This window comes from Aphelocoma coerulescens, chromosome 26 (genome assembly GCF_041296385.1).
Source record: "Aphelocoma coerulescens isolate FSJ_1873_10779 chromosome 26, UR_Acoe_1.0, whole genome shotgun sequence".
Lineage (NCBI taxonomy): Eukaryota > Metazoa > Chordata > Aves > Passeriformes > Corvidae > Aphelocoma > Aphelocoma coerulescens.
In genome coordinates, this window is record NC_091039.1 from 3,592,428 (window position 1) to 3,662,247 (window position 69,820).

The 69,820-nt window shown below is 51.1% G+C and overlaps 2 protein-coding genes across 6 annotated transcripts; both read left to right on the forward strand.

The window, feature by feature from the left end:
* Nucleotides 1–1,249: 1,249 nt before the first annotated feature.
* Nucleotides 1,250–26,516, forward strand: C26H6orf89 (chromosome 26 C6orf89 homolog). 5 transcript variants are annotated; one of them, XM_068995715.1, is made up of 8 exons: nucleotides 1,250–1,325; nucleotides 4,716–4,923; nucleotides 6,290–6,455; nucleotides 19,142–19,296; nucleotides 19,615–19,736; nucleotides 20,803–20,929; nucleotides 21,641–21,764; nucleotides 22,146–26,516. In XM_068995715.1, exons 2-8 carry the CDS (start codon nucleotides 4,735–4,737, stop codon nucleotides 22,229–22,231), a joined length of 969 nt encoding a protein of 322 aa, XP_068851816.1. In that variant the 5' UTR covers nucleotides 1,250–1,325; nucleotides 4,716–4,734; the 3' UTR covers nucleotides 22,232–26,516. The 5 variants fall into 5 exon arrangements, with proteins under 5 accessions (XP_068851816.1, XP_068851819.1, XP_068851817.1 ...); XM_068995718.1 differs by lacking the exon at nucleotides 1,250–1,325 and adding an exon at nucleotides 1,469–1,540; XM_068995716.1 differs by lacking the exon at nucleotides 1,250–1,325 and adding an exon at nucleotides 1,516–1,597.
* Nucleotides 26,517–26,810: 294 nt separating this feature from the next.
* PI16 (peptidase inhibitor 16) lies at nucleotides 26,811–44,822 on the forward strand (the record flags this gene model as incomplete). The annotated part of the gene is made up of 11 exons (XM_068995575.1): nucleotides 26,811–26,960; nucleotides 27,604–30,528; nucleotides 31,781–31,993; nucleotides 32,576–32,685; nucleotides 32,960–33,048; nucleotides 34,009–34,121; nucleotides 38,057–39,530; nucleotides 41,994–42,212; nucleotides 42,475–42,584; nucleotides 43,372–43,460; nucleotides 43,855–44,822. Coding segments are annotated over exons 7-11 (1,542 nt in total), but the record flags the coding sequence as incomplete, so codon positions are not given.
* Between the last annotated feature and the right edge of the window lie 24,998 nt (nucleotides 44,823–69,820).

Below are 69,820 nucleotides of genomic sequence, written 5' to 3' on the forward strand. Positions count from 1 at the left end.
GCTGGTCTGGGGGTTCAGGTGGGTGCTGGGGGGAGGTTGACGATAATCATGGACTGAGATGGGTGCTGGAAAAGGTGGTCTCCATATTCTGGGCTGAAACGTGCAGGGAGTCTCAGTGGGATACTGGAGGTGCCAGTGGGGAGGGATGCGGGCGTTGGGAGTCTGTTGGGAGGTACTGGGGTGGTTGGGAGTCCTGAGGGATGTTTGGGGCACCGGGAGGCCCTTGGGCTGGCCTGGGTGTTGGGGGGGGGGGGGGTGTTGGGGGACCCAGGGGTTGTTGGGGGTCCCAGGGGTTGTTGGGGGTCCCAGGACAGTGTTGGGGGTCCCAGGGCAGTGTTGGGGTGTCCTGAGGGGTGTTTGGGGCAGCAGAGGGGTGAGTGTTGATAGGGTCCCGGGGGGCGTTGAGGCCTTGGGCCAAGCAGGATGTTGGGGGTCCCAGGCAGGGCCAGGCCGGGTGTCGAGTGCTCCAGGCAGTGTTGGGTTCCCCAGGCGGTGTTGGGGGTCCCAGAGCAGTGCTGGGTTCCCCAGGCGGTGTTGGGGGTCCCAGAGCAGTGCTGGGTTCCCCAGACAGTGCTGGGGGTCCCAGAGCAGTGTTGGGTTCCCCGGGCGGTGTTGGGGGGTCCGGAGCAGTGCTGGGTTCCCCGGGCGGTGTTGGGGGTCCCAGAGCAGTGTTGGGTTCCCCGGGCGGTGTTGGGGGGTCCCGGAGCAGTGCTGGGTTCCCCGGGCGGTGTTGGGGGTCCCGGAGCAGTGCTGGGTTCCCCAGGCAGTGTTGGGGGTCCCAGAGCAGTGCTGGGTTCCCCAGGCGGTGTTGGGGGTCCCGGAGCAGTGCTGGGTTCCCCAGGCAGTGTTGGGGGTCCCGGAGCAGTGCTGGGTTCCCCGGGCGGTGTTGGGGGTCCCGGAGCAGTGCTGGGTTCCCGAGGCAGTGTTGGGGGTCCCGGAGCAGTGCTGGGTTCCCCGGGCGGTGTTGGGGGTCCCGGGCGGTCCTGTGGGTCGCGGGCGTGTTGTGGGTCCTGGACAGTGTTCCCGGGGCGGTGTTTGGGGTCCCCGGGCAGTGTTCCCCGGGCGGTGTTGGAGGTCTCGGGCGGTGTTAGGGCTCCCCGGGCGGTGTTAGGGCTCCTCGGGAGGTGCTCCCGGGCGATGGGACGGTCCCAGTTCGGGCCGGGCCGTTGCGGAAGCCGGAAGCGGGGCCGGGCCCGCCCCGCCGCGGGAGGAGCCGCAGCCGGAGCGGGAGGAGCCGGAGCCGGAGCGGGGCGGGCGGGGCCGCAGCCGGAGCGGGAGGAGCCGCAGCCGGAGCGGGAGGAGCCGCCGGGCGGGACGCGAGCGGGGTGAGGCCGCGGGCGGGGGTCGCGGGGGGGGCCCGGAGCGCGGCCGCTCGCCGCGGGCTCGGCCTGGGGGGGCTCCCCGGCTTATGGAGGCCGGGGCCGGGGTGGGGGCTGGGGGTGTCCTGCTGCAGTTTATTGATTTATTTTTAAGAATAACCCCCTGGCTGGGGCTCCTCTGCCTCAGGGGAGCACGGGCGAGGCCGTGGGGCTGTGGCCGGGTGAGGGTCCCTCCGGAGGGATTTCAGCGCAAGGCTGGGACCTGACCCCCGGGCAGGGTGAGGGAGGCGGCATTAAGGGTGTTAAAGCAGATGGGAATGTATTTTTATATCTATGCACATCATTATACGTTCACCAGAAAGGCGAAAGCTTTCCCTTTTAAAGACTCCTCCAGCAGCGTTTCAGTCTAAATATTTACCTTCTGAAGCCTTGGACTAACCACCCTGGGGTCTGTGGGCAGAACTGGGCACTTGGGTGCAAACCCTGCAGGCCAAGTGCCATCACTGTTTGTGGAGAGAGCTGCTGATTCCTCACAGTGTGGTGGAGTTCATTAAAAAACCAGAATAACAGATGGGTTCCTCGTTTAAAGGCCTTTCTGTAAGGGGTTTGCAAGGGATGAGCCCTGCCCAGTGTGTGTGGTGGCAAAGAGGGTACAGTAGCCTGTTGTTATTGTTTTGTCGGTTGTATTGCAGGGATAGGAAGGAAAATAATGGGTTGTTATTTGTTTTTTAAGGCCTCATCTGTTCTCCCAACAGTGTAGGAGCATAATGTAATGCCTTATTTCCTAGCTGGAGGATTGAGTTACCCTTGAATTTGTCAAGGAGCTGGATTGGGTTTTTAGTGTCTGTGATTTACAGGGGTTGTCTACAAAGGTGTTTGCTCAGAGTGGAGTGTAAACAGAGACGGGTGGGAGCTGGGATATATCTCAGCTGTTGTATCTTAGTAGGATTCTTCTGCTGTTTGGAAAAGGGGAAACCACCGTGTTTGACAGCATTTCTGTGGGGATGTTCGTCATAAGTGGTTCCAGGCAGATCCTGCAAGCAGGAGAAGCTTGCTGAATCTGCTGGAATTCTGCACGGGACAGCTTCACAGGGGAAAGCTTTGGCACTCGGGGGCTAGAGAGCACTAGATAATCTTTCAGACCACTTAGCACACCAATTATAGTGTCCAGGCAACTAGAGTAACCAGAAAAGCTGGAGGGGGGAAAAAGGGCCTTTAATATCCTGCAGATGTGCTGGCTCTTGCTTGTTCTGTGAATCAGGGTATTGCATGAATGAGTTAGGAAAGCAATGGCTTGTTTTTATCATCACGTGCATGGCAGGTGCTTTACAAAAGAGAAGAAAAAGTCCTTGTCTTGGAGAGGTTAATATGAGATATTATTGATCCAACCTGCTTTGCTTGCCCATGGGGCTGCTCAGGTGGCAAGATCTGGGACAAATATTTGCATGGAACGCAAGGAATGTCGGTAGAAGAGGGCCAGGAGCTAATTAACCTGGCAATGTAGTGCAGCATGTTCTCCATTGCACACTCGGGGTTGGGTTGTAATTTGGCATTTTTACCTTTCTGGTGTTTCCGTGGCTGTGGCTAGAAATTTGGCACTAATGTTAATATAACATGTGACATTAACTGCTGGAGTTGAATGCTTAGGCAGCTGCTGACCAAACAAATCGGGGTTATTTTTCAGCCAGATAATTTTCCTGATCTGATGCTCCATGTGACCTCGTAAACAAGCGTGCAAGGGCAGAACAGGGATCTTGCAGGAAGAGGAGCAGTCGCTGAAGCTGGTAGTCCTGTGAAGCATGGGGGTTTTGAAAATACACCCCAGTGTTGCATTAAAAAGAAAATATTAAAATTGCCATTGCTTGGGCTGTGACTTGTAGGAGCCTGTGGTTTAGGGGGAGAGCTGTTGGCCAGTTCTTTACAGGCAGATCAGAGTCCAAAGCTGAACTTTATAATGTCTCTTGCTCTATCCATACATTACAGTTGTGGCTGATTTGTGCTGTGGGAGCAGCCAGAACAAATTACAGCTGAGCAAATCTGAGTTTAGGTGCCTTGTTACTCACGGCTGGTCAGGGTGTGCTCAGGTGAGCAGAGCAGGTCTGTGCTGGGAGGTGTGTGCAGAGCCCTGCGAACAGTTGGGAGTTCTCACAGTGCAGTGACAGAATTGTGGAGCACAGTGGTGAATTGGGTGGATTCATGAGCTGGTTCCTGGGGCCAGGAAACTGTAGAGCAAAATGGGGACAGGAGCCTGATTGCCATTTTCAGCTGTGATTATCTGATTATCCATCGTGCTTCATGTGTTTTTGTGTGATGGTCCTTGGGCTGTGCTCTCAGGGCAGAGCACTGCTAAACTCTCCCAGCTGGCCCGGTTTGATCAGGTTAGTGTTACCCAGCTCAGAAACAAGAAGCCAAGCAAACCTTTAGAGATTCTTTCCCCCAGGCAGTGCCAGTGTTTTTCCCAGGCAAAATCTCTCTTTTACACGAGAGATACATAATTCTCACATTGGCAGTTTGTACCTTGGCCAGCAATTTCTTTGCATCTTTTCTTGAGCCCGTCAGCAGCTCTCATAGAGGCCTTTGTGGCAGAGCAGGAGTGGTAGAGGAAATTTTTTTTGTTTTTTTGGCAACTTAATGTTGATCTCTCATGGGTGTGTTCTTATAAGTGAGAAATAATTTGCTGTCAAATGCCATTTTGTCACCCAGCACAATGCAGTTCTTGCTGGGATATTTAGTTCTGTGGCATCTCTGACCTGCAGGCAAACTTGGAGAGGAAGGTGGGGGCTTTGTTCCCTGCAGAGCAGCTGCTCTCACGTTGCTGTTACTCAATAATCAGTTGGCCTGGACATTAGGTTGCGAAAATTTAAACAAATTGTAAACTGCTGAACTTTGCCCCCCACATTCTGCTTGTTTCTCTGTCCTGTCCCTATTGCTGACGGGGGATTTAATGAAAACAAATCTGGGTTAAAATAAGCGACTGAAATTACAGCGCGGGAGGGCTTAGCTGGGCTGCTGCGTGTGATGATCAGCTTTGTATTGTTGGCTTTTGTATTTGGTGAGCAATCGCTTTATGGGATGGATTCATTTGGAATAGATGAATAAATGGAGTTTCATTGATTTCTGGGAAGCTTTGTTCATTTACATAAGCTGCGAATCTCAGCCGGTTCTGCTCTTGTCAGGAAATTTCACGGCTTCTTTGAGTCGGCGGGAGATCCTGAACCAGCAGAGACTATTAGGAGTGCAGCTCAGTGTTGTGCTGTTGGCTGGGAACAGGTTTGCTCCAGAGGAGCCTTCCTTCTTTCCCAGGCACTGCCACATTCCTGGGATCGCTGTGCACACGCTGCTGGTGGGTTGTACGGCCGCAGTTGATTCCTGTTAACACACCCAACCTCTCCGCAGGGATTTCTCCTCGGAGGCCATGGAGCTTTCGGCCAACGAGCTCAGCATCTATGACAAGCTCTCCGAGACCATTGATCTGGTGAGACAGACTGGCCACCAGTGTGGCATGTCAGAAAAAGCCATTGAGAAGTTCATCAAGCAGCTCTTGGAAAGAAACGAACCCCAGAGGGGCCCTCCACGGTACCCTGTCTTAGTGGCTCTCTACAAGGTAAGATGACTTTTGTGCATGAGCACAACATTTAAGGGTCAGGGTTCTCCTTTGCACCTGAGCTTTTTATTTCCCATTGCATTTTCTTGATGAATTTTCCAAAATCTTTGTTTAAAAAGTTGTGAAGTGTAGCTTCCTTCCTTCATGCCATGAGCTGCTTTGAGAACAGGAGATAGCTGACCAAGATTTGAAATTGCTCATGTGTGCTGTAGATTTACCATGTCAACACCTTCCTCTCCCATAAATTATTAAATAATGAGATTTGGATTGATTTTTCAGACTAAGATTCCTAGTGTTGGCATCCTGAGTGGAAATGTGAGAAGGAAAGACATTCTTGAAGTTCAGAGTTGAGTAATGAAGTGAACATGGCTCTATTTCTGACCCTGCCACAAACTTGTTCATGTCTTTATTCTCCTTCTGGTCTATGAAATAAACCTATTATCATCATGCTTAATGGTAAAAAAATGTTTTAAAAGCCTTAACTAAAAGATTTTGTAAAAAGTTTCGCAAAGTGTGTGAAGGGATGCTATTATTAGGTAGGTTTGAGATGCCAGACTGGTTTGGGTTGGAAGAGATCTTAAAGATCATCTTGTTGTTCCAAGTCCCTGCCATGGGCAGGGCACCTTCCACTAGACCAGATGTTTGCTACAAGTCTGAAAAGCTTCCCACTGACATAATGTTCAGTAATACTTTAGTGTCATCTTTACAAATCCGTTGCAATGGGTTTTATTTGGAAAAAAATTCAAGCTCTCTTCCTCATGTCCTATAAAAAGCTGTAAAATGAGGCAGGAGAACAGGAAACTGCAAATTTGAACTTTCAGCTTCTGTTCTTGTTTTTGCTGTTGATTCAGTTTGACTTTGGCCAGGGGGAGAAATGCGTCATGTCATCTCTTTAAGGCTTATTTGGGATTCTGGTATGGAGGAGGGAGCTGGTGCCAACTCTGCCAAAGTGTTTCGAGGCTTGACGGATGTTTGCAAAAGCCACAGGGTTTTCCTTGTGTAAGAGGCATGGCAGGAGTGCAAGCTTTTATTTGATTAGGTAGGGAGGAAAAGGAACTATCTGTAGATAATCCTGATTGACCTCATGCTGGATTATTTGCAGTGCTAAAATACAGGAACAGAGTTGTTGTGTGGCTTGGGTTTGAAGGCTGCTTAATTTCATCCTTGGACAGCCCTAATAATAAAACTGGGTGACAACTCTGTGTACATAAATAGCATTGCAGCTGAACGAGGAGACACAGCAAAAGAGTGTTCATGTTGTGGTGCACAGCCACAGCCCTCTGATAGCAGCAGCAGGTGTGTCCTGCTCTGAGGACACCTCAGCTCCCTGCAGTGTGATTAATTCCGTGCCTGTTTTCCCTCACAGGGTCTGCTCACCCTGGGCTTGGTGTTGCTGACTGTTTACTTGGTGATCCAGCCCTACAACCCGCTGCCGCCCGAAGCGCCGCTCTCCAGAGCCCAGGCCTGGGGCTCCCTCGTTGGGCACATCCGGCTGCTGTCCCTGCCCATTGCCAAGAAGTACATGTTGGAGAGTAAGGAAATGATTTCCCTGCTGTAAATTAAGCCTAGCAAGAAATACCAACTTAAATACCAGCCACGCGAGTCACTTGAGCGTCTCCAGGGCATCACAAATGTGTTGCTGGCTTGGCATAATGGTTTTCTCTTTTCCTATCACTGTACTTAAAAATAGTATCCTGAATTCTAGCTTCGCTGGGACTGAAGCATATTTTATCTCTAACTTGATAATTTTGTTCTTGCGTATTCTCTTCTCCTTGCTTTTAACGCCTTGGGTTTTTCTTCCACAAGAGTTCCCTTTCCTCTAGAAGTCTTTGCACTTCTGAGAACCAGAACTGAGATAGCTCTGCTGGGGAAATGTCACCTTTTCTTATTTTTTCTGAATTAGGCAAAACCAGTTCCTCAACCAAATCTTGATATCTGTGAGCAAAGTGTAAAAACCTCAACTTGTGGCCTGGTTTAAGGAAAATGAGTTTTTGCCAAGTGGCATATTGGGAAAGGCCTGGGGGATTGAGTGCTGCTGTGTTTATGTGGCATTAAGGGCAGTGTGTGTGTGAGGAAGTCAGATAAGGGCTCCCTGTGAGGTCATCCCATCATGGGAGAGGAACATCATAGATTTTCCTAGAATGGCATAATAGAAATGGAAAAGTTTGGCTATTTCTCATTCTTGGTCAATCATTTCCACTGACTTAGACTGGCAGGAGGGTGCAAGCCTGGGCTTTGCCTCTGCTCGAACACAAAGACTGTCAGTGATGATAAAGCTGTGAATTATTTTGAGCAGGGATATGGCACAATGTTGATGGCCTGGCAGGTCACTGTAAAAACAAACTCCTGTAGCTGTGCCCTCATCAGGTTTATATTTAGCTTGGGCACCTCATTGTGTTGGAGTTGTCTGTGTTGGCTCTGACCTTCCTGTCAGAGCTAAAAAGGGCTCCCTGAAATGCCAGCACCATTCTGCATTCTCTCCCTCCCTCTTTTCCAGTGACGCTGGCATGGGATTTCTGTTGATTCCAGTTTGTATGGGTGGGACAGGGTATCCCCCATTGTTCCTCTTCTTCCTTATACCTTGGGATCTCTCTGGGAGTAAAAAACAAAGGTGAGGAGATGGCTCTGATAAGCACTTGACATTAGGAGCCTGCTTATCTACTGCATTCCAGCTTTTCCACGGGTGAACACCCCCCTGCTCCTGTATTGAGATGGAATCCAATGGGAATTTTAATGCTCATTTCACTTTTCACAAGGGCCAGGAGTGACAGGACAAGGGGGAATGGCCTAAATTTGAAGGAGTGCAGGTTGGATGTTGGAAAGAAATTCTTCCCTGTGAGGGTGGGGAGGCCCTGGCACAGGTTGCCCAGAGCAGCTGTGGCTGCCCCATCCCTGGAAGTGTCCCAGGCCAGGCTGGACACAACTTGGAGCAACCTGGGATAGTGGAAGATGTCCCTGCCCGTGGCAGGGGGTAAAGCAAGATTAATTTGAAGGTCCATTTAAGCTCAAACCAGTCTGGGATTCTATCATATTTGTTCAGATTTTGTCCAGAAGGTTGACAGGTTCTTCCTTCAGATACCACAGGATCCCTTTGGGTGAGAAGAGCCCAGGAAAGTTCCCTGGCACAGCAGGTTTGTAGGACAAGGGCTGCCTGAAACCATGAGCATCTTCTTGTGAAGATGAATAAGAGCAGGAGCAGTTCTAGCCTACCTTTTGGAAAAACCAGCTGAACGATGAGGAGATGGGGAAACATCCAGAGGAACAGGGGAAACGGGAAGGATGGATGGAGAGGAAGGATGTGGAGTTATTTAAATGCACATAAAATCCCTCATGATCCCTTAGTCCTGTATTTCTTCAGAAGCAATGAGCAATAGGGTGGGCAGCAATCCAGTTCTGGGTAAACGAGGAGAGGGGGGAGGCAGTTCCTGCTTGCTTTCCACAGTATTAGGTTGTGGTGGAAGCCACAGCATGTCCCAGTTAACAGATTGGCTGGGGTTGGCTGGAGTGACTTTGATCCTGCCTCAGCAAAAGGAACTGGACAAGACCCTGGCTATTTGAATAGGAGAGTGCAGCACCCAGCCTGAACCTTGGCTGGGTTCCTGTGGGAATCCCTCATGTCCTGGCTTCCCAGCAGGCAGCTGCGGCCACTGACGCTGTCCCAGTGACACTGGTGTCACCATCACAGCTTGCTGCTGAGAGGACACTGGTGAAGCCATCCTGCAGAGATCTGGAAGAGGGAATTCCATGGTGTGGGGCTGAGTGCTCTCCCAAGCTCTTTCAGCCCTGCTCTGTGTGTTGTATTATTTTGCCCCTAATTTGGTCCTTATGGTCTGCTGAAGGGATGGGGTAAAGCTGCATCTTGTGTCCTGTTTGTTGATGATAGTGTAAGTCCAGGAGGTCTTGCAGGCAGGTCTGGTGTTTTCCAGTCACAGAATCTCAGAATAGTTCAGAAGTTCTTCCTCATGTTGTGTTTTAGTTTGTGGCCATTGCTCCTTGTCCTCTTACTGGGCACCATGGAAAAGTCTGGCACATCCTCTTGGCATCCTTTGGAGATACTTATATGAGTTACTGAGATCCCTTCTGAGTCTCCTCTCTGAGAAGGGATGTTAGCACTGTGCCTGAGCAGCAGAGAAAACCACTAATAAAGGGACTCGATGTAGAGACTCCTCTTCCTTTCCCTACGTAGGTCCTGGTAGATGAAAATTTTGAGGGGGCTGAGGATGGAGCTTGGAGCCTTCTGTGCTCGGGCACCAGTTCAAAGCCAGCTCGGGCTGTTCCTGTTGAAAGCCACCTGGGGCTGTTCCTGTTGAAAGCCACCTGTTGTCAGCTGGAGGCTGCCGTGGCCCACCGGCAGTGCTGGCAGACATTGCCGTGGTGTGGACGCACGGGTGGTCCTGCTCCTTCCTCTGTGCCTGGGCAGGCAGGGCCAGCCTGGGCTGTGCTGTCCCTCCTGAGCTTTGGAGCAGCTTTCCTGTGTCCGGGGTTGAGGTTGGAGCCCGGTCCCCTGGGAGGTGTGTGGGCTGAGCAGCCAAGTTTGTGTTGCAGAACAAGGGCAGCTCAGTTGCTGGATTTCCCCCAAGAGCCAAGAGCTCCAGTCAGAGTGGTGGTGAGGCTTTGGGAGGAGCAGGGGTGCAGGATGTGTTCCCCTCACCCTCCTGCTCATGGTGACTTGCCCTCCATCCTTGTTCCTTCCACCTAAGAGCCATGCTGTGGGTGACAAGGGCTGCCTGTCTGTCAGTGGCTGTGGGTGGACCTTTGAGCAGCCGAGGTGAGGAGCAACATCCATCCACAAAACTCTCTTGCATTGTTTACAGGATTGAGTCCAAAGTAAATTTCCTTTTTGCCTGTCTCTGTGCTCTCTTGCTTGCTGATTTTTGCCTCCGGATCAATTCCCATATTAAACCTCATGTTCCCACCCTTTGTTCCTTGATAGCTGACTCTTAGACCCTTGGTTTTGGCGTCCGTGCCTCTCTTCCAGCTGTTTTCCCAGGGCAAGGTCCCTGTGGTTGGGGAAAAGGTCTGTGGAAATGTGGATTGCATTTGCTCTTCCTGAGCTGGTGTTTATACAGAGCTTGTGAAAGCCCCGGTGCTAGGTCATGTTGGCTGCTCTGGGCCTGCAGCTCTTGGCACATCAGCCCTTCATTTATAACCCCAGAGAGGCAGTGGGCTGTCAGACCTCTGGGTCTACCTGCTGTAAGGAACACAGTGTATTTTGATGGGCACATGGGTTAACTCAAGGCTATCTAATGCTGTTCCAGGGAAAAAATAAGACCTGTGTGTTCTGGATTCATTTCTGACATAGGCTGGGATGGACAAGTAATTCCCTCTGTGTTTCAGTTCTCTGGTGTGAAATAGGGGTATGAGTCCTTCCCTCTCTCCTACATGCATTAGGAAGTAACATATGAGCTCTCTAAGTCTGCAGTAAAGCCAAATGAAAAGGGGTTTTCTATTCTTTTAACAGAAATTTTAAAACCACAGTGCTGGTCACTCTACCTGATTTTTCTTCCCTTCACAGTTGTGTCATCCCTGTAGCTTTGTTAATACCTGAAAATGGTTTTTGTTGTAAGCTGGTTGGTAACTGCTCTCTGCCAGCCACACAATGATGTGATGAGCAGAGCATTAAGCTCCTCTCACATTAACTCATGTGTCTGCCCATGGTTAGTTCAGTCCTCATAGCTCAAAAACCTCAGCAGAGCAGGTCTGTCAGTGGGGAACAGGCTGTGGCCCAGCAACGTGACAATTTGCACATTGTACTGGTAGCAGGGACTGTAATGACCTCAAGGAAAATCCAGCTTTGCTTATAATAATGACACTTGGTCCTGGCCACACGCATCCTGCACAGCCCAGAGTCAGCTGGGTCAGTAACTGCTCAGCACACCTGAAATCACACAAAAGCACACATGGATCTCAGTGCTGGAAAAGAGATCCTGTGCAAGTTACCCCCCAGCTTGGAGAAAAAGTGTTAAATACCCCTTTTTGCCTAGACCAGTAGGTCTAAAATCATGTTTACGGGTTTATATGTAATTATTGTAGAGAAAGGAGCCCAGCTGGAGGAGCAGTGTTTAGCAACACCTTGTAAATGGCCTGTCACTGTGTTACTAAAGCCTGCTGGGTGCCAGAGCTATTTGTGGGGATGGGTCACAGCAGGCTGGGTTACTGGGGGAGGACAGCAGCTGGTTACTGGGAGAGGGCAGCAGCCTCTGCCTCTTGGCTGGCCCACCTTGGGTTTAGCTGGAGGCTTGCCTTGGCACTTGGCCAGCTCCTCTCTCCTCTCTGATCTTAACCCTTTGCAGGCAAAACGCTTCTCCCTCTGCTTCTCTCACTCCAGCCTTGGAGTGTGTTTATCCTTGGCACAGCTCTGTGCAAAAGGGGAGCATCCAGCATTTCCCTGCTTTGCACGAGGACTTGCTGCTTCTTCAGAGCAGCGTGGGCACCCAGGCATTCATCCAGCCTTTCCCTGTGGCTGAGCACCCAGGCATTCATCCAGCCTTTCCCTGTGGCTGAGCACCCAGGTGTTCATCCAGCCTTTCCCTGTGGCTGAGCACCCAGGCATTCATCCAGCCTTTCCCTGTGGCTGAGCACCCAGACATTCATCCAGCCTTTCTCTGTGTCTGAGCACCCAGGCATTCATCCAGCCTTTCCCTGTGGCTGAGCACCCAGGTGTTCATCCAGCCTTTCTCTGTGTCTGAGCACCCAGGCATTCATCCAGCCTTTCCCTGTGGCTGAGCACCCAGGTGTTCATCCAGCCTTTCCCTGTGGCTGAGCACCCAGGCATTCATCCAGCCTTTCCCCACTGGCTGAGCACCCAGGTATTCATCCAGCCTTTCCCCGTGTCTGAGCACCCAGGTGTTCATCCAGCCTTTCCCCGTGTCTGAGCACCCAGGTGTTCATCCAGCCTTTCCCTGTGGCTGAGCACCCAGGCATTCATCCAGCCTTTCCCCACTGGCTGAGCACCCAGGTATTCATCCAGCCTTTCCTTGTGTCTGAGCACCCAGGTGTTCATCCAGCCTTTCCTTGTGTCTGAGCACCCAGGCATTCATCCAGCCTTTCCCTGTGGCTGAGCACCCAGGTGTTCATCCAGCCTTTCCCTGTGGCTGAGCACCCAGGTACTCATCCAGCCTTTCCCTGTGGCTGAACACCCAGGCATTCATCCAGCCTTTCCCTGTGGCTGAGCACCCAGGCATTCATCCAGCCTTTCCCCACTGGCTGAGCACCCAGGCATTCATCCAGCCTTTCCCCACTGGCTGAGCACCCAGGTGTTCATCCAGCCTTTCCCCACTGGCTGAGCACCCAGGTGTTCATCCAGCCTTTCCCTGTGGCTGAGCACCCAGGTGTTCATCCAGCCTCTTCCTGTGGCTGAGCACCCAGGTATTCATCCAGCCTTTCCCCATGGGCTTTGCAGCCCACGCTGTGTCTGACCCATGGGGCTCAGGGATTCCTGAGTCCAAGGAGCATGGGCCTGCTCTGAATGAAGAGTTGCACAATAAGGCTGCTTGGGAGGTAAGGCAGGATCTGATTTCTAACTTGTTGCCTCTCCTCTTGCTCTCAAAGGATGTTACTTTTTTTCCCTAAGCAAAGTTGAGCTGGTTTTTGCTCTTGTTTTTGTGCGTGTTCTCGTGCACCCGCTTTGAGGGCTGGAGCATTTGGACGTGGTTGTGGGTCACAGCATGTGCAGGGTTCCCTCCCATCACTGCACAGCTGCCAGTTTATCTGATCTTTTGTGTGTGTAAGCAACCCTTTTATGATATAACCTGAGAGCAACCAGCAGACATGTGTTGGCTCGTTCAAAGGGGAAAAAAACGGCTGACTTTGCAGGGCAGGGTGGTGCCAAGCTGTTCATGCTCTCTGTTCCTTTGGCCTTGGTTCAGCCAGTGGACTGTTTATTTGGGTTTGCTGGCAGGAAACTAACCCCAAATCATTGTGGTGCTGTGGAACATAACTCTTCTTTTTACTTCTATATTGTGATGCCTCCAAAATTTCTTGTTTCCTCATTTGTAGAGTGAGTGAATTGTTGCTTTGGACTCGCTTTCCTGGGAAGAGAGTTTGCCATAGGTGGCTTCTTGCAGAGGCATTTAGCAGCCTGGCAGAGCCCTCTGTGCACTAGTGACACAGACATGTCAAACCTTTTACAGGCTGAGGCCACCATCAGGCAGGGAACAGCAGCTGGGAGGGATTTGTTTCCAAAGCTGTTCCTCTGAGGCAGATTGCTCATGCAGTGCAAGCTGTCAGCTGGGGCAGGTAACCAGAGGTGCAGCTGGAGTGGACTTTGGATGCTTTCCTGACAGCTTGGTCCCTGCCTTCCATTTTCGAGACTGGTAGGTGCAGATTTCTCCTGGAAATAATGCTCTTTTACCCCAGTGGACTGTGAATTCCTCTTGGGCTCAGTGCAGCAGACTTGATTTCACAATGTCTGGTTGGATCAAAATCATTTTCGTGCTTTGCTCGAGGTTGACTAATGATCCCTGGGCTGGTGGAGCAGCCGTTACCCATTAGTGAGATGAATGAGTAGTTCTTCAAGCTGTTGACTTCTACCCAGAACAACAATAAAGGGGTTCTTGATGGGTTTTTTGTAGCTGTTATTTTGTTCCTAGCTGTTCCTAAAAATGCTGTGAACCAAACTGGGAGGTACTTTCTTCTCATGGCATAAATATATTCAGTATACCCAGGGCTACAATAAAAGTTCAGTATGAGGGAGGGGTGAGGATCTTGTGCTGAACAGGGACACTCTTTGGAGTATGTATTTAAAACCCCACTGTGATGCAGTCCTTAATCAGGACTTGCAGGCTGTAATTAATAATCCTCATGTTTCCTGCCTGACTTACTTAAGAACCCATCAGTTTAGTCTGACTTTGACATGACATTATAAATGATCAAATTAATTTTTAGCATAGTGAAGAATTTCAGCAAGATGGAGTTTGGGAAACATTGCTTGTGCAACGAAGTGCTCCAAATGCCTCTTCCACACTGTGCCACCTTGGAGCTTGGAATTTCTACATCTGTAAAGTAAGAATGATGGGATTTACCTGTGTCATAGATTGTGCATCATGAATTGATGCCTAAATTGCTCTGAGTTTTTAAATACTGTCTTAGCTTTCTGTAAAATCTGGGAAAGGGAGTGTGGTGATAAGCATATAGTATATCCTGCTGCAGTGGCATAGCACAAGTTACAAGCTGTTTACTCAAGGAGTATCTGTGAGTCTGCAGTGGTCCCAAGGCAGCACGTGGCTGGTCACAGGAGGAAGAGCAACCTGGCCTGAATGTTCTTTGGCTGTTGAAGCAATAACAGTAGGTTATGAGCTGCAGCTTCACTCTAAGGTTAAGGGCTAGACCTTGCAAATCCCTGCCCTTAAAATAACAGAAAACAGCACTGTAACATCTAGCATCTGGAAGCTGGATATTTCCAAGTGTGGGGAGAGCTGCAGCCCTAATCCTTCTGTGGGTTGGTAGTGATTGGACATCAGAGCACTGGGGGATCTTCATCATGGAATCATGGAATGGTTTGGGTTGGAAGGGACCTTAAAATTCATCTTGCTTTACCCCCTGCCATGGGCAGGGACACCTTCCACTATCCCAGGGTGCTCCAAGCCCAGTCCAACCTGACCTTGAACACTTCCAGGGCTGGAGCAGCCACAGCTGCTCTGGGCACCCTGTGCCCCACCCTCACAGGGAAGAATTTCTTTCCAATATCCCATCTAACCCTGCCCACTGGCAGTGGAAGCCATTCCCCCTCATCCTGGCATTTCATCCCTTGTCCCAGATCCCTCTCCAGCGCTCTTGGATCTTCTTTAGGCACTGGAAGGGACTCTTAAGGTCTCCCTGAGACCTTCCCCTCTCCAGATGAGCACACCCAGCTCTCCCAGTTTGGTTCCAGAGCAGAGGGGCTCCAGCCCTTGGAACATTTCCATGGCTTCCTTGGGACTCACTCCAGCAGCTCCATGTCCTTCTTGTGTTGGGGTCCCAGAGTGGAGGCAGCTCTGTGGTGGGGTCTCACCTAAGCGGGGCAAAGGGGCAAAATCCCCTTTTAATGGAACACCCAGGTTTGTACAATGGACCTACAAGAAAGGACAAAGAAATGTTTGGGGAATATTCAGTGCACAGCCATTCCTGGGAACCCTGAGTTCATCCAGGGCTTGCTGAAGTTGCTTGAATATTCCTGGCCTGGCTCCTGGTGAAGTATGTGGGGAATAGTCTTATCCTCAGAAAGAGGAATCTGGGATTTGGAACCAGCCTTTGCAGGTTGTGGAGCTGCTCAGTACATTAACCAGTTCTCTGGGGAGCTTCCTTCCAGTTACTGTGGGTGATGGCAGCAACAGCCCCTACGGACACAACACCTGGGGGGACTGGGAAGTCCTGGGAGCTCTTCCCTGGGACCAGACTTCCCTGTGCAGACCTGGCTGGCACTTGCCTGCTGGAGATTGCTTCAGCCTTCCAGTCCTGAGTGCTGGGGAGCAAACCAGCTTGGTGGGGAGCCAGCAAACAGCCTCAGCACCTGCAGTGCTACAAGCAGGAGGTTTTGTGTTTTCAGCACTTTGCTAGGGTCAGGAGCAGCCCTTGGCTCTGTGTCCTGCAGGAACAAAAGTTGCCCCTGCTAGAGGCTTCCCTTTGAACCTGCTGCACTGGCAGATTGATCCTGCGTTTTCCATATGGTCCCTAAAGAGAGCAGGGCTTGCTGAGATCCTGCTCTCAGATCCATGTGGGCAAGTTTCCATAAGTTAATTTGCTTTGCTGCAATGGGCAGAAGCAGGGCCAGGTCTTCTCAGGAACCTCTGAGCTTCCCATCTGATTATCCACACCCAGCATCTCTGGGGCTGTGCATGCACACCCCTCTCTAGTGCTGGGGGCAGCCAAAACTTTGGGAGATCCTCTGTGAAAACAGCCAAGAAGGGCGGGGTACTCATTTTAAATTGATGGTGACTTGAAAATTATTTTTCTGCATAGTGGAAAGTAGAGTCATAAACTCCTTGTAGCATTAATCATAGATGTGTTTTAAGGGAAGGTTGTTATCTCTTGGTCTGTGATGTGTTAGCAGCTGGAAGTCCCAGCCCTGGCTCTGCTAGGAGCTCTCCTGACACAGTGGAGAAGACAGCTCTTGTTCTGGAGAAATAATAACACATAAAAGGAAATATTAGGTGGTTATGGCCGATGGGGAACTGAAGTTCTGTTAAACAGACTGAAGGCTGCCTCTCGAAAAGGGGTGAGAAAGCGCAGAGAAGTTGGCCACACTTCTGTCGTGTAATGGATAGCTGGATGTGTCACTGCTACAGCTGCTCTCCTGCACTCCAGCTCCACAGGGATAATTGCCCACGCCCAGCACTTCAGCTTTTGGATGGGAGTGGATGGGACCATGGTGTGAGGGTTGTGCTGAGATGAAAAGAGCATCTTCCATTTGCATCCCCGAGCAGCCTGTGAGTGCACAGACAGCGTGCTCGACTTCCACCGGAACAATCCCCAGGGTGTCTGGCAGGCAGGGTGATAATGTAAAAGGAATGCAGGGAGGGTAAGGAGAGAAAATCAGCATCCTGGGTAAAATCCTGCCCTGGTCCCCAGTGGCAGTTGGCTCCTCAGTGCACCACCTCTCCTCCCGCCCTCCCTGGGAAGGGCAGGCGCTGCCCGTACTTGTCATGCCAGTCACACACATGCTGGTGCACAGACTAACACCCTCCACAATAAATCTAAAAGATTAATTACTAGGGGAAAAAAAAAAAAATCCCACAACCCCACTTGCAGCATTTGAAATGCGTCTCAACCAGTGCTCTGCTCTGGTTATTCATGGGGAAAAGAAATCACCTCCTGAATCGAGCAATTGAGAATGCAAATATCACTGCCTGCCTCAAAAGAGGAATCAAGCTCTGTACTGTCAAGCTGATTAGCATCCTGTTCCGTGGGGTACTGCCCTGAGCCCAGAGGGAAAATTTGGGGACAACTGTGCTTAATGCTTAGGGATGAGGTTTCTGAGTTTTGCCCAGAGAGAAATTACAGTCTTGCTACGCCCCGTCTGATGACACACCATAGAGATGTTTTCTTGTTCTCTTCGTGGCGACTGCCCTTTCTCTGGTGAGATCTTTCAGCCTTTTGTTTCCTGTCACTGACCAGCTGTTTTTTGTGAGTTGAGTTTTTTTGTTGTTGTAAAATTGAAGCTTTCTACAGGCAGTGGAACAAAGATTTTCTTTTTTCTCTTGTGAGCAGGGAGGGAAAGTACGTCGGGGCAGTTTCTCATGGGAGTGGAACTTCTGCTTGCAAGAAGGATTTTACACTTTGTTTTGCCTTTTTTCCCCTTTCCCTGAAAGCAGCGTAGATGTGCCTTCCAGAAAGACTAGGAATTATATCCTGATCCCTTTCAGTCCATATCCCAGCATTAGGGTGGGAAATGCAGCATTTGGGAGTTGGAAATACTCAGCAAGAAAAAAGCAAAATGAATCTCAGTCTGCTCCTTGTTGTTAGGTCCCAATGAACATAAATTGCCTGTAATGTTCCTCGTTTTGCCTGTTGCAAATGTCAGAGGGGAAAATAAAACAAGAGCTCTCCTATGAAGTGCTGTTCATCCCTTCTTACCCTTGTGCAGGAGCGTGAGCATGGCTGGAAATTGCGGTGGCAGGAACAGGCAGGTTGTGTGAGGTCTTTTTTCCCCTGAAAAGCTGCTGTGCATCCTTGTTTCCCAACTCAGTTTTTCAGCCAGACTTCACTCTTCTTTCTCCCCTTTGCCACCCCCTTCATTTCCCGAGTTTGCCTGCAGCAGTGTCTGGGAGGCTTTGGAGCTGTTTTGACGTGTGCTGGCAGGGTGGGCCTGTCATGAGGACAGATCCCCGGATGTTTCATGTGAGATGTGTCCCAGGCCTTGGGTTTTTTCCTGACCCACCCTGACAGATCAGGCCTGGGATGGGTTTGCTGCCACTGCCAGAGTTAAGCCTCTTCCATTGGATTAAGGCTACAGAACCAGGGCTGTCACTACCACAAAATCTGTGTTTGAAGTGGAATTTCCATGAAGCTCTCCCAATTCTCACAACCTCCTGCTGTATCTCCAAATATAAAATTTGTATATGGGGTATTTAGGCTGGATATCAGAGAGGGGTTCTTCCCCCAGAGGGTGCTGGGCACTGACCAGGCTCCCCAGGGAGTGGGCATGGCCCCGAGGCTGCCAGAGCTCCAGGAGCGTTTGGACACCACTCTCAGGCACAGGATGGGAGTTTGGAATGTCTCTGTGCAGGGCCAGGAGTTGGAATTTGATCTTTGTGTGGTTCTGTGATTCTGTAAATCAGAGCCATACCCTTTCAGTGTGGTGGCTGCTCTGCAGATCCTTTAGCATAGAAATACATGGGGTGTTCAGCATTGTCCTGCTCATTCCCTGCTGCAACAAGTCCCTTCTCTTAATGTTTCTTTGTTTTTTTGGGGAGAGTTGTTAAGTTGGAGGAGGGAGGCCGGATATAGGCATCAAGTTGTGCTTTCATGTAAAAATTGAATTTTTGAAGATGTAAACATATGCAGTGTTCATTGTAGGCCAGTTCAGCTGATTGTGGTGTAACAACAATTTTTGGAATATTAAATGGATGTAGCTGTGGTTTAGGGGTTGCTCATGCTGGGACTTTTCTCCCCATTTCATCTTCAAGAAAGATGGGATGAATGAAAACAGCAGCAGCATGTCTTGGTGAAATCCCACATTCCCCAGCATCTTCTGCACATCAGAGACTGGGCAACCATTGCCTGGGACAAAGTATTTCTAAATTAACAAAGTGGTAAAGAGGAGGGTGGTGATTTCAGGTATGTCCTAGCAGGGTTCATGACACCAGTGCTGACCTTGTGGAAATTACTCTTTGCAGCCTGGATCTTTTTTGGTTTACTGGGTGTTACCTCCTTGATAACACTTTTGGGTTGCTCTTTTGCTTATGGACTTGTTTCAGTTTAATTACACTACATATGATGGTTGCCATCCTTCTGTTGCTCATGGAAGGGTAGCTGAGCCTATGTGCCTCATGCACAGAGAAGTGGAATTTCCATAAACTCTCCCATTTCTCACAACCTTCAGCTGTATCTCAAAAATGTGCTGGAAACATTCTCTCCAGTTCCCTGCCTGGTGAAGCTGCTTCTTTTTGAGTTACAGCCATCAGAAACTATAAGAAATCTCAGTGTTTCACATTAGGGATAATGAGTTTATCACTGAATTTGTCTCCTTTCCATTCCATTTTTGGTCTTACTGAGCAGGTTTCCCTTGTTTCTTCCCCAGAATGCCAGGACTGGTGGGCAGCAGGTTGCAGACAGAACGCTTCCGCACTTCCCGCAAACTGCACAGTCTGTTCTGCTGTGAAAAGCCTTCAGATAGTGACAGACTTCAGAGAACTATCAGAAAAGCTCCAGAGGCATCAGCCTTTTCTAATCAAGGTAATGCAGGGATTTGTGAAGCTGGGTGATGAGTCCAAACTCTTGAACAGCACAAGCCCATAACCCCTGCCCAGTATTTGCACCCATGAACTCAAGCTGTGCTTGTTCAGAACGTGTGTCTAAGAGGACATTTCACCCCGGTGTGAAGATGTGGGAGGAGAGAGCTCCCTGCATTGTTCCTCTGAGTAATGATCTTTGTATTTGGACATTTAGCAATCTACATGGCTGTTACTCTTGGATGTTTTCTAGTGGGAGGGAAGTGGGAGCAGGGTGCAACCCTGGGGGCACAGCTTTTATCTTTGTTTCATGTTCTTTAAGACAGGGCAGCATCTCTCCTATGAAGAACTGAAGCATTTTCAGTCCCAGGATCCAGAACTGGCAGAGGTTATAATAGAAGAAAATTCAGCTGAATTGTGGAGCTGCCCATTTTTCTTTCCCTGGTGAGTCAGACAAAACATGTGATGGATGGACACATCCTTTCTGCAGGGGTGCTCAGGCTCTGCCTGTGTGAACCACCAGTGCCTGCAAGTTGCACTTCAGCTGGAGGGAAGGAGAACAGGGGTGAGTTACAGGCTGCTTCTGCTTGCTGGCACTGATTTTGAGGACAAGACTTCTGCACTAAAAAATGGAGAGCTGTGGCTTGGTCTCCAGGTATTGCTCCCCTTACAAGATAAAATTATCACAGTGACTGCCTGTCCTGTTCTTCAGGCTGTAAATCATCTGGGCTGTGATCTGATCACCTGAGGTAACTGGTTCACATTTCTATCGCCTCTGTCTGCTCAGTGGAAATCCTCCACCACTGGTGCTGACTGAGAAGAGATGCCAGAAGAGAAGACTTCTGCAGACACTGAGAAGTAATGGAAAGTCAAGGAATCCTGCAATTTGTGTTTGGTCTTGTGCAGAAAATATGGCCAGCACTAATTGTGCCCCTGTTAACCAAAAGCAGTTTGCCAAAGCCTTTAGGTGTGAACAAGACATGTGAACAACTCAGAGCTCTCTAAGGTCTCAACTGGTAGAGGGATGGTCGGGGTATAGAAGAATTAATTATGTCAGGCCCTTAGACAGGGATGTAAAAATACCAAGCCCCACCTGGACTTTTCCAGTTACATTTCCTGGTCTAGAGAACAGCCTTGGATCCCCCTGCCTCGCTATGTGGTTTCAGTTATGGCTGTGTCCGATGCTACCTCTCTGCATCTTTTGTAATGAATGGATCTGGTCAATGACTTGGATCATTTTAAGCAAAAAGGGGAGGGAAATTAAGTTTAGATATCCATCAGGATATGTTTGTTCCCTCTTTACATGGTCCTGGTGCAGGAGCCCAGAGGAAAGCAGGAAGGAGCACACGTTAACAGGCTGAGGTTGAATTTTGCTCCTGCCTCCCAGGGCTAGTCTGTCATGCTGTTTATCAAGTGTGAATGTTTGGGAAGAATTTTATCTGGAAAGTAGCTTTTAAATGCAAACATTATCATTGTATGGTAATTCTTTAATATGGGTTGGTTTGTTTAGGAACAAGCCTGTGAATAAATCTCGGATTCTGCAGGAATTTTTCCCCCCTTCCTCTTTGCTGTCCTTCCCCAAGACAGTGTCCCTGGAGAGCTGCTTCCTCATCCGGCATCCAGATTTGGGGAATAAGGTGAGAAATTCATTCCAGAGACCTTTTCCTGTCTATGAGCTGTCTCCCAGCAGCTCTGAGTTTTTGTGGGATTTGCAGGGTATTTTTAGCTGATACAATCCTGAAAAGGAGCATTTGGAGTGTATCAGTTCTGTTCACCCCTATGTAAAGTGGCATCTCAAGGTGTCTGTGCCTCCCAGCAGTTGTGTCTAGTTTGGGGAGGGAGATAACCTGTGCCCATCTCCCTTGGCAGCTGGAGACGTCACAGAATCAGAGGATAAATCCCAGAATAATTTGGGTTGGAAGGGACTTTAAAGATCATCTCATTCCAACACCCCTTGCCTGCTCCATTCATGTGTCTGGCCTTGCTCTATAGCTGGGTGAGGTCTTTTTGTGCATAGTTGGGCAGAATTCATTTAAGAGTTGCATTTTAGGAGTTCCTGGCAGTGAGTCTCACTCATTCTGAGACACTTCAGGCTTCTGGCCTGATCTCCTCTATGTTTTCCTGAGTTTTGGGGGCGTGCAGGGCCTGCCTTGCCTTGGAGGAGAGGAGAACCCTTGCATGCAGCTGACCTCAACTGTGATTCTGTGATCTGCTGGTAACTGGGGGAGCAGCAAACGTGTTGTTTGCTCTGTCTCACCTGCCTGCAGGGCAGTGACTTGTCCCTACTTTGGGCAGATAGAGCCAAGGAAAGCTGGCCAGGCTTTTGAAATCCTCTCCTCCCATCCTAGAGCTACAGCCTGCACAGCCTCTTTGCTGTTGGAAGTGGGCAGCTCACCCTGACTGTTGCACCTCTGAACACCTGCAGAGGACACTGTGAGATGTTCAAGGTGGAGCTGGAAGCTGGGGATTTGGGTAAGTACCAGGGTGGGGTGTGCAGGGACTGGGAGAGCCCTTGGAACCAGGAGACTGCTTCCAGCTGGGTCTTTTCTGCCTGACACCTGGGATGGTGGTTTGTGCCATTGTCACCTCCAGACTGGTGTGTGCCTGCTTGTCACAGCACAGGGAGTGATCCTTTTGGACTGGGAGTTTGTGGCCTGGAGCACAAACATTGGCATACCAGGAGATGCTCAAAGCTGAGCAGTGTGGGTACACAATGGGTATTACAAACCCAGTGCCCACTGAGGGAAGTGTCTTTCCAAAGAGCTCCAGCATGACCACATCCCTTCGTGGGAAATGGGAGCACTCATTAAGGGTGGACTCATCTAACAGAGCCTCTCCATTGCCTCTTCCCAGGTTATGCCAGTGCAGACCACTGGACAATGAGCTTCATGGCCCGAGGGACAGAGCCAGCGGTGATTTGTGATGGAGCTGCCAGCTAAGGATGGTGGGGTGGGAAAACAGAGCTGTTCCCAGGAGAAGAAGACTTTCAGCTTTGAAGCCAAGGCAACATCTTGAGAGGAGTGAGCCGGGGCAACTGGGGCAGGCAGCTTTGCCACCCTGCATGTTTACAGTGTTTAAAAATGACTATTTTCCTGACCCTTGAGGTAATTCTTTGCCTTTCCTCAAATGTATTTTGGGAGAAGCTCAAGCTATTTATGACCCTCCCTGTCCCCTCAGGTAAGCCCTGGGTTTGCAGCAAAGGGTTTTCTTTCCAGGAGCAGCAGATGGATTTCTCAGGATGAGATTCACCTTGTGTTCTTTGTGGATTATGGCACTTCTGAAACTTCCTGGGGGGTTTGGGAGTGGATGGGGTGTGTGACATTTCTGTGTACATTCCTCCTGAGGAGGAAGCTTTGAGCCTGTGTAGTCAGGCCAGTTCTATAAAGGGAATGAATTGGTGATGTGTCCCAGCTCTCCCTCACGTCCGCAGCTGTGTGAGCCCTGCAGAGCCGATCTGCTCCTGCTCCTGGGTCAAGGAGAGCCTTGAGCCTGAGGGCAGAAACTCACTCACTGCATCCTTCTTGTACCAAAAGAATCCCTTCAGGCCTCTCAGTGTTGTGATCACCCTTCTGCAGCTCTCTATCAGCAGGTTGTGAGTGAGTCAAATGGTAATTGTGCTTTTCTTCACCTCCACTTCCTTTCCTGCAAAAGCACCGACACACATGTCAGTGGTGCTGGCAGTGCAGGAGTTGTGGCTGGAGCTGGAGCTGGGGCTGGGAGCAGAGCGGCTCTGTCCACCTTTCACCTCAGCCACCCAGGGAGCCCAGCCCGCGGTACCTCTGGGAGCACCTGAAGCTCCCTCTTCCCTGGCATATTTTTGCATTGAGTCCTTCCAGATCTGGAACTCTGTCTTCAGAATGAACGTTGGTTTTTCCTGGGTCCTTTCCAAGCTGCCTTTGCGTGTTTCCTGCTGCTGGAGCAGTGCTGTCTCCAGTGCCCTGAGAGAGGCTCAGGTTCGGTGTTTGCAGGCTGCGGATGCTCCGGTCCCTTCCAAGTCTGATCCTTTGGGTCTGATCCCACTGCTGAAGATCACTTACAGATGTGTCTGGCTGAACTCATAGGCCAGGGCTGGAGTTCAGGACATACTCTCACACTTGTTAATACGGAGTTGGGAGGGGTTTTGGTTGTTAGTGAGTTAACTCTGTTCTCAGGAGCAAGAGCCTTTTTCTCTGTAAATATTTTAGGTACGTGTAAAATGACAGATTGGGAAAATGTCTGTCCAGCCTTTGTTTTTGAGGAGAATGGGAGCAAACATCGTGTTAATGTGATTAGGGGCTGACAAAAGCTGCCAAATGGGATGACCATGTCTGGCTCCTGTACAAGGATAAGGCAGCGGACAGTTCCTGCTCCAAAGAATTTAGTCTGAGGCCTTGACACTACAATCATTTCTATGCATAACCCTTGTTTTTCTCCTGTCAAAACAATGAGAACAAGCCCAGCACCTGTGTCAGTCTGTGCATGGCCCTTGGTGCTGGACACACACCAGATCTAGTAGAACCAAAGGGGGAGAGTCTGGCTCTCTCAGGATAGAAAAGGACTAATATAATTAGTTACACAATATTAAAGGGAATTGGACTAATAAAACTTCCATTAGTATTCTCACTACTTGGAGTGTATTTCACACTCATGACACTACATGGAGTCTTGTACATGCCAAGACACACACACACACATCACCCCACTCCCTCCTCTTAAAGCCTGGGTCTTAGTTAATGGAAATTTGGGAGTTCAGTGATGGCAGAATTAGGGCCTCATTAGTGGCTGTTGCTATTTACACTTTGGCAGCTTCTCAAATCAAATTCAAAGGCTGACAAGGTTACTTCACCTCTTACTGGTTTTGTATCTGACCCATTTTTTAAAGCATTTGCTCAGAGATGCTGCTGGAGCCATTCTTGCTGAGATTGCGGCGGTTCGGTGGCACTGTCGCTGCTAAGTGTCCTTGACTGTAACTTGTAAAAGAGCTGCGGAGACAATTCCCAAGTGTCTGTGAAATGCCTGGATTTTGAGAGTCACACTTAAGCTATTGTGGCTGTCTGGCTCTTTCGGGAAGAAGCAGAGAAAATGGATCTATTTACAGTTGCTGTTTGGACTGGGGGGAGGAGGGGGAGGAAAGGGCAGGTTTGTGCCTGTTTAGCAGAAGTGTTCTCACGTAGTGCTTCTCCCTTCCTCAAAGAGTTGCAGCTGGTTGGACAGGAGCTGGTGAGCCTGGCCTGTTTGCAGAGCAGCCTTCCAAGTGCACTTTATGGGCTCTGCATAAGTTTCCAGCTCTGTCTCAGCGATACATTGCATATATCCCAGCCTCGCTCCCTTTGGAGTTTACATCATTTGTTTTTAAGCTCTCTGGTATATTTTCTCTTCCTTTTCCAAAAGCTGTAAGGAATTAGCTGCTAAACTAAAACAAGAGGGCAGTTCTCCTGCTGATAAAGAGCCGATTTTGGCCGGAGTGCAGAGCCCTGGTCTGCAGCACAGCTTCCAGAGCAGCTCCTGTCTCCAGCTGCCAGAGGAGTGGTGCTCACACCTTCCACATCCCAGGGTGGGTGAGGAGCCACAGTGGGAAACCTGGAGGTGAGGCCACAGTGGCAAAACTGGCATGGCCAAAGGGAGGTTTTGATACCTTACCTGCAATTAAGCCCAGGTCATCTTCCACATGCAGAGCTCCAGCTTCACAGAGTCCCTGGAAAGGCTGCAGGACTTCCCTAGAGAATCTGCCAAGGTGGAACTGGGGGGAATGGGGCTGTTCCTGCAGCTATTGAGGTATCACAGTGACAGCCATGATCAGATGAGTCACGGAGGGGGTGTCCCACTGTGGTTTCCTTCACCTCCCCTTTGGCACTCTCTGTGCTGGTTTGGACAATCTCCCACTCCCACCCTGCCCAGCTCACATGGGTTCCCGGTCAACACATTTTTAAATTCCTTTGTGTGCTTCAGAGCTTGTTGCCTGTGAGCTGGGAGATGGAGTCCTCCCCACCCCACATCCCAAAGGCTGCAAAGCTGCTCTGAAATCACACCAGAAATCGGTACTACCCACGAGCCCAGCAGGCAGACGTGAGGAGGGGTCACCTCTGCACTTGCCAGGCTGGAAGGACGGGCTGTCCCCGTCAGCTGGGCGGGAGGATCGTGGTTTAAAGCTGCTCCCCAAAGCAGGGGTCACTGACCGGTGCTGTCAGTCAGTCCTGAACTCAGGGTAACTGAAAGGAGGAGAAAGGATTATTATGATTTACTTCAGTACCAGGAAATCAGCAGCCCCCACGGGAGCCAAGCTGACAGTTTCTATTGATTCTTTTTTTTTTGCTTTCTTTGTTCCTTTTTTTCCCTGCCCACTGTTATTGCACACATTGATTCCCCCGAGGGGTCCCTTTGCAAGGCCCTGGAGAGCTTTGAGTCAGATTTCCCGTGAGTCTCTAGACTTCAGCTTCTTCCACCAGGCCTGTTTTTGCAATGTTCTGGAGGAGAAGCTGGTTTGTCTGGGCTGGATCAAAGCACCTCCCTTCCCTCATGGCTTCCCAGCTCCAGCAGCAGCAGGAGGAGGTGAGGAGCAGGAGAGCACCTCATGGTAGAGATGGGAGCTCTGTAAACACCAATGTCCCTGAAAGGGGATCCTCCTGCCTTGAAACCCTCTCGTTCATCACAGTGATGCTGCTCCAGGAGGGAAGTTTCCACACACCCCAGTCCCAATCGTGGCCCCCAAGAGAACTGAACACTTCCTGGGGTGAGGCCATTTCAGTGGGTGCACAAAGCTTTTGCTTCCTGCAAACCAAACTTTCTCCTCTTGGTAAATTTTATAGGTAGAACTCGATATCCTCCTCTTCAGGAACCTCCTCCTTGTAAAGAGCAGATTTAGTGTCCTGCTGAGTTAGACAAGAGAGATGCTGGACTTCCCTTTGCTTTGGAGATTCAGACAAATGGCAGGTGATTTATTTTTAGCATTATCTCTTTGTCTTGGGGAGGGGAGCCACATTCTAAAGGCTCAGGGGTGCTGGGAAGTAAAGCTATATATGCATAAAGACTGTTTCAATGCTGAACACTAAATTCAGTGGTGGATTAAAAAAAAAAAGAATGTAAATATGCACTTAATGCAGAATTTTATGGATGGTCCTAATTTAATATATTGCAAACTTTGTAAATACTTGGGAAAAGCCTGTAAAGTGTGTAAATAAATGAGATTTGTATGTAAGAAGAATAAAAAAGTTTTTACTTTTTGCAATTAAATACAAGTGTTAATGACCCTTTTCCCTTTTCCTGATTTTTATTTTCATGTTGCATGTCAGCTATTTGAGGGGTTAATTAACCTTTCTTAGGGCAATTTTTCTAAGGGAAGTGTAATTTTAAATGAAAAGTCAGAACACTTTTGTTAGAAAAATGTCATAAGAAACAGTTTGTGAAAAAGGAGAACTTGGGAGAATGTTCTGTGGGTTTTAGCCTGGTTCTCTGAACAAAGTTGATGCAACAGCTTTGCCTGTCCCTCCTTTCTTTTCTTCCCAGTAACAATCTCCATCTTTCCTTCACAATTCAGTTGATTTCAGCCAAACTTTGAGGCGTGGAAGACGATAAACTCCTCCAGAGCTCATAAATCCGGGCGAGTAGGGAAAAGAGAGAGATCCCGTTACTCCCACACCAGTGCAGGAGCCTTGTTAGACACCGGCCAGCCCCGCTGGAGACCCTCGAGATGTGAGTCAGTAGAGCCCAGGCTTGGTCACTTCTGTGCTGCAGAGTGGGGCCTCTCTGGAGCCACCAGCCTGGAGCAGACCCTGTCAGGTGTCGGTGTGTGGCTCCTGTCCCCGTGCAGAGGCCGCTGCTCCCCAGGGTGTGGGGATGGGCTGTTCCTTGAGCAGAAGGAAAGCTGCACTGCACACAGCCTGTCCCTGCAGAGCCGAGGGTCGGGTTATTCCAGCCAGCCCTGGGGGCAGCCACAGACTCTCAGCTCCCCTGTCTGGGGCAATTTCAGCTCTGTACCCTGTTCTTCCTCTCCTGCTCCCCCCTCTCCTGATGCTCAGGGAAGAGGCATCAACCCTCTGCTTTTTCCCGTTCCCAGCAGGCTGGGGGAGCCCGGGGGGATGTTCCTCAGCTGCCAAATGCTGTCCCCCCCCCACAGACATGGGGGTGGCCGAGGAGGGCTCTGACTCTGTCTGAGGAGTTCCCGTGCTGCAAACTGCTCTCAGCAATTGCATCTTGCTGCCTTTGTTTGTAACGCAGCTGCGTTCCAGGGATAGAGGAGGACCTGTGTGAAAACAGGGCTTTGTCAGTTGCTGTGGGATTATTTTTACAAACTATGGGAAAGTATGGGAGACACTGTGGTGGGTATTTACTACAGGGCACCTGCAAGGAGGAAGAAGCTGATGAGGTTTCCTATGGGCAGTTGGATGTAGCCTTATGGTCCCAGACCCTGGTTCTCCTGGGAGACTTCAATCACCCTGATATTTGTTGGAGAGACAGCACAGCCCAGCACAGACAGTCCAGGAAGCTCCTTCAGATCATTGAAAATAACTTTTTGATACAAGTGGTGGAGGAGCCAAGGAGGAGAAGGGTGTTGCTAGACCTTGTATTACGAAACCAGGAGGGACTGGTTGAAGATGGGAAGGGTGGGGAAAGCCTTGGCTGTAGTGACCCATGTCATGGTGAAACTCAGGATCCTGCATGGGGAAGCAAAGCAGTAGCAGAACTAGAATCCTGTTTTTCCAGAGAGCCAATTCAACCTCTCCAAAGACCTACTTAGAGGAATCCCATGGAATAGGGCTCTAGAAGGGAAGGGGGCCCAAGAAAGTTGGTCAATATTCAAGACCACTGTATCCCCATGATCAAGAAATCAACCAAAGGGGGCAAGAGACCTGCACGGAAGAGCAGGGAGGTTCTAGCAATTCTCAAATGGAAGAAAGAAATTTATGGGATGTGGAAAAAGGGACAGGCACATGAGAGGTGTATGGGGACATCTGTGGGGAATGCAGGGATGCAACAAGGAAAGCCATGGTCCACTTGGAATTGAGTCTGGCAAGGGATATCAAGAACAACAAGAAGGGCTTCTCCAACTACATCAGCAGCAAAAGGAAGATTAGGGAAAATATGGGGCTGCTGCTGAATCCAGTGGGTGTCCTGGGCACAGAAGACACAGAGAAGGTGAAATTACTGAATGCCTTCTTTGCCTCAGTCTTTACTGCTGAGGGCAGCCCTCAGGAATCCCAGACCTTGGAGGTAAGAGATGAAGGATGGAGAAAGGAAACCTTCCCCTTGGTGACTGAGAGTTGAGAGAGAGATCAACCAGGCAGACTTAACACCCATAAATCCGTGGTGGGATGCACCCACAGGTGCTGAGGGAGCTGGCAGAGGTTGTTGCTAAGCCACTCTCCATCATCTTTAAAAATCCTGGAGAACAAGAGAGGTGCCCAGTGACTGGAGAAAAGCCAGTGTTAACTCCTGTCTTCAGAAAGGGCAAATAGGAGGATCTGGGAAACTCCTGGCCAGTCAGCCTCACCTCCATCCCTGGAAATGTGATGGAACAGCTCGTTCTGGAGGTCATCACCAAGCACCTAAAAGTAAAGAAGGTCTTTGGGAGTGGTCAGCATGGATTCAACAAGAGGAAATCCTGCCTGACCAATCTGATGCCTTCTGTGATTACACAGCAGGATGGGTTGGTGAGGGGAGAGCAGTGGGTGGTGTCTGCCTTGACTTCAGCGAGGTGTTTGACACTGTTTCCCATAATATCCCATAGATATGCTCAGGAAATGTGGATTGGATGAATGGACAGTGAGGTGGATCAAGAACTGGCTCAATGGCAGAGCTTCAGAGGATTATGAGCGGAGCAGAATCCAGCTGGAGGCCTGTAGTCTGTGGCATTCCCCAGGGATCAGTACTGGGTCCAGTCTTCCAACTTGTTTATCAACAACCTGGATGAAGGGATAGAATGGAGCCTGAGCAGGTTTGGTGGTGATACAGAACTGGGGGAGTGGCTGATCCACCTGAAGGCTGAGCTGCCATTCAAAGGGACATGGACAGGCTGCAGAGTTGGATGGAAAGAAACCTAATGAGGTTCAACAGGGGCAAGTGCAGGTCCTGCACCTGGGGAGGGATAACCCCAGGTGCCAGCACAGGCTGGGGGTGACCTACTGGAGAGCAGCTCTGCAAAGAAGAACCAGGGAGTCCATGAGTTGATCATGAGCCAGCAGTGTGCCCTGGGGCCAGGAGGGACAATGGGATCCTGGGGGGCATCAGGAGGATTGTAGTCAGCAGGTCAGAGAGGTGATCCTTACCCTCTACTCTGCCCTTGGGAGGCCACATCTGTGTTCAGTTCTGGTCTCCAAGTTCCAGAAGGACAGGAGTTACTGGAGAGGGTCCAGTCCCATAAAGATTAGGGATTGGAGCATCTCCTTGATGAGGAGAGATTGCTGGAGCTGGTTAGTCTGGAGAAGAGAAGACTGAGCGGGGATCGCATCAATCCATTTAAATATCTCCAGGGTGGGTCAAAAGATGGTGTCAGACTCTTTTCAGTGGTACCCAGCAACAGGACAAGGAGCAACAGCCATAAACTCGAGAAGTTCTACCTCAAGACAAGAAAAAACTTCATTCCATGGAGGTTGGCAGAGCAGCAGAACAGCTGCCCAGGGGATTGTGGACTCTCTCACTCTGGAGACATTCCAAAACCACCAGGATGTGTTCCTGTGTCACCTGTTCAAGGTGATCTTGCCTTGGCAGAGGGGTTGGACTGGATGATTTCCAGAGGGCCCTTCCAACTCCAGCTATTCCAGGATTTTGTGATTTTGAGAAATGAGACAGGAGGTAGAAGAGGGGGCCCATAACTGAGGGCTTAGGAGATGGCTGAGGTTTGGAGCAGCAGAGGCTTGGATGAAGAATGCCAATCCAGGGATTAGGATTCAGGCACAGGGAGTGACCATACATGTTTGTTGGCACCAGCCCCAGTGCAGCCTCTCCATCAAGGCCGATATGACACGGGTATGTCCCACGTGGCTCCAAAACTCTAATAAATACATTTCCTCCCCAGTTTTCAAGCTGTTGGGTGTTCCTGGCTCTTGGGAAGTGCTTTAAATCTGACTGCCAGAGCCGTGGGCTGCTGAGAGCAGAAGCTGCCTGCACGATGCTGAGCTCAGGTCTTTGTCCCGTTCTCCTGGTGCTCTCAGTGCTGCAGCTGAGCTGGTCCCTGAGTGATGAAGAAAAGAAGATAATCTTGGATGAGCATAATAAATATCGCTCTGAGGTCGATCCCCCTGCCAGGGCTATGATGAAGATGGTAAGTGGCTTTTATTGCAGGGGAATATTGGGGTGTTTGTGTGGTGCAAGGCTTGATCTTAATGCAAGGAGGAATCAGAGTGTTCCTTAGGGGAGACAGAGCAATTCTCGTGTAGGGTTACAAGTAGGTGTCAACAGAGGGGTTTCCTAAACTGCCTCTAAAGAGAAGAGTTTCCTTTACCTTTGGAGTTGTCTTTGATCATTTCTGGAAGTTCCAAAGTGTGATGTGAGTCCCCTGGTGCTCTTCATGAGAGTGATGCAGCTCTCACTCACATGAGTGCCTGCTGGAGCTCCCTCTGATGAGAGGAAGGGCCACTGAGACCGTGCCATGAGCAGGTGCCATGAGCTGGAGACTTTGCCATGGCCATTGCCAAGAGCTGGTGGGGGAATCCTGCTGTGTGGGACATCACACAGTGCTCTGTATTTGCATCAACATCAAACATGCCAGTCCAGTCTTTCAGTTATTTGGGCCCATCATGCTCCTGACTCCTCCCCATGCCTTGTGCAAAGCTGCCTTGGACGTGAGGATCCCCTGTTTTGCTTGGGGAAATTGAGTCAGGTCCCACATCACAAATGGCTGCAGTGGGAGCAAAGCCGAGCTCTAGAGCTGGTGCTGCTTTTTGTCTTGTTCAGACTCTTGATTTGATTAAAAAGTTGGCTATCAAGTTTTGTCTTGCACCACATGTGATTTTTCCTCACTGTTTACAAGTCATGAGGAGGAGAAGGACAGCTGTTTATCCTGGAAAGTTGGAGTGCTTTCCTCTTTGTGTCACAGTGTGCTTGGAGGACACCTCTCTGCCTGGCCCAGAAATTGCCCAGGCTGAGTAAAACCTTTGTGGGCTGGTAAATGGGAGCTTAACAACCAAACTAAGCCAAAAGCTAAATTCAAGGAGAGGAGGCCTGACCAGTGACTGCAGACTCAAAGGGGACAGAGCCAGAACCCTCAGCACTGTGATGGTTTCTCCACGCTGAGCTGAGGATGTTCTGTGATGGCGTTAGATGAGCTCCAGGAGAGGCTGTGAGTCCTGGTGGTGCCCTGACCTTCTCCTGTTTGACCCCTAAACCAAGGCTTAGTTTGTGCTGGGACTGACCATGGAGCTCCCCTCTCCTGAGGACTGTGTTAGGTAGGGATTTGAATTTCTTCATAGATGGGGAAACTGTGGCCAGAGAGCGCCGGGGTCCTTGGTAAGTGCCTTGTTCCTGTTGGAGAGCCCAGTGTCCCTCTCTGTGTGCTGACACCGAGCTCCTTTCAGACCTGGGACCCGGACCTGGAGGCCCTTGCTCAAGCCTTTGCAAAGCAGTGCATCTGGGGCAAGAACGGTGAACAGAAGGGGAAAAACTTCTTTGCTACAGCTTCAACCCTGGATGTAAAATTGGCCATTGAACAATGGGACGGGGAGAGGGAATTCTACAGCTTCACAACTTACAAGTGTGACGATGGGCAGACGTGTGACAACCACACCCAGGTACTGGCTGTTGGGGTGGAGGGGCTGTTGGGAAAGGAGCTGTACCAGTGCCCCAGCTCCTCCCAAAATCTTTGCAAAAGGACGGGGAACCAGGTGGGATTCACAGTGATAGAGGCAGACCTGGGCATGGTGTCAGCCATGAGCGGCCTTTTGGAGAAGACCTTTTTAGAGACAAGCTCTGCAGCCCTTTTTTTGGCTGCTCAACAGAGCTCAGTGCCAGCTGGTCTTGGGTAGATGGATGAGGTCTGAGTGTTTCTTCACAGCTTGGGTGGGAGCAAGGAGAAGAGATGGTGGTGGTAAGTATATGGATGGATGGAGGGTTCCACGACCAAAGCAGAGCTGGTGGTGCTCTGCCTGGGTAGACGATACGGTAGGAAAGCTGTGGCACTGGAATATGTGACCTTTTGAAGGTGGTTCGGACAGGGGCAAGGGGCAAGATCCTGAATGCCAAAGCAACATGGGGATGTGGGATCAGGGGTGTACACTCTGTGGGATGAGGAGGGCATTGGAGCAGCCTTTAAGGGCAGGGGACAGGTTGCCTTCACCCAATCCCCTCACCTCCACTCCTGGTCTTTCCCTTAGATGGTCTGGGCAGACACAACTCGCACTGGCTGTGGGAAAAGTTTTTGTGAGAAGGTCGATGGAATCGAAACAGAGAACGTGCACGTGCTTGTTTGCAGCTATTTCCCCCCGTAAGTCCCAGGCCCCAATGCCCATCCCCTGCTCTGCTCTGAGGGAGGTGAGGGATCTGCTCCATGGAGTTGTCTGCCCTGGCTTTAGCAGCCTTGGGGTCAGGCTGGTGAGTAACTGGCCCTGACAGGCTGTGGCAGGAGACCAAGACCTGTTTTCTGCATTAATCCTGAGTTTTGCCTTGGCTGGGATATCCCAGCTGAATCAGCCCCCTCTCTGGGATGGGTGTTCCCCCTTTCCTCACGCCTTCTTTATCTTGGCATTTTCTACTTCCAGGGGTAACATGAAAGGCAAAAAGCCCTACATGGAAGGACCCCCATGTACAATGTGTCCCACGGGCACAGTCTGTGTGAACAACCTGTGTGGTGAGTGAGCGGAGCCGCGCGTGGCCCTGGATGGGCTGTTGGGACTCAGACCCCAGGCTGGGTCTGAGCTCTGAGGCCTTCTGGAGCTGTCAGGAAGCCCTTGAACTGCACTTCCAGGGCTGGACCATGAGACATCAGGAGCAATTCCTGCTCCTAAGAGAGGTCAGCTGCCTCAAGATGAGGAGGGCTGGACAAAAGCCTTGCACCCCATTAGGCAGGGCTTTTGCCCCTTGTGGGGCAGGAGGTTGCATGAGGGACATGAGATGTCTCCAGGTTGGGAACCCCAGAGTGGGGGATGGCCCAGAGTGACCTGAGAGGAGCTGGCTGCTATTTCAGCCCCTCACTGGTTTCTGCTGGTCCTGCTCAGTGCAGGGATCTGCTGAGGTGAACCAGACCTAACCCACAGCACTTTTCATCTCTGCATCTCTTTCATCCACCCCAACCACAACCCTTCCAAAACTCACAGCCACAGCCAAACCAGAACCCACAGTACCAGTACACACCAGAGCCAAACCAGAACCCACAGCATCAGAGGCCACCATAACCACAGCCAAGCCAAAACCCGCAACCATATGCCCAAACACAGCCAAGCCCAAACCCCCAACACTCTTCACCCATCACAAGAGCCAAACCAAGACCTGCAATCACACTCCCAATGACAACCCCAGCCAGGCCAAAACCCACAACACCAAAACTCACCACAACTCTGGCTAAGCCAACATCTGCTGCTACAACACCAGCACCTGCTACAACAGCAAAGACACAATTGAAAACTGCCACAACCACAAAGCCAGAACCAGAAAGACTTGATCCTACTGAGGCAACTGGGATCACTCTTTCCTTTGAGCCCACATTAGACCCAGATTATAAAGTATCTCTAAAGGCAGACACTGGAGAGCCTCTTAGCTCCTTCACTAAAGAGGATCTTCTCTAACTTCACGTTTTCTTCTTTTCCATCAGTATCAGCCCTGGACACAGAAAAACAACAGAAGACAAGTGTGGAACCACCCAAAGCTGGAGCTCCCAGTACCTGCTTGGGGCTTTCGCTCTTCCTCCTCCCCAGTGCCATCCTGGTGGGCCTTCTGCTCTGAAGGGTCTTCCTCAGCTGTCCCTGCACCCCTCACCAAGGCTTTTGTCAGCGCTGGTTGTTCCACAACCCTGGTAGGCTCAGGAGACTCCTTGGACAATTCACACGCTCCCTCCTTACACTGCCTTCTCTGCTGCAGCCCCGGCGAGCCAAGGGCAGCCGGCAGGCCCGGGGGAACTTGGTCCCCTTCCCGAGGAGACCCGAGGGCAGGAGGGTGTTTGCCATAATGCTGGTGACCTTGGACACTTCTCCTTTTTCCTGGCTTCCGTTGCATTTCCAGGCTGGAAGTGTTGAGCTCTCCCACCCACCCACCCACCCACCCACTCGTGTGGCCAGCAGGCCCCGCCCCAGTGTGACCCCAGGGACAGCGGGGTGACTTGGGGACAGTGAGACATGGTGGTTGGCTTTGGTGTTTGTAGATGAGACAAGGTGGTTGAGTTTGGTGTTTGTCAGGATGAGTTTCTAGCAGAAATGCTCTTTTCCTTCCCAATGTGTTTCTTTCAGTTTTGGACAAGTTTTACCTCTTTGCTTCTTGTCCAAATAGAGTGGTTTTTTTGAGGATTTCTATTTCCTCCTGGTTCTGGTGTAGCTCTGGCCAGTACTACCCAGCTCTTTTCCCCTCTCCTCCTCACACTCTGCAGCCCTTGCCTCCTCCCTCTCTCCTGCTCTCTGGCACACATCCCATTCCTCAGTTACTCCAACGCCATGGATTTATTTTACGCGTGTGCCTGCACCTGTGTGCACGCACAGAAGAGAAGAGCTGAGAGCAGCCACCAGCTCCTTCATGTAGCTTTTCCCTGCATGGCTTCATTCTTTGCATAATTTCAGTGTATTTGAATTTAGATACAGATCCTGCTTGACATGTAACTTGTGTGTGTGTGGTCAGGGAGAACAAATCCCCACGTGTGTCGGTACAATCTGAGCTCCAGAGATAAAAGTGATGCTGTTACAGGTCACTGGTGTCTCTGCTGCCCAGCAGCACCAGCTGTCCTGCAGGAACCCAGCTGCCTGCGGGGTGTTCTGGGGTCACGGGCCCGTCCAGCCCAGCCAGGCAGTGACCAGCAGATGGCACTGGGAGAGGCACCGCTGAGAACTGGGCAGCTCAACTCGCCCCGCAGACCCTGCCCGGAGTTCAGAGCTTTATTTAATCGCCAGCTTCAGATGTAGTTAAGAATCAGATTAAAAATAACCTCGTGCCCAGGTGCTGTGGCTGCTGAACGCTCTGGGAGCAGCTGAGCTCCTGCTGCTGAGCTGCTTTTGGGAGAGAAATCCATCCCTGGGTTAAGGGGGGATAAAAAAATACAGCCCGAGAGGCTGCTCCTCACCCGTGTGAGGGGAGAGGGGTCGGACCTGGAAGAGCATTTCAGGACCTCATCTGGTTTTGCATCTGGGTGAAGGACAATGTAACACTCCCTAGAAATTCCCAGGAAACACTGCAAAGAGCAGAAAAACATTTCTCCTCCCAGCAAGATCAGGGCACTCGGGCAGGCCCTGATTTTTTGCAGTGCTGGATCCCCCACCCTGCTGAGAGCCAGCGGTGCTGCCGGTTAACAGCCACCAACATAATTCCAGGATTTAAGTGTTTTATCACTGGTGTGGGGCTACAAACCTTGTGAAAACCCTTTGAGTTTTGTTTTCCTGAAGGTTTTGACTTGTGGAGACCGGCTGTTGTGCAAGGACCTATTTATAGAGTTCCTTCAGCAGAAAACTCCAACCCAGAAGGAAATCCGCTTTCCTCTTGCCCTGCTCCCAGGACAGCGGGGCTGAGCCTGCCCACACAGGCATTTGGTGGGGGTTTGGCTTAATCCTAAATTTGGGGGTTTAGGCAAGGGCAGGGTTTGGTGTGGTGCACCGGGGAGGACACAAAACATTCAAGGGAGGTCTTTGCAGCACTTCTACTCCATTGCTGGGCTTGGCAGGAAGGGTGCTCTGGCACTGCTGTGACCCTGGCAAAGATTCTGCCAGGTCCTTACAGCCCTGTGGCTCTGTGTGGTGAGAGGAGGAGAAGCATTAACCTTCAGCTGGGGTGACTTGGGTTGAATGGTGAGATTTGTGGTGTTTATGAGGCCTGGCTTCTTTATGAACCTCACCTGCTTGGTTCCCTCCATCCCTGGGGTCTGTTTCCAGCAGGCACAGGGAGGTGTTTGGTGCTGGTTGAGCGAGAGGAGGTTGCTTTGCTTCAGCTCCTGAATGTCCTGTGAATGTCCTGTGGGTCAGAAAGGGTGGGGTGAGCACATACACCCTCCTGGGGGATTTGCTTTTGGGGGATTTGCATTTGGGGTTATGCTGCTGGCAGGTCCATCCAGCTTCCAAGTATTCCCTCAGAGTGTTTGGGCTGAAAGTGCTCTCCTTCCACAATGTCCTGTGGGGGCCTGGGAGGACCCACCTTTCTTGATCTTGCTTCCTGGTTGCTTTTTACTAAAAGAAGGTGTTGTCCATCCCTGCCATTGCAACCAGCTGCAAAACTAAAACATGAGGGCAGTTCTGGTGGTAAGGAATCGATTTTGGCCAAATCTGCCATGCCCCAGTGTGCAGCGCGGCTTCCAGAGCAACTCCTGTCTCCTGCTGCCAGAGGGGAGTGGTGCTCACACCTTCTGCATCATCAGGGTGGGAATCCCAGAGGTGAGGCCACAGTGGCAAAACTCAGATGACCAAGGGGAGGTTTTGATACCTTGGCCAAAGAGCTGCAAGGGAGCCCTTGTTGTTTTCCTCATCTAGAGCTCCAGTTTCACAGATCCTTGGAAAGGCTGCAGGAGGCTGGGACTTCCCTAGAGAGCCTGGTGGTCCTAGTGGCCTGCTGAGGTGGAACTGGGGGGAAGGGGGTTGTTCCTGCAGCTATTGAAGCATCCTGGTCACAGACAGGGTGTCCCACCATGGCTTCCCTCACCTCAGCTCCCCTTGGCAGTTGCTGTACTGGTTTGGAAAATTCCTCACTCTCACCCTGCCCAGCTCAGAGGGATTCCCAGTCAACTCTTGTGTCCCAGCATTTTAATATCATAGAATGGATATGTGTATTCATAGAATGAATAGTGTGAAAGACGATAAACTCCTCCAGAGCTCATAAATCCGGGCGAGTAGGGAAAAGAGAGAGATCCCGTTACTCCCACACCAGTGCAGGAGCCTTGTTAGACACCGGCCAGCCCCGCTGGAGACCCTCGAGATGTGAGTCAGTAGAGCCCAGGCTTGGTCACTTCTGTGCTGCAGAGTGGGGCCTCTCTGGAGCCACCAGCCTGGAGCAGACCCTGTCAGGTGTCGGTGTGTGGCTCCTGTCCCCGTGCAGAGGCCGCTGCTCCCCAGGGTGTGGGGATGGGCTGTTCCTTGAGCAGAAGGAAAGCTGCATTCCACACACGCTTACCTAATGCCGGCTGGACACCAGTGTCTCAGCTCCAGGGTGGGGCTTGGACCTTGCACTGCTAATCTTGATGCTTCAGACATTGGCTCCAGAAGGAGCCGTCAGAGCAGGTTGGGAGTTGAGAAATGGCCCTTGCACCCCTTTGGAAGCCGCCCTGCACTTGCCAAAGGCATCAGCTCTTACTCACGTTTCCCCATAAGCCACATGTCCTGGTGATGACTCCTCCAGGGCTGTTTGCTCTTCCCCACAAGCTCTGTGTATCCCATTTTCCATCATCCTTGTTGCCACGCTATCTCCTGCAGGGCGCAGCCAGGGTGCTGTAGTGCCAGGGGCTATGTGGAGCTTGGCCCTGCATCTCCACATCACGTTTGGAGAGACCAGCACCTGCACTGGTCTAGTGAAAGGTGTCCCTGCTCATGGTAGAGAGGTTGGAATGAGATGAACTCTCAGGTTCCTCCCAACCCAAACCATTCCGTGGCTCTATGATTCTCAGCACTGCCTTGTTCCCGGTAAGCCAGGCCACGGTGAGCTGGCCAGCAGGAGCTGCAGCCCGTGTTGATATTTTCTAGATGTTTCCCCAGGTCTCCAGAGATAAACCAGCAAATGTGTTGAGGTGTCTCCATCGTGAGACAGATCTGCCTTAGCAATACATGGGAATCTCTGGTTTGACCGGCCGAGTTGAAGAGAAGACCTGGTGAGATATTGGCCTCAGACCCCACTTGCAGAAATTGTTGGACAATTGAGGGTATGGCTGACCCCAGAGCTGGTGAAGGACAAGGTAATACAGAAGTAAGAGATCTGGGGAGCAGTAGGAGAGCTGTTGAGGTGAGAGAGGTGATCCGTGTGGTCTAAAACAAGAGGAAAACCCGCAAAGCGTTGCCTGGGGAGTGGGGAGAGGAGGGGGAGGCAGAGCCGGCAGCGTGTGATTAACTTGGCTCTGCTCTCCAGAGCTGCCCACCCGCTGATGCTCTCTAACAGGCTGTGATCCCAGCGGAGCTCCTGGAGCGGGGCCGGGCGGTTGCACAATCGCAGATGGGGAGCCGAGGCTGCAGCGGTGCGGGGGGCTCGGCCAGAGCCGCTCCGGCTGCGGGACACGGGTGCTGAGCCCTCCAGGTGACTGCGGGGAGGGAGCACAGCCTGTCCCTGCAGAGCCGAGGGTCGGGTTATTCCAGCCAGCCCTGGGGGCAGCCACAGACTCTCAGCTCCCCTGTCTGGGGCAATTTCAGCTCTGTACCCTGTTCTTCCTCTCCTGCTCCCCCCCTCTCCTGATGCTCAGGGAAGAGGCATCAACCCTCTGCTTTCTCCCGTTCCCAGCAGGCTGGGGGAGCCCGGGGGGATGTTCCTCAGCTGCCAAATGCTGTCCCCCCCCCACAGACATGGGGGTGGCCGAGGAGGGCTCTGACTGTCTGAGGAGTTCCCGTGCTGCAAACTGCTCTCAGCAATTGCATCTTGCTGCCTTTGTTTGTAACGCAGCTGCGTTCCAGGGACAGGGGAAGACCCGTGTGAAAACAGGGCTTTACTGGTTGCTGTGGGATTATTGTTACAGATTAGGAGAAATGGGACAGGAGGTAGGAGAGAGGACCGGTACCTGAGGGCTCAGGGGATGGCTGAGGTTTGGAGCAGCAGAGGCTTGGATGAAGAATGCCAATCCAGGGATTAGGATTCAGGCGCGGGGTCTGTCCCAGGGAGAGGACCCTGCGTGTTCGTTGGCACTGCTGCCTCTCCATCAAGGCTGATATGTGAGATGGGTGTGTTCTGCATGGCTCCAAAACTCTAATAAATACATTTCCTCCCCAATCTTCAAGCTGTTGGGTGTTCCTGGCTTTTGGGAGGTGCTTTAAATCTGACTGCCAGAGCCGTGGGCTGCTGAGAGCAGAAGCTGCCTGCATGATGCTGAGCTCAGGTCTTTGTCCCGTTCTCCTGGTGCTCTCAGTGCTGCAGCTGAGCTGGTCCCTGAGTGATGAAGAAAAGAAGATAATCTTGGATGAGCATAATAAATATCGCTCTGAGGTCGATCCCCCTGCCAGGGCTATGATGAAGATGGTAAGTGGCTTTTATTGCAGGGGAATATTGGGGTGTTTGTGTGGTGCAAGGCTTGATCTTAATGCAAGGAGGAATCAGGGTGTTCCTTAGGGGAGACAGAGCAATTCTCGTGTAGGGTTACAAGTAGGTGTCAATAGAGGGGTTTCCTAAACTGCCTCTAAAGAGAAGAGTTTCCTTTACCTTTGGAGTTGTCTTTGATCATTTCTGGAAGTTCCAAAGTGTGATGTGAGTCCCCTGGTGCTCTTCATGAGAGTGATGCAGCTCTCACTCACATGAGTGCCTGCTGGAGCTCCCTCTGATGAGAGGAAGGGCCTCTGAGACCGTGCCATGAGCAGGTGCCATGAGCTGGAGACTTTGCCATGGCCATTGCCAAGAGCTGGTGGGGGAATCCTGCTGTGTGGGACATCATACAGTGATGCCTTTCCACACACAGTATTTGCCTTTTCAGGTGAGAGTACTTTTATCTATTGGAGGGAATGTCAAATGTCAGTCAAGGTCTTTCAGTTATTTGGGCCCATCACGCTCCTAATCCTCGCCATGACTTGGTGTCTCGAAGATGCAGGATCCCCTGTTTTGCTTGGGGAAATCAGTGAGACCTGATACAGGAACAACAACAAGCTTAGTGCTGGTGCTGCTTTTTGTCTTGTTGAGACTCTTGATTTGATTAGAACTTGGCTGTCAAGTTTTATCTTGCACCACATGTGATTTTTCCTCACTGTTTGCAAATCACACAAAGAAAGATAATTGTTTATCATGGAGAGTTGGAGTGCTTTCCTCTTTGGGTCACAGTGTGCTTGGAGGATACCTCCCTGCCTGGCCCAGAAATTGCCCAGGCTGAGTAAAACCTTTGTGGGCTGGTAAATGGGTGCTTAACAATCAAAAAAAGCCAGAAGTTAAATTCAAGGAGAGGAGGCCTGACCAGTGACTGCAGACTCAAAGGGGACAGAGCCAGAACCCTCAGCACTGTGATCCCATTGAACCCAGCAGGCACAGCAAACTCAGAGTATCAGGGCTTCGGAGCCAAAGTCTTAGAGAAAGCCCGAGGAAAATGATCTCTCAGGGTCCTTAATTCAGTGCAATTCCAAACCTGTGAGGGCTGCTCGCAGCTGAGTCTTTGATTGCAGCCCCTGTGCTTTGAGATGCTCCCTCTGCAGCTTCTGCTTCTGCTTAAACACACGGGACCCACTCATGGTCTGGAGCCAAAGGCTTTTTCATTTTGAAGCCCAGCAAATGTTTAGCTCACAGCAGCCCTGACGATTCTTCAGTAGAGGTTTTCCATGAGAACACCGTCCTCGCCTCCCTCCTGGGACCTTTGCTTGGGCTGTCTTTGCTTCTGGCTTCACCTGCTGCCATGGCACTGTGCCTGGCTGAGGTCACCCCATGCTTCCTTTTGGGACATGGGGTTGGTTGCTTTGGAAATATTTAGTTGAAGGGGGGGGGATCTGTAGTCTAAAGCCACTTTTCTTTACTAATGAGGCAAATCTGCAGCTGTGAGTCCCCCATTTATGGAGCCCAGCTCCATGCCAGAGGGAGAGGGCTGTGTGCTCCCCAAACTGGGTGTCCAGCCATCACTGCCAGTGTGGCTTGGGGCCATGGTGGGAGATGAACCAACACTCTGTGTGTCCCATCCAGGTGTTTTCTCCCCCCAGTGTCTTAGGGCCCGTCCTCATCCCCTCAACACCCCAGTGGTGACGTGCCCTCCTGTATGTCACCTTTTGGATCCAGCCCTGGCTCTGTCCAGGAAGAATCCCCCCTCAGGATCCCCTGTTTGCAGGGCTGCCTTCCAGCAGCCAAGCTGCTCTCTCCATCAAGGATGGTCCAAACAGCTGCAGTGTAGGATTCCCCATATGCATCCCTGTGAGAGAAACTCTCCACCTCCTCCTCCTCCTCCTCCTCCTTGTTCTCCTGCTGCATATCCCTGTGGCCAGGGGCTCAGCTGGTGGCGGGGCCGCTGCCGCTCCAGAGGGGCTCCTGGCCGGCAGCCACGTCTCGGATCCAGGCAAACAGATGATGTTTCCCAGGAGCGTGTGCTCCCAGACTTTGTACAGCTGCCAGGAGAGATGTGTCCCATTCCCCTCCCATCCCCACTCTGGGCGAGGTGGGATGGCCCCAGGCCCCTCTGGTGTGACCCAGGGTGGGTTTCTTCCTTCCTCCGCTCGACTTCATGGTTTCTCCACGCTGAGCTGAGGATGTTCTGTGATGGCGTTAGATGAGCTCCAGGAGAGGCTGTGAGTCCTGGTGGTGCCCTGACCTTCTCCTGTTTGACCCCTAAACCAAGGCTTAGTTTGTGCTGGGACTGACCATGGAGCTCCCCTCTCCTGAGGACTGTGTTAGGTAGGGATTTGAATTTCTTCATAGATGGGGAAACTGTGGCCAGAGAGCGCAGGGGTCCTTGGTAAGTGCCTTGTTCCTATTGGAGAGCCCAGTGTCCCTCTCTGTGTGCTGACACCAAGCTCCTTTCAGACCTGGGACAAGGAGCTGGAGGCCCTTGCTCAATCCTACGCAGAGAAGTGCATCTGGGACCACAACAAGGAGAGGGGCCGACGGGGAGAAAACCTCTTTGCTATGGCCCCAACCCTGGAACTAGAATTTGCTGTGGAAGACTGGAATGGGGAGAAGAAATTCTACAACTTGACAACATCCACGTGTGTCCCTGGGCAGATGTGTGGCCACTACACCCAGGTACCAGCTGCTGGGGTGGAGGGGTGGCTGCTCAGCAGAGCTGGGTGCCAGATTTTCTTAGACAGAGAGACGAAGTCTGAGTGTTTCTTCACAGCTTGGGTGGGAGCAGAGATGGTGGTGGATCCTTGAATGCTAAAGCAACATGGGGATGTGGGACTGGGGGCATGCTCTGTGGGATGAGGACGTCTTCAGAGCAGCCTTTAAGGCCAAGGGACAGGTTGCCTTCACCCAATCCCCTCACCTCCACCTTGCTTTGCCTTAGGTGGTTTGGTCAAGCACGTATCAGATCGGCTGCGGGGCACATTTTTGTGAGACGATCAGTGGAATCGAAACAGAGAACATGCACCTGCTTGTTTGCAACTATTATCCCCCGTAAGTCCCAGGCCCTGCATGGATTGGTGCATCTCAGTGGGGTTTCTGTGCTGGAAATGCCTTGGCTTCAGTCCTTATGTCACAGCAGGGTTTGTCCTTGGTCAGAAATAGAAGTTCCAAATAATGCTTCTCTTATCTTGGGTTGGTCCCAGAGTAAGGAAGGGCTGTCTGGAGCTCCCAGCCCATGACTCTGAATGCTGAGGGCTGGTTCAGCTTCTGGCACACACCAGGGAGGGACCTTCTTCCCCAAGAGCTGCTCAAGGCTGAAGTGGCAGTAGCTGGGGGTACAAACAGCTCCCTGCCCTGGGCCTTGTTCTTCTGTGCTGGCAACAGCCATCATTTGGGGTGGAGAAGCCCTTTTGCAGCAGCAGGAAGGGTTAGACGTGGGACAAGAACTGGGTACTCCCTTACCAGCCCTGGGACAGCTTTGGCACCACTTGTTTGGAGCTGCTGAGAGCCCCAAGAGCGACTGGTGGCTGCAGACCTTCCTGGGGGTCTGGAGTGGAAAGGAAACAGAACTCCCTGTCCCAATGCCCATCCCCTGCTCTGCTCTGAGGGAGGTGAGGGATCTGCTCCATGGAGTTGTCTGCCCTGGCTTTAGCAGCCTTGGGGTCAGGCTGGTGAGTAACTGGCCCTGACAGGCTGTGGCAGGAGACCAAGACCTGTTTTCTGCATTAATCCCGAGTTTTGCCTTGGCTGGGATATCCCAGCTGAATCAGCCCCCTCTCTGGGATGGGTGTTCCCCCTTTCCTCACGCCTTCTTTATCTTGGCATTTTCTACTTCCAGGGGTAACATGAAAGGCAAAAAGCCCTACATGGAAGGACCCCCATGTACAATGTGTCCCACGGGCACAGTCTGTGTGAACAACCTGTGTGGTGAGTGAGCGGAGCCGCGCGTGGCCCTGGATGGGTTGTTGGGACTCAGACCCCAGGCTGGGTCTGAGCTCTGAGGCCTTCTGGAGCTGTCAGGAAGCCCTTGAACTGCACTTCCAGGGCTGGACCATGAGACAGGACAACTGCCTTAAGATAAGGAGGGGCTTGCACCCCATTAGGCAGGGCTTTTTGCCCCTTGTGGGGCAGGAGGTTGCATGAGGGACATGAGATGTCTCCAGGTTGGGAACCCCAGAGTGGGGGATGGCCCAGAGTGACCTGAGAGGAGCTGGCTGCTATTTCAGCCCCTCACTGGTTTCTGCTGGTCCTGCTCAGTGCAGGGATCCATTGAGGTCAGCTGAGCCAGCCCTAACCCACGGCACTTTTCATCTCTTACCAGAACTCGTTGTAGAAGAGACCACTCCGGCCTCTGTGACAACAAAGGCAAGGCCATCCACCCCAGCCACAGCCAAACCAGAGCCCACAGCCAAACCAGAACCCACAACACCCGTCCACACCACAGCTGAACCAGAACCCACACCAATGTCCACCACAGCTAAACAAGAACACACCCCAGTCCACACCACAGCTGAACCAGAACCCACACCAATGTCCCCCACAGCCAAACCAGCACCTACAACACCAGTCCACACCACAGCAAAACCTGAACCCACACCAGTGTCCACCACAGCCAAACAACCCACAAAACCAGTGTCTACCACCACAGCCAAGCCAAAACCCACAACCACACTTCCAACCACAGCCAAGCCATCACCCACAGCCACACTCCCAACAACAACCAAGCCCAAACCCCCAACACAGGCACCCATCAGTACAGCCAAGCCAAAACCTGCCACCACACTCCCAACAACAACCCTAGCGAGGCCAAAACCCACAACACCAGCAGCCACCACAGCCATGGCCAAGCCAAAACCCACCATGCCAGCAGCCACCAGCACTGCAGCCAAACCAAAGCCCACCACAGCTGCAGCCAAACAAAAGCCCACCACACCAAAACCCACTCTAACAACCACTACCACTAAACCAGCAACCACCACTACCCCCAAGATGACACCCAATGCCCTGAAACCCAATACAACCACTACCACCAAACCAACACTCACTACACCAAACCTCACCACAACCACAACTACCACCAAACCAACACCCACCACACCAAACCCCACCACTACCACCAAACCAGCACCCACCACACCAAACCCCACCACTACCACCAAACCAGCACCCACCACACCAAACCCCACCACTACCACCAAACCAGCACCCACCACACCAAACCCCACCACTACCACCAAACCAGCACCCACCACACCCACAACCACCACTACCACCAAACCAGCACCCACCACACCCACAACCACCACTACCACCAAACCAGCACCCACCACACCCACAACCACCACTACCACCAAACCAGCACCCACCACACCAAACCCTACCACAACCACCACTACCACCAAACCAACACCCACCACACCCACAACCACCACTACCCCCAAACCAACACCCACCACACCAAACCCTACCACAACCACCACTACCACCAAGCCAAAACCAACCACAATTATGGCCAAGCCAACACCCACCACACCAAAACCCACTCCAACCATGGCTAAGCAAAAACCTGCTACAGCCACAGCCAAGCCAACACCCACCACACCATCATCTACCACCACTACAGCCAAGCCAACACCTGCTGCTACAACACCAGCACCTGCCACAACAGCAAAGACACAACCAAAAACTGCCACAACCACAAAGCCAGAACCAGAAAGACCTGATCCTACTGAGGCAACTGGGATCACTCTTTCCTTTGAGCCTACATTAGACCCAGATTATAAAGTATCTCCAGAGGCAGACACTGGAGAGCCTCTTAGCTCCTTCACTACAGAAGATCCAGCCTTACTAGAAAGCTTGGGCACAGCCTTCAGTCCCAGATCAGTCCCAGAAACAAAGAAAGGTGTCAAAGAGGATGGGAAAGAGAAATCAGCATTTTCCAGTCCATCTCCATCCCTCAGCCAAGTTGTTCCAGAGATTAAGTTAGGTTTCAATAGAGCTGAGCTCATAACCCCCTCCAAGTCAGTGGTCCTCAGCCCTGAAGAGCCCACGTTCTTGCGCTTAACATCATCCTCCAAAGACAAAAAAGGGCCGAGCCCCCATTTCCAGACCTCCCTCTCAGGTAAGGCAACCGTGGAGTTTGTCCTGGCATGGACACTTGGACATTCAGGGATCCCCAAGCAGCATGGAGAGGGCTTGGGAGGAGCAGTGTCAGACTGGTCCTTTGGATCCTCCTCTTGTATGTGGCACCAAGCCTTTTCCTCACTCTTTTCTCTAACCCTGAGGGGCTGGTTGGATGTCTTGTCCCTGAAGCATGGTCCCATTCACAGCCTGCTCCCACTAACGCACAGCTTCCCTGGACCAGAGCTCTGCTGCCTCAGAGCACATCATGGCACACCTGCATGAGTGGGAGTTTCTCTTCTGCCAGATCTTCCTCTCTAACTCTACATTTTCCTCTCTTCTTCCAGCAGGTGCCCTGGACACAGAAGAACTGGAGACAAACTCGGACCAGACAAGTGTGGATCCACCCAAAGCTGGAGCTCCCAGTACCTGCTTGGGGCTTTCGCTCTTCCTCCTCCCCAGTGCCATCCTGATGGGCCTTCTGCTCTGAAGGGTCTTCCTCAGCTGTCCCTGCACCCCTCACCAAGGCTTTTGTCAGCGCTGGTTGTTCCACAACCCTGGTAGGCTCAGGAGAGTCCTTGGACAATTCACACGCTCCCTCCTTACGCTGCCTTCTCTGCTGCAGCCCCGGCGAGCCAAGGGCAGCTGGCAGGCCTGGGGGAACTTGGTCCCCTTCCTGAGGAGACCCGAGGGCAGGAGGGTGTTTGCCATAATGCTGGTGACCTTGGACACTTCTCCTTTTTCCTGGCTTCCGTTGCATTTCCAGGCTGGAAGTGTTGAGCTCTCCCACCCACCCACCCACTCGTGTGGCCAGCAGGCCCTGCCCCAGTGTGACCCCAGGGACAGCGGGGTGACTTGGGGACAGTGAGACATGGTGGTTGGCTTTGGTGTTTGTAGATGAGACATGGTGGTTGAGTTCGGTGTTCTTTTCCAGCAGAAATGCTCTTTTCCCTCCCAGTCTGTCCATCTCAATTTTGGACAAGTTTTACCTCTTTCCCTTCTTGTCCAAACAGAGTGGCTGTTTTGATTTCTGTTTCTGGAGGATTTCTATTTCCTCCTGGTTCTGGTGTAGCTCTGGCCAGTACTACCCAGCTCTTTTCCCCTCTCCTCCTCACACTCTGCAGCCCTTGCCTCCTCCCTCTCTCCTGCTCTCTGGCACACATCCCATTCCTCAGTTACTCCAACGCCATGGATTTATTTTACGCGTGTGCCTGCACCTGTGTGCACGCACAGAAGAGAAGAGCTGAGAGCAGCCACCAGCTCCTTCATGTAGCTTTTCCCTGCATGGCTTCATTCTTTGCATAATTTCAGTGTATTTGAATTTAGATACAGATCCTGCTTGACATGTAACTTGTGTGTGTGTGGTCAGGGAGAACAAATCCCCACGTGTGTCGGTACAATCTGAGCTCCAGAGATACAAGTGACACTGTTAGAGGTTATTGGTGGCTCCTGGGCACATTGCAGGACTGCTGGCATTGTCTGGGACACTGTGTTTTGTTACCCCACGGCTCTCCTCCCTTCACCTGAGGATTCCCAGTCAGGTGTGTTAAATATGTGACAAGCTTTGCAGACTGGTGGAAGGAAGATAACAGGGAGATACAGCCCCTTCTCTGGTCATTGCAACCTTTCATTTCTTACAGATGAGGTGGAGGATGACCTGAAGGCCATTATTCACATCCTCCACTGCTGCTCTGTCCTGTGCATCCCCAGAGCATGCACTGAATAAATCCAGTTGTGAAAGTCTGTGCAGTGTCTCACTGGGGTTCTGGACACCGGGAAGCCACTTATTCTACCTGTAAAATGCTCTTAACTGTGTGCTTACATAGAGTTGCTAAAAGACAACATGACTTCTGTAGGTCCTGAAGGGTTTTTTGGCTTTCCAAAAGCATCCCTGTGCTGCTTTTTGTAAGGGTGTAACTAAATGTTTTTAAACCTGTGTAAAAGCAGCAGGAGGAGGGGACTGAGGATGACGAAGGGAATTTTTCTTGAGCATCCAGCTGAGTGTAAAGCAAAAATGTGTCCCCACCAGGAATTTTTGGGCAAGGAAAGCAAGAGAAAAAGAGTTGAGAGCAAAAAAAAAGAAATAAAAACTAGGGCACTTCTGGTTCCCTGTTTTAGGAAGCCCAGCACAAGCCTCTCACACCCTAAACGCACACAATTTCATCTTCGCAGCACAGAAGAAAGTTAAATACAAGTGTATGTCCGGAGATTCTGTGTTTTTGCAGCATTTTCACCTCAGAACATCCATCCGGGAGCAGCATGAGGGGAAAGGGCCTCGCGAGGCAGAAACTCAGCGCTGGAGTGACGCTCGTATCTGACTTTGCCTTTTGCTTTTCCCCATCCTCCTGCCCCTGCTTTTGCCAGCAAAGCTGCCCCGCAGCTCCCCATTTCCCTTCTCCTGAAACCCTGCTGCAGGAGCCCGGCAGCACCAGCTGTCCTGCAGGAACCCAGCTGCCTGCGGGGTGTTCTGGGGTCACGGGCCCGTCCAGCCCAGCCAGGCAGTGACCAGCAGATGGCACTGGGAGAGGCACCGCTGAGAACTGGGCAGCTCAACTCGCCCCGCAGACCCTGCCCGGAGTTCAGAGCTTTATTTAATCGCCAGCTTCAGATGTAGTTAAGAATCAGATTAAAAATAACCTCGTGCCCAGGTGCTGTGGCTGCTGAACGCTCTGGGAGCAGCTGAGCTCCTGCTGCTGAGCTGCTTTTGGGAGAGAAATCCATCCCTGGGTTAAGGGGGGATAAAAAAATACAGCCCGAGAGGCTGCTCCTCACCCGTGTGAGGGGAGAGGGGTCGGACCTGGAAGAGCATTTCAGGACCTCATCTGGTTTTGCATCTGGGTGAAGGACAATGTAACACTCCCTAGAAATTCCCAGGAAACACTGCAAAGAGCAGAAAAACATTTCTCCTCCCAGCAAGATCAGGGCACTCGGGCAGGCCCTGATTTTTTGCAGTGCTGGATCCCCCACCCTGCTGAGAGCCAGCGGTGCTGCCGGTTAACAGCCACCAACATAATTCCAGGATTTAAGTGTTTTATCACTGGTGTGGGGCTACAAACCTTGTGAAAACCCTTTGAGTTTTGTTTTCCTGAAGGTTTTGACTTGTGGAGACCGGCTGTTGTGCAAGGACCTATTTATAGAGTTCCTTCAGCAGAAAACTCCAACCCAGAAGGAAATCCGCTTTCCTCTTGCCCTGCTCCCAGGACAGCGGGGCTGAGCCTGCCCACACAGGCATTTGGTGGGGGTTTGGCTTAATCCTAAATTTGGGGGTTTAGGCAAGGGCAGGGTTTGGTGTGGTGCACTGGGGAGGACACAAAACATTCAAGGGAGGCCTTTGCAGCACTTCCACTCCATTTCTGGGCTTGGCAGGAAGGGTGCTCTGGCACTGCTGTGACCCTGGCAAAGATTCTGCCAGGTCCTTACAGCCCTGTGGCTCTGTGTGGTGAGAGGAGGAGAAGCATTAACCTTCAGCTGGGGTGACTTGGGTTGAATGGTGAGATTTGTGGTGTTTATGAGGTCTGGCTTCTTTATGAACCTCACCTGCTTGGTTCCCTCCATCCCTGGGGTCTGTTTCCAGCAGGCACAGGGAGGTGTTTGCTGCTGGTTGAGCGAGAGGAGGTTGCTTTGCTTCAGCTCCTGAATCTCCTGTGAATGTCCTGTGGGTCAGAAAGGGTGGGGTGAGCACATACACCCTCCTGGGGGATTTGCTTTTGGGGGATTTGCATTTGGGGTTATGCTGCTGGCAGGTCCATCCAGCTTCCAAGTATTCCCTCAGAGTGTTTGGGCTGAAAGTGCTCTCGTCCCACAGTGTTGTGAGGGGGACTCACCTTTCTTGATCTTGCTTCCTGGTTGCTTTTTACTAAAAGAAGGTGCCTGTCCCTCCCTGCCGTTGTGGTCAGGAATGATGTGGCTGCCCCACTGCCATGTGCTGTGGGATCCTGGCCAGTGAGTCAGGTGGGTGTCCATGGGTATAAGCTCAGCCTGCTCACCCTCCTCCTGGGCAAAGCTGCCCTTTCCTTTGTGCCAGGAAGCACTGGAGTAATTTAATATTACCTGCCTTAGTTTCTTAGCCCTTGATGGGATTTATTTGGGTTAGCAGACCCTGGAAGTCTCTGTGTTCTCTTGCTGGTATCACCATTACAAACCTGTTTATAGCAAGGACTATCCAGGGCGGAGAGAAGTCCCACCTGCAGCCCTTGAAGCTGATTGAGGGTGAGGAAGCAGGTTGGGCTTCATGTAGGATTTGTGTTGAAAATTTGTGTCAGGAAAGCACCTGCTGACAGCCAAAACAGATGGTCTCAGCTGCTTGGCCAACTCAGTCTGCCCCACATCCTCATCCTGTGGCTTCCCTTTCACACCCAGAATCTTGGTCAGTCAGGAACAGTGGCCACCCCTCTCAAGGTTCCAGTTCACCAGCCAAGCTCACTTCAGGGCAATAAAAAGACTCTGTTTTGAAAAAGTCAAATCAAGTTTATTTTCACAAGAGAATATCTCCAGTCATATTTTATTCATGGCTTCCAGCTCACACAGCTCCACTGCTTGAGATTCTCTGCAGGAGTATCGGTGCCATGCAGGGGGACTGAATGGATTCCATCTGGGACACATGGGATTAGCTCTTTTCCAGGGGACACCTCTCCAGATGAAGTGGATGTGCCGCCCTGTTCCCATGCTTGTGGTGCTATTTTGGTACCTTCCAAGCAATCTGCGGGCGGGAGCCCTGCCCCTGAGCAAGCAGCTGGAGGATGATAATGCAGCTCAGAGGACCAAGCTGTAGTTTTGCACAGCAAGTCGCCAGGACTGCTGAAAAGCCAGATTTATGGAGAGAGGGCTGCATTCCTTCGCCGCTTGGAACTGCAGCATCCCCACCCACCAGCTGCGTCCCAGCCTCGCTGCAGCTACGCCCTGTCCCAGCAGAGGAGCCTGAAATGAGCTGCTTCATTCTGGGGACTCCCATGGCCCAAGCAGATGGGTCTGGCTCTCCCTGTGTCTTTCCTCAGGGTGAAATTTGAGGGCTCCAATTTCTCTTTGCTCTCTCCCCCCTACTTCATCTGAGAAGGTGTCCTCTGCTTGCCCTCACTCCCTGGTGTCTCGGATCTCACGCGTCTCCCTGGCAGTGAGATGGACATGATAATGGCCTGAAATGTCCTTCATGATGCAGCCCTGATCGTGTTACAGCTCCACTCATGGTCTTGATCCTACTTACTTTGGAAAATGGCAGAGGGATAGCCCCATCTGCTCCTAAGAAAGAGAAGAATTAACAATTCCCTGTCCCTTGCCAAGGGCCAGAGCTCTGAAGCGTGACGACTTCTCGCGTGTCTGTTGTCAGGTGACGGTGCCTGGGAGAACCCAGAAGGATTAGAACTTGCTCCCTTTTGGCTCATGGCTCTTCCCTACCTGTCTCCACTTTAGGACAAGCTTTCAGTCTGAACCATTGGCTCATCCTATGTAAATACCCAGGAGCCCTAAACTTCTCTGCCTGGGTTTGCATGTGAGGGAGTTCAGTTGATAGGGATTATCAGATTAGAAAGAACCACCCTCTAACCCTGTTCCATGGGACAGGCTGGGAACTTGTCCAAACCTAAATGTGCTTCCTGAGCAGGGGCCAACCAGCCAGATCTGATCAGCTCCCAGGGCTCTGGGTCCACAGGCTAAGCTTGCCCTTGGGTCTGGTTCTGAACCCAAACTTCAGAACTGGGCACAAGAAAATCAAATCATGAGCTCAGGTCTGTCCCATTTATACAAAAGTATCTGCTCCCCTCCAGACCTGAGGACAGACCAGAAAAGATCAACACACTTAAAACACTTTACAGCTTGAGCCCATCTCCTGCAAAAAAAGAACAGGGTTGAACACTGGGAGCTGCTGTGCAGACTCATTTCTCTCACACCTTAAAGAGAGGTGGGTTCTCTGGAAGCAGGTGGCTCCATGCTCCAGTGCCTGAGGCATGAAGCAATTCCTGGAAGAATGCAATTCTGGATGCTGTAAGAGAAACACCCACTGAGTTGTTTAACAATGCCATGCTGCGTTTTTGGATCCTCAACAAAGGAAGCGACGCCTCGGGAGCTCCTCCGGTGGTTTTGCTGCTCTTTAAGGAAGGCAATAGACTGTATAGTTATCACCTGAAATGGGATCAAATCCCTCCCACCAAACTATACAACCTACTACCTCACCTCCACAGAGCACAACAGATGGATCACAGGCACGGATTTGCTTTACTTGCACCCCCTGCCCCCACACCTGGTGTAGAAGTGGATGAGGAGACCTGAAGACCTGACTGTCTCCTTAGGAAAGACAGTAGATTGTATAGTTAGCTCAGAGGGAGGACCGGACTCCACAACTATTCAATCTACTACCTCAGCCTCAAGGACAGCTTGGGACCATGGCAGCCTAAGGCACTGAGATGCTCCTTATCCAGGCACTGGGATGAGCCTTATCCCAGCATCGGCTGCTCCACAGGTCCTGTGAAGAGAAATGCATGAAAAATCATCAGAATTCGTGATGTCAGGGGAGAGGAGTCATATCCAACCTTGTCCTGCAGCTCTTTCTCATTCTTCAAACCTCCTTCAGTCCATTTGGACTATACCTTGTGCTTGGCAATCACACTGGCTGCAGACTTCATGCACCCAAGGGTGCAGAGAAGCAGCAGCCCTGCTCTTGGAACCTCGGGCTACACATGGAGATAGCAGAGCTCTCGGGAAGCTGCAGCAGTGCCAAGCACACCCAGCCAGGCTGACCTCACCTCCTGAACACACAGCGTATCTAGAACAAACCTGCCAGACCAGATAAGAGAATCCATCAATTTAGCTGCTGTGCACTCCAGGGAATTGAGCAGATTAGAAATAACTGAGTACAAGGAAGCTTTTAGGCTGCAAATGTAATGGTATCGAGTACATCAAGGCAGATCTTATTTCCTAAACAAATGAGTGCAACATGCAGCCGTGCTGTCCCTCTAATGCTCCAGCCCAGCCAGGCAGTATTAGCATGGATCCGAGACAGACTGGCTTCCCCCCAAGCCCTTGGCTCACCTTCTGAGGCTTCTTCATTCTCTGTACACCCAAATACAGAAGCGAGGTATTAATCTGCTAGTTTGAAAGAAACGTGTGAGGTTCTTTTGCAAGGAGAAAGAATTCCCCTTGGAGATTAAAGGAAGCCCTAACGACGAGGGAGCCACGCCAAGCAGGCTGCATGTGCAGCCCAGCACAGACCCAAAGGACAACTTCCCATGGGAGCTCAGCAGGAGATGTCCCCAACCTCCGCAAGCGTCTGCTCAGTGCTGTGGTGGGAGAGGAGGGGGCTCAGGCAGAAATCTCCAAAGGAATAAAAGCTGCCTAATGCTTTGTGCTTCTGCAGCTACCAGGCAACAGCCTAAATATTCCCAAAGCTTTGGTGAACTGCTGTAGCTGGAATCCTTGTGAGAGTTTAGGATGGCCTCGGGTACAAGAGTATCTTTGCAGCAAGGTTTGGGAAGTGCCCTCTTCCAGAGCTCTCCCCAGGCTCTCCTCACTGGCATTCAACACAGTCCAGGTAATTCTCTTAATTTCCTTTGACAAACTGATCCTTCACAGGGAATGACCCACTGTGCTGGACCATCTGGCCCCGGCCTCTCCTGGTGTGAGAGGGTATGAACAACGTCAAAAACCCAACGTGGTGGGACTGGTTCCTACAGCACTGAAGTGCCCGGCCCATCCCCGGTGCCAAGTGCATCCCAAACAGCCTCCTGATGGGAAATGCCATTTTTATCACCTTAGAAAGAGATGCACAGGGGTTGCACATCCCTCCTCAGCACATGCAACACCAGCCAGAGCTTCAGTGAGGTTACAGCCAGGCCCAAGGGTCCATCAGGTCTGTCACTGCTCAGCTCCTTGGGGACAGAAGGGTTAGTTTAGACTGAAGTGTTTCAGCTTCCCAAAAATTAAGCTGCTGTCACAAGCATCAAGCGGGAGGGTGGCAAGAAAGCCAGTGGATGCTGCACTAGTCAGGGACTGGGAGGGTGGTCCAGGTGATTCCTGGGTGATGCATAGAGGCAGAGGATGTTCATCTTCTCCAAAGAGACTTTTAGCAACTGACCTGGAGGAATAATTTTTCCTGATTCCCTATCTGGTGGCTTATATTACTTTAAGCACATAAACCAGATGTGTCAGGCAGGCATGTAAAAGGTCACTTTTGATACCATTGCAGACAACAGGCATTTGGGCCAATCTCAAACTGTTGGTGGGAAATTACATTAAATAACTCTGAGTTCACATAGATGTAATTATACATGGAGAGAGAGGAAAAAAATCCCTTCTGACTTCTATAAGTAAACCTGAAAACAGAAGACTTAATTATAATAATTGTCTTAATGAGTAAAGGTTTTGGGAATACCCAGCTGCTGACTCTGGAATCCTGATTTTAGCAGGATCTGTGAAGAAAGGAGTCAAACAGGAGGATTTATGGATCAAACAGGGGGATTTTTTATGCCCAGTAAGGATGACTAAGAGCATCCTACCCTTAGTATCGCTGTCACGCTTGTTTGTCCTACACAAATTGCAATGACAGGAATTCCCTCTCCTCATGGCCCGAGGTCTAAACCATCAAGATAAAAGATGGGGAAGGAAGGACATGTGCCCAAATTTGCCTGGATGTGATGTAGCTATGCAAAATTCTGGATAAAATATCCAACAGGGTCTGTAGGAGTCAGAGGCCCACATCCAAAGCCTCTCACTGCCTTCTGAAATTAAACCCAGTTTTGGAAGATTTTTGGATATTTGATTGCCAAGAACGGGACCTCTTTGAAAAACAGCATTTTCTGTGCAGGCCTTAAGGCGGTGGCCCTGTAATTTTCACTGTCCAGATTCATATGGATTCCCTCAAAATTGGTCAAATTTGATTTTTACAAAAACACTTGATTGGTTTCTGCAAGCACGAAGGTCCCTGTGCAGAGTGTGTCACTACATGGTCCCAATTGTCTACAGGTGCTTGGAGGTGTGGGGAAAATTGGCAGGTACAGGGTATGTTTTTTCACAGCAAGATCCTCCAGGCTGGAATAAAAATGGCATTTCCAGTCCAGCTTTCAGACTTGTTTTTGGGATCAAGAGGTGACCTAAACTGCTCCTCATTTAACAGGGCTCCGGGTGGCTTCTGATGACCCCAGCAGAAAACCCAAGATGATGCCCCCCAAATTTTGAAGCATCTTCACGCCAGAGATTCCTGAGCACAGCCAAGTATCTGCATTTAAAAGGAGCCCACCTCGGAGAGGAGCTGGAAAGGCTCCGAAGCTTTGAGGAGCTGATCTGGTTTATTAAGGAGCACTGAATGAAATGGAGGAGGGGGGAGGAGGAAACCATAAAACAACAAAGTCTCTGCTTTAAAAGCTGACACCGCTTTCAGCCTTTGTGAAGCCGCGGTCCCGTGTCAGTGCCAAAACATGCTGGGGACAGGGAGGGCTTCTCAGTGGGAAATCAGGACCCTGAATCTCCAAGAGGATTTTCAGCCTCCTGGAGCTGGGGCAGAACCGGCCCCGACTCCCTGGAACAGCGGCACTGGCACAAAATGGCCGAGTGTGGCCATTTTGTTCCCTTGGCTTCATGTCCTCCCAACCTGGCAGGGATGGCAAAATAAAAACCAAACAGACCCAAAAAAATTGAAAAATCAAACCCAAAATAAGCCAAAAGAAGCGTGGAAGGTTTTCAATAACTCCCCAACATTGTGGGGACCCACAGCGCCGATTGGAGCTGCTTATCCTGGCAGCAGTGAGGAACCCGCTCACAAGAAAAGCAGAAAACAGACCAAAAACCCATCTTGGACACACCCTGTGCCATGGGAAAGCAATAAAAAATGACATTTGCCAAACTACCCATGAAGACAAGTTGTTTGTAACTTCTCCCAGGCCAGGCAAACCTCTCAGCAAAGCAAGGCCAACCATCTTCCCAAACACCCCATCCTAAAGTCAATATTAAATAGCACACTTTGAAATAGTTAATCAAAGGTAGTACCGTGAATAGGGAAAGAGAAATGGAAGTAAAAATATTTACAGTTCAATCCTGCAACCGCCCCTGTCTCTCAGCAATGCTTTTACTCCACACACTTTTAATGACATAGGGAGCATTTCACATCAACTTTGTCATCGCATTTATCATTAAACAATTAGCAGGTATCTTTATAAATAGCTGCTCATCACTTTGGGGTTGAGTCCTATCAGATGTTTCTAAACATCTGGATCATTATTAATGAATCTGATCCTGTCATCTATAGTGCAGGCATCTGTAACCTGCTTGTTATATGACTTATCTTTTATTAACCCTTCCTAAACGCATTACTAGAGGTGGCCATAAAGGTCACGGTGTTTCTAAACGTTTCTGTATTTTCCTTATAAATTTGTATATAATTTACCCTCTCCTGAAGCAAATTTTTTTTCATAAAAGACAGGCGCTACCAATATTTCACAGAGTAATTTCACTAAATACTAAAAAAAAGAGGTAAAAAATATCCTTCAGGCTTATTTTTACCTGTTCTGTACTCGATTCTATAGGTTAACTCAAAAATCTAAAGAAAGAAGATTTCTTTTTCTGTAACACTCTATAAAACTGTTCTATTAATACTGTTTTCCCTCTCAATGTTCAGTTCATAAGCTGCTCATGAAAGGTGTGCAGGTAATGTCCATGTCTAACATAGATTTCGACCAAATCACTAAATTTGCACCGTGAAGCACCCGCCCAGCGCCCGCCTGAGCAGCCCCGGCTCCGGGACCACCGTGGCCCTGCCACTCTCTCTATTGTCTGTTTGCAAACAAGCCAAGGGGATATGGAGGCAAATCAAATACCTTTCTGTGCAAGAAAAGCCATTTCACCTCTTTCTGCTCTCCTTCCCAGCTCCGCTCTGGAAGGATCTGCTTCTCTCCACATGTCTGGAAAGCCACTCAAGGAACGGCAGGACGATCATTCCAACACCTTATCAGAGCCTGATCCTCCCCGTGCCACAGGGCAGGGATCTGCTCCTCAGAGTGTCCACAAACAAAGCGACGTGGCTACTAATGCCAAGACATCCAGGCTACTGAAGGAAATGCAGAATCACTTAAAAAAAAAAAAAAAAATCACTTTTATTTGGCGCATGTTCTGGTGTTTTTGCCCCGCTTCTGCGCAGAATTTTATGGTAACGCCACCAAGTTCCTTTAAACTTTCAAGGCGTGTTCCTGTTGATGGTGTTTCTGTTGTGTATCACACCTTAACGTGTGCAGGATACACACAGAGTGCAGTAAACAGCTTGTGAGCACAGCACAGCTCCAGCCTTGGGAGAAAAGCAAGGGCTTAAAAAGCCAAGAACAGCTATTGCTTTAAATATTTAAATTAAGATGTTTTTATTCCTGAGATGAAAACTTTCAAGGCAAGAAGGCAATAAACAAAAAATCCCTAAAAAAATATCCTCCGGATTACATCAGCTAAATCCAGGCAGTGCCAGCTCAGTGGAAAGGTCAGATCCCGTATGCACCAAAAACAAGAGGACACACAACAGGTTAAAATGATACCGTCCGGCAACGACCGGCTCTGGTCATACCAAGCCGATGTGTAAAACCATCCGCCCGTCCAAAAACAAATTAAGACAACAGTGCTCTCTGGTACTTTATAAATCCAGAAGAAAGGAGGGCTGTTTTATTGAATATAGCGAACAAACCTTTCCATCCGGCTATTCCGTGCAGCCCCGCGGCTCTGCGTGCACCGAGTAGCCCTTACGCTGCTCATACAAAAGCTCAGTTTGGCAATTCCAGGCATTTTCAGTGCTCAACATACGCCAAAACTACCCACTCTCTGCCTCTGCCTTTGGTCTCGTTCCAAAATGTCCTTTTTTTTTTTTTTTTTTTTCTCTTTTTTTCCCCTTTCTCTCTCTTGCTACAGCTGGTGCCACGTAGAGACGGGAGAGTTGGGCTCGGACATGGCCGCAGCCTCCAAAAAAGAGCCAAGTCCCAGCGTCCCGGCTTCCCCCTTCCAGACGGGAAACAAAATGGCCATGGAGCAGCCATTTTGTTTGCTGCGGGATGGGAGGGAGAAGGGAAGGGAGGGGAGACGCAGGCCAGGCGGGAAGGATGAGGGGGGAGAGGGGAGGGCGTCAATTCGGCAGGAGCCCAAAAGCTCTGCAGCCATGCCCGGGCGTGTCCTCTTTCCTCCTGCCGGCCCCGTCCAGTCCCACGGCAGGACTGAGCCGGAGGGATGGACACAGGGTTGGTTTTCCAGCCCTCCCAAGCCGGTCGAGCCTGAGTTGTCTGGCCTGACACGGGTTACACTTCCCTTCCTGGGCCTGGCTGGCACCTCCATCCCGCCCGGAGGGTCCGGCCCGGCTGCTGCCGGGCTCTGCGAGAGCTCCTGAAGGGAGCCGGGCAGGAGAGCGGAAACCAACCCAGTAACGTCAAACTCCTGAACTTCCCTGGGCAGGAAATGGTGTAAATAACACCCGCAGGGAGGGGGAGAGGAACCCGGCCTTGGGGACAGCGTGGCCTCTACAGCACGGATCCCAACGGCACCCGCGGGAACAGCGGTGCGAGCTTTCCTTGCTCGCTCCCGTCAGGATGAGCCTGCCTCAGAAACAGGGGCTCTCTCCAGCAGGACCTTGTGCCCACAAAAAGCCTCGTGAGCTCCATGACTTTTACCTTCCTGCCCTTCCACGGAGCAGTGCCACAGCTGCCCATCCGGGCAACGCACCCAGGGCTTGAGGAACCGGAGGTGCCTCTCACTGGACCCTCTTCTCCCAAAAGCACAGGGCTGAAGTCTCAGTTAGCATCCAACAAGACACACAGATGAAGCCCACCCTCCACCACAGATGTTATGTTCCTCCAAATCCTGACCAAAACCAATGAGAGGTTTTTAGAGCAAAGCAAACACCTGACGAACCTGTTTGAGAGTACCTGGCATGGGAAGACACTTAGGAGGACACAAATCAAACACCCCTGGGCTTTCTGTTTCTGTAGGTGGGACAAGCCATGAAAATCAGGAGTATTCCCAGGATTTAGGACTGGTAAGATCTCCCCATTACAAGCCCTATCCCTTAAGGATACAGGGAACTGGAAATACCAAAAGGCAGCACAGCTTTGAAGCTGTTACAGGACCTGTAGGAAAATCCTGTAAGGAAGGTTGTCAATAGATGAGGCACTTTGTGCTGTATTCACATGGGATAAATTTAAGCACAGGCAGCTGGACCTGCTCAGCTTTCTCGAGTCAGTGGGGAGGGTAATTTCTCTGCAGAATAATTCAGAGCAGAATCATAATGGCAACACCTTGAATTATCCTGTGAAAAAGGTTAAATCTTTAGGATTTTTTTAATTAACCACTATTCCTCCCTACCTGATCCTCACCAATTTCTGGTAAAGTAACCTAAGATCTTCAGGTGAAAATGGTTATGGATTTATTAGTAATTTGCTGTGATTGATTAGGCTTATTAAAATGTCCCTGAAAATAAGCATCACCTGTAACAAACTCCACTGAGAGCCTGCTCAGGGTATCCTGATTTCTGGTATGGGTTTGATGTGGGGCCATGTGACCCCACAGGAAGGTTTGTGCACTTTGATTTAACCTTAAAGCCTGAAAATTTTCAAGGTGTTTGAGAGATCCAAGTCTGGTTTATTTTACTAGGCTTTGGGAAGACAAGGCTTGCTTGAAAATGCCTTTGCACAGAGAGAATAGTGACTTTCTTGTGTAATACTCTCCCAGGAAAACCAGCAAGACAGGTTGGAGAATGATGACCAAAGGGCTCTGGATGTGTATAGGAACAGATCAGGAATGGCCACATGCAGCAAATCAGGCTGAAGCTAAAAATGAAACCAAATTTCAGCTGCTCTGGCACCAATAGTCTCTTCTAGAAACCCCCTGACAACCTGAGGAACTCTCTTGTGACCCTTATTCCGAGTGAAAATGAACAGAGCAGGACAAGACACATTTACAAGACACACTTACAAGATGGGGTGTTTTGCCTTCCCCAATAACAGGGCCCCTGCATCAGCAGCACCTTCCTAGTGGTCCTGAGATGGAGAAATATGGAACTGGGGACATGCACAGGGCTGGGATTGCTGAATCTACCAGTAGCACACCCAAAATTGCACGTAGCCCCTCGGCTCTAGCTGGTTATTCCATAAATCTTAGTTAAATGGGGGTGCATGGGGGAAAGATGGGAATCCAGAGAATAAGCAAAGGGGGATGTTTGGGAAGCTTATAGAGGGGAGGGTGTCTGACGTGTAAGCATGGGAATGAGACCAGGAATGCACAGGTTTTGTGGACCTGGGAGGGAGCTGAGATGGTTTGTGTCAGGAGAGGGAGGTGTGAACATGATTAAAATGCTGGAGCTTCACAAAGGACAAGGGAGGATTTGCTGAACGGGGATATTTTTGTAGCCTCCAATCTGGGCTGCTGTGGGCTCAGTAAACTGGTGGTTGATTAAGCTGTGGTCATGAAAGGAGTCCATTCTACAGGACAGGCCACTTGCTTTCGTGCCTTCTGCTTCTGTGACCTCACCAGGTCCCTCATTCAAGGCACTCCCTTGACATTCCAGTGTTGAGGAGGGCTGTGGCTGCCTGGGCTGGTTGGAAGCCAGCAGACTGATCAGGCACGTGGCCCCATAATTAAACCCCGTGAGATTCTCCTCCCCAGGGATGTATCCCTGCATGCAGGAGTTGGTTCTCATTCCTCTGCACACACATCCTTGCTGCTGAGAATTGTCATTTGAGAGTAGGTAGAGCATGGAACGCCTTCAGGTCAGAGCTGGGTGCAGAGAAGAAGCCTCCCCTTTCTGCTGGGGATCAGGGCTTGTGAGAAAGGGTCTGTGGTGCTGTCATGGGTCTTGCAAGCCAAAGAACTCTACCCTTGTGCTTCAGCTCAGGGTTTTTTCCAACCACGTAGCAAAGCTGTGGAAATCAGCTGCTCATCATCATGTGTTGGAGTCGAAGGACTTCCTCAGCATCAACGTTTCCCCTCTGGCTGTTTGTTTGAATCTCTTCAGGCCTTATCCTTCTGCTCTGATCACACCCCAGCAAGCCTGTACAAACACAGCCCCACTGTCATTCCTCGTATGCTCTCTCCTCCCCACATTGGCCATTTGCTCATGAAATTCAGAGTAGATGAAAATGTGAGTGAAAAGCCAAGGTGGTGAGAAAAACTTTCCTTGAAAATGAGGAGAAGTGGTTTTGGTTTCACTCCTTAGCTGGTGCATGTGGGTGAAGCAAATTGCCTCCTCTGAGTATTGGGATGGATTCAGTTCTTCTCAGGTTTGTCCAGTGGTACCTTCCCTCACTGTCCTGAGCACTCCTTTGGGAGTTTTTAGGAGTCCTCCATTTCTGTCTCAGGGAATTTATGTGCATAAGGCAGCAGCAGCAACAACAAAATAATTTGGGATGGGAAAAAACAGACTTAACAGCTGCATCGCTAAGCTCCTGCATCCAGTCTTAGTGAGTCACTTTGCCTCTGTTTCCTCCTTTGGGAGACAGATATTCCCTACCTGGGATGCTGAGAAGGTTATTAGTTAATGTACCAATTAACTGAATGTGCTTTGAGCAATGGAATTGCTTGAGGCAGTGGATCTCATGAAGGTCTAAGTCTAATACTGGCTTTAACAAGACTGGGCTCCCAGCTCTTATCACCTGGGGCACCTTGCCCTCGGCCAGGGAGAGAAGAATTGAACTCCTATACATTATTCATACTGTTGGCACAGCACTTTCAAAGCACAACACCGGAGTCCATCCAAGCTCTTTCCTGCCCGATTCTCCCACCACAGATGAAGATGGAGCTGCCGTATCACAGACAGAGCTCTGGGGCTCCAGACCAAGGAAACACAGAAAAACCCCAAGCCAGGGTTTTTGACAACATTGCTGATCTTTTCAGTACGTGCCCAGCAGTCTGTTTGTGACCCACATCCCACCCTGCTCTGGAGCTCTGCTCACACCCAGGGCAGTTTCTCCTCTCTCTTCCAGAAGCTGGATGGTGGCAGAGAAGTCTCTGCCCGCTGAAGTGAGAGATGGCTTCGCTTTCCATATCACTGGAACCCATCCCAGGCTGGATTTGGAGCTGCAGCTGCCATGAATCCTGCAAGCCAAACCAGTTGAGACTTTGGCCAGTCCTGAGCTCATCCAAAAGCCATTTTGTGCAGCTTCAGGCACCTTATGTGTCTATTGAGGCAACTGAACAGGGATGTCAAAACCCATAGTGGAGATTTTAACCTACTGAAAGGTTCCAGTAGAGGCTGATGAAGGTTGTTTGCCTTGAATTCATGTTTGGTATGAATACAACAATCCTGCTCAACCCTGCACTACATCAGGGTGCCAAAGTTACCCCTTGAGAATGACACTGTCCCCAGGCCTGGGGGCAGGGCTGAAGGAAGAGAAATTGAGACGGTTTAGATTACTCAGGGAACTGAGTTTGATTTCCAAATGTGGAACTAAATTCTCCTTCCACACCAGCTCTGTGAGCTCTGAAACCCTGCAGGTTTAGCTGGTTCCTCCCCAGCTGGAACAGAAAACGCCAGGCAATGTCACAGCTATTTCTTCTGCATCACATTTATACAATGCAAAGACTGAATTGTAAGAAGCTGAAAATCATAATTAGGCAGGCAAGAACCTACAGTCTGAAAAATTCATCCCTCTTTAGTCTAGTCTGAGGCATGCATTGTATGAGGTTCTTAAGAGCTGAGTTTTCAGAGCTGCATTTTCAGAACTGAACTGCTTCTGCAAGCAGGGCCCCTAAAATAAGCAAGATTAGCAAATGTTCCCACCTCCAGCAGTTCTGACGATGACACCAACAGACAGATTTTCATCACCCTTTTGGCTGAGCCCTTCTGGAACTGTGGACATATTTTCTACAGGCAGAATCCTTTCTAAAACTCCCCCTTTGCAACATAGAAACTGTACAGATCCCTGATTGCAGCCAAGTTTGACCACAGATCCAGCTCTCGGCCCTCTCTGTGGATGCAAAAATGCTTTGGAGAAACAATATCAATATGGCTTTGCTAATTGATGGTCTTGTGTTGGCTTTGACCCATCAGTTGATTGACCATCCTCAACTGTCATTTCCTAAAACCCAATTTTTTTCTGCTTGTTTATCTTCCCCGGCCTTGTTTGCACACAGCCACCACCCAAAAAACCTCTGTCCAGGGAGTGGGATTTATCACTCCTATTTCAGTAGCAGCAGAGCACGGAACAATGTAGGGCCTATGAAAACAGGTACTGCTGTTTTCTTTTGCTTTTCATTTATTCCTTACGGTAAATCAGTGCATTCCAAACCAAACAAAAATCAGAAGATTTAGGACGTGAAGAGCAGCCTGCAGCAATAAAACAGGGGCTGAGGACAGGTTGCATTAAGAAATGAAGCAACAAGTAGCCCTTGAAAGCAAATGAAATGTTTAACCTGTGCTGCATTCCTGACATCGTTCCTGGCTGTAGTGACACTTTGGCACTCAGCACACGGCAGGAGCTCAGGTGCCTGGATCCCTGAATGCTGCACACAGGGCAGGACTGGGCTGGGCACACAAACTCCCCAGGGTAGGGACCATCTTCATCTTTATGTGGACAGCACTTGGTGTGACAAGTCCCCCAGGACACTTCCACCAGGAGGAGCTGTTTAAGTGGAGGTTGACACCCTTTGGGTGTACAGGACACCAGGACTGGGAATTGTAACCTGTAGTTTTGTCCCAACCCTGTCACCAAGCTCGACCTTTCAGAAGACCCTAAAGGACCATACACGCTTGAGCCACTGCACTACAAAAAACCATTGATCCACATACCAGCTCCTCTTCTGATTTCATTTCAGCCCAGGCTGGTGCATTACCTGATGTTTGTAGCCCACTGCAGGGCTGTCACATGTTTTTTGCACAGCTGGACAAAACTGCCAAGGAAAAGAAGCTGAAATGAACCCTCAGGATCCTGCACCAGCACCTACCAACTTTACCAGTGTTCTTACGGAGCAGGACTGAGAGCCCAGTCCCTTCCCTGACCATAAGCGGACCGTGTGTCCTGTGCTCAGGATCCCATGGGATGAACAAGGCTTTAAAGCCAGGCAGCCAAACATAATCCACCTTTACCTGCTTGTGGTAAAGCTGAGCTGCGATGAGCAGGCAGAGTCTGGAAAGCTGAGCTTATCTGTGTGTCACAGCGATCCCTTTGAACTGCTCAAAGCCCTTTGGAGAAGCCGCCCTCCCCCCCAGAGCAGAGGCTTTTCCTGGGCTGGGTCCCGCTCTTTGCTGGGATCCTGTTGGCTGCAGCTCCCCCGGGACTGCCCCAGCCCGGCCCAGGCTGCCGAGCCCGGCGGGGAGCGGAGCAGGCGCTGCCAGGCTCAGAGCGAGCCTTGTTCTCAGCGTGCCTGGAGTGGCCGTGGCAGAAAGGGATGAAAACAGTGCCCGGGAGGCATCTGCCTGCAATGGGGCGTGCGCGGCTGATGCGCAAGGATGAACAGATGGGTTGATTACACAGGGAGAAATGGACACTAATCGTATCCAGATTCACCAACTGCAGGATTTCCTCCTGAGCCCTGAAGTACAGGAAGCCCTTACCTGCTTCGTTATCCTGTCTCTGTTCATTAGCCCCTTCCCCCGCCCTGGGAACCGCATCTCCGCTAATCCCCCGGGCAGGGGAGGGCCCGGACTGCAAAGCTGAGATCCAGATGGGAACTCCTACCGTGCTCAGGCACGGCTGGATCCAGCTGCAGGTCAGGGGCAGATCCTCGCTGCCAGCTCCAGCACAGCCAGGCTCCATCAGCTCAACTTTCCCTACTCTCTGAGTTTTTTTGCCAGGCTTTTCTTTTGCTGCTGCCTCTCTGAAGAGCCAGGAAGATTTCAGGATTAGCAAGAGCAAGGTGAACAACAAGACTGTCGGGGTTTGACACATCACTCTGTGTGTCTCCACATCTCTGCCGAGATGCAGCCGCTCCTGGGGTGGAGTTTGGTGTGTGTTCACACCACGTGGCTGTTGGGGACAGGGAGAGATGGAGGTTTTGTGGATTGAAAACAGCAGAGGCAATTCCCCAGCAGGCTGTAGGATGACTGGCCAGACTGAACTGGGAGGTGATTTTGGAAACCTCATCTGTATTCTTATATCTGGGAGACTGAAACGTGCTGAGTGGTCAAGTTTCATCACCTGCTTGGATTTTCTGCCACCTTGGAGAAAGGAGCAAAGCCCTTCTAGACAGTTTAATCCATGTCCCTCTGCATTCATCCCAGCTCTCTTCAGAGGCACTGATGTGCTCCCAAAGCACAGCAGCTGGAGGGATGATCCCAGGCATCCTCCCTGTGGGGCTGCTCAGATCCAAGGGTCTGAGCCCAATCCTTCTGCCACAAACAGGAGTTCTGGGAGCAGATGTGCAGAAACTGAAGCTGTTGATCACGTTGGCATCAGCACCTGCCCTGACTTTTGGTGGAGTCTCTATGTGAGGAGTTTCCTGCTCAGAAAACTATAACCCAAGTTGTTTCTCTGAGTTGGGCTTTTGGGACCTTCTCTCCTTGCATGCCCAGGGTGCCTCCACTGCCAGTCTGAGCTCACGTTTCTGTTGTCAAACTTGATGCAAGCAAATTAGCCTGCTCCCATCCTTGTGCCTGCTCCCATCCTGCTGCCTGCTCCCCATCCAGATTCACTCTGGCTCCACATGCCAGGAGTGCTGCCCCTGAAACCTCCGTTCCCCTCATCAGAGCCGATGCCCAGCGCCGAGCAAACCAAGACTGAAGGATGGGAGAACCCCTCCCTGAATTCTTTGTGTTACTCACAGAACCTCTCAGGCCTTGCAAAGCCGCTTCAGGTCTCCACGCCTGGCACTAAAACACCAGCATGGACCATCCTGTGAGTCCAAACCAGACCTGAAGATTGAGATGAAGGTGGCTGTGGCTGCCCTGCAGAGCCCTCAAGCTGTGGGGAGGAGGAAGAGGAGGAAGGAGGAAGCACAATGTTTGTAGTGGTCTTGCAGATGAGGAGAAACCTCCTGCCCAGTCCTGCATGAGCCTGGGATGCATGGCCACCTCCCCTGGGCTGGGCCTCCCAAGCCCAGCAGGATGGTGATGTGCTGGCAGCAACCACAGAAGAGAAAAGCACTGGTGGGAGAATGAGCAGGAGAGGTTCACGTGAAGCTACCACCCCACAGACCTCCTAGAACAGGGGGATATTTGGTTGCCTTCACCTCAACAACACAACCCCCTCCTTTCTGACTCCACAGATCTCACCTCACACAGCGTGTTGGTTGTGTCCTTTGCTGGGCTGCTTCTCTTACATTTTCTGTGGCCAGGACTATCTGGAGAGCAACCTTAGCATGCCAACCCTGCGTGTCTCATGGGCTTTCCAGCTGCAGAGCCAGACAGCACAGCTCAGTGCCCATGAGCAACCCTGCAATAACAAACTGGTCACCTCCTAGCTTTGTCCTCCCAGACCTCACCTTTCACAGCAGCCAATTATCACCAAAGTTAAACAGTAGCTACGAGCAACTCCAAAATAAAAAACCAGTACCACAGAAAAAAGCTAGAGAGAAATTAGGGTCTGAGAGAGGTGTCAGAGAGAGAAAAACACTGCAGGGAGAAAAATAAATGGTATTGATTCTTCTGAGGCCTAGCTGTGGGGTGGTACAGAGGGTGAATCAGATCTGGATGTGTTTGGACACCATCTTCCCCATGGTGCACGAGGCTGCCGGCATCAGCTCTCCCTTGGATGGGCTTCTACAAGGATCTCATGACACTTGTACCCCCAAATCCCTTGGAATAATTAGTGGAAAGGCTGAGGGTGAAGCCCACAGAGGTCAAATTAGTCTCATTGCCTTTTACCCCTTCTCTCCCCACCAGAAGTGGTTGCTGGAGTGGTGAAGCTGCTTACATGGATGGTCCAGCATGGGGGAAGCTTCTCCCCTCAGGTCTGGCCTGTGGAGACACAGAGCTCATCATTTTCTGCAGCTGTAAATCAGGCAGTTCCCACAATGTAAATTTTGCTCTTAGTTCTAGGGCATTACAAAAGAAAAAAAAAAAAAAGAGGAAAAAGAAAAAAGGAAATCACAATTCAAACTCTGCCTCGGCCAAACTTGGTCCTTTTAAGGAAAGGAAATTTCCCAGAGCCACCCTCGACAAACCTGGGGGCCTGATCCTGCTGTGAGGAATGTCTGTGCAAATCCAGAGTGGCCCTGCTGCCTGCTGGGGGTTACAGCAGCTGAACGAGGCTCCAGCCTTGGAGCAAAGCTCCTGGTCTCCTGCCAGGAGATGGAGCAGAGCTCACACCAGAGCAGCCTGAGAGCAAACTGGGGATTCAGAGGCAATAAACAGCAGAAAGATCCGACTCCCCCTTTTAAGAATTCGCCCTTTCTGCTGAGCCATGTTCTGGAAGCACGAGCCCTGTTTTGCTGTGAGCTGCATGGAATAAAACAGCTGTGTCCCTTGGCTGGACGGCTCTTCCAGGGGTGCCAGATGTTTTGCTTAGGACACGTCAGAAGAGCTTTGCTTGAGTTCAGACTTTTTTTCCTCTCAGGCTGCTTCCAGGAGCTTCAGTGGGTTTTTGGAGGGTTTTTTATATTTGCTCTCCACCAGATTTTTACAGGAAAGCAATAGGGATTGGGAGCAAATTGGGAAAGGTCTAGTTTCACCCCAGCCCCTCTTTGTACAAATAATCTGCAAGGGAAAAGCTGGAATGATGAGTGCTGCCTTTTCACTGGAATTAAGGGTCTGAATGTAACCTGCTGTGTCCACACACTCTGCTGAAGAGACCATCCTGGCACATTTTGAGGGTCAGACCCCACAAATGCCTGACTGCCCTGAGCTCCACAATATGGGAATTTCAGCTGCCAAACCAACCATGGGGCGTTGTGGAAACAGCACAACAAGCAAGATCCAGGACTGAACCCCAGTGTCCCAGCCACCAAACCAGGGTGCATGAGGCCACACGGCTCCCTGCAGGGTCAGGAAGATGTGAAATGCCGAGGCCAACATCTCTGGGAGCCTGTCACCATCCTGGTGGGTAAGGCAATTTTGGGAATGTCCCCAGAGCACGGCTGATACAGCCAGTGCAGGCTGGTGAGTCACGGAGGCAATCGAGGGCCAGGGCACGTGGGTGCTTTGTGGCCAGTTCGAAGGTTTTACTGTAGGGCCATGTGTCGCTCACTGAAAAAGGGTTTTTTTCAGAGAAAGGAGGAGGAGCAGAGAGGCTGGGCAGGGGGGAAGAGGAGGAAAAATTTGGTGAAGGAGGAGGGGTGGCTTTCATGGCTCCGAGCGCCTGCGTAGTGCACGGCAGCCGGGAAGGAGGACCCTGCCCTGCAAACAAGCTGCTTTTGTTGTGTCCCAACCAGGCCTAAATTAAGTTTGACAGAAAGAGGGCAGATTCCCCCACGCCAGGACAACCCCTGGGCTCGGGTAGGGCTGGGCCGCCCCGAGGACCTTCGGCCGTGCCAAACCTCGCCCCGGTGCGAGGCGTGAACCTGCACGAGGCCGGAGGAGCCGCACGGCCCGGGAATATCCCGAGCCTTCGCAGGGCTTCCTCCAGCAGCACCCGGGAATATCCCGAGCCTTCACAGGGCTTTCTCCAGCGGCCCCAAGGCCGCTGTGGCTCCTGGAAAAGCTGCCTCCGGAGCACCCCGTCCCGCCCTGCTGCTGGGCATCTCCCAGCCCCGCGCCCGCCTGGGCACGCCGTGCCAGTGTGGGGAACCAGCCAGCTTCTAAACAGTTAATGCTGACAAAACCAGGCGGCTTGAGTTCCCTCCTTCCCGGACCGCTCCTGGTGGAACTCACCCCCTTCAAATGAAATAAAATTATCCTCCTGCTCTGACCTCAGCCGGGTGTCCTCCCTGTTGTTCTCTCGTCCTCCCTGTCCGTCCATCCGCTCTTGCCGTGCCCCCACCCTGCGCTGGCGCGGCCGGGAGTGCCCGTGCCCAGCGTCCCCACCACATTTGCTCCGGCTGCCATGTTGAATTGCAAATCCGACATGATTCGACAGATTTTCCCCCGTCGGTGGTGCTCGGTGGGGAACTAAAGAGGCACCTGGGCGACAACACCCAGCCCCAGGTGGCTCTTGGGGACGTCCCGGGTGGTGGGGCGAGGGCAGGGAGAGAAATCACCCTCCAGTTCTGCTCCAAACGCTGCACGTAAGGACCTGCCTATCTGCTATACATCCCTCTCTAGGAGACCGATTAAAGTCGGGTGTTTTAGCACCAAGGGCCAGAGGACTCGGCGGGAAGGGATTTCGGGGAGAAGGCAGGTTACAGCAACAACAAAGCAACGGAGCAACTGGAGGAACAAAACGTTATTTCAAATCAAAGGCAAAAAAACCCCAACCGCACGAACAAAAAAAAAAAAGGCAAAAAAAAAAACCAACCAAAATTAAGAGTGAGGTTCGATTTCGTACCAAGGCAGCAAGAGAGACGCACCGTGGAAGAGAGTGGTTTTGTTGTTGAGTAGTGGCTGGATTTAGCTCCGCTTATCCGGACAATCATCGGGGAAGGATCCTTTTCCGAGAAAGGCCAGTTTGAGTGAGACAGCTTTTTTTTTTCCCTTCTCTCGCTCGCTCTCTCCCCTTTCCTTCTCCTCGCAGCTCAACGCCAAGAAATGGGCGGTGCCTGGATGCCAGGCTCCATCTGAACGAGACACCCAAGGCCAACGGAGGCTGGCACAAAGGCGAGCTGGCAGGAATTCCTGCACTCGGAGCCGCGCGCCTGCGGGACGAGCCCGCCGCCTCCCAAAAAATCAACCTCCGACACCGCCCGCTCCGGAAAGTTGCCCCGTCAGGCTCGAAAACGCCCTATGAGGCTCAAGCACAGGGCAAAAAAAAGGACAAGGGGAGGAAAAACCCCCCAAGACCTCTCTTTGCATCGACACAGGTTAAACAAAAGGCCTGGGGAGGTGGATTATTTTTTCCACCCTCCCCATGCTCCTTTTCCCGCCTTCCCATCCCTCTCCTCCCTCCTCTTGTCCTCCATCGTTGTCTCCCTCGCCCGCCGCCCCGGCGTCCAGGCAGAAATGAGCCCTTGGCTCCCTCCTTCCTGGTTTTAGCACAACAGGAGGTGGTGGGTCCTTGAATAGGAACACACACACCCAACATGAGAGGGACCCGATGAGGAGAAAAAAAAAAAAGAGGACAAAAAATATATATACACACACAAACAACAACCCACCCGCCATGGAGGACGGTTGGGAGCAGTTGCTGCCGAGGGTGGCAGATTGGGGGTGGTTTGGGTGCCAGGGGGTATTTTTGGCCTTATTTTGTTGCTGCCCGAGCACC

Coding starts and splice junctions, on each gene's coding strand:
- C26H6orf89 (XM_068995714.1), top strand. CDS start 3,615: ATGTGTTTTTGTGTGATGGTCCTTGGGCTGTGCTCTCAGGGCAGAGCA. Junction 19,297..19,614: donor ATCAGCCTTTTCTAATCAAG/GTAATGCAGGGA, acceptor ATGTTCTTTAAG/ACAGGGCAGCATCTCTCCTA. Junction 20,930..21,640: donor ATCCAGATTTGGGGAATAAG/GTGAGAAATTCA, acceptor CTCCCATCCTAG/AGCTACAGCCTGCACAGCCT.